This window comes from Gymnodraco acuticeps, unplaced genomic scaffold, assembly GCF_902827175.1.
Source record: "Gymnodraco acuticeps unplaced genomic scaffold, fGymAcu1.1, whole genome shotgun sequence".
In the NCBI taxonomy this organism is placed as follows: domain Eukaryota; kingdom Metazoa; phylum Chordata; class Actinopteri; order Perciformes; family Bathydraconidae; genus Gymnodraco; species Gymnodraco acuticeps.
In genome coordinates, this window is record NW_022990125.1 from 1775227 (window position 1) to 1847315 (window position 72089).

Consider the following 72089-nt stretch of genomic DNA (forward strand, 5'->3'; position numbering starts at 1 on the left):
TCTCACTTTTCCAGCCGTTAGCGTTTTGGTGGGATGTGAGGGGAGCAGTGTGTATGGATATGGTGCAGGGGCTGTTTGGACATTATTCCCCTGGTATCCGGCCAGGTAATCAAAATGTCTCTTTCTCCAAACAGAGGAATTCCTGTGAAATTGAGTTTTCAAGCTTCTCTCTCAAGATCGACCTTTCTTATCGTTTTTATTAAGTTTTTAATTAATTGATGAATTGCTTGTCAGTTATTAAGTAAACATAACCAGATATTCCATGGCCTCTTGTCCTTGCAAGATTTGAGCTGTGCATGTTATTCCCTAAACATTTATGTGATAAGACTGCTAACTCTTACACATTGACTGTGAGAATTTAAAGTGGACCTATCATGCTATATTGGAATAATATATTGTAGGGCCTTCCCAAATAAAACATGTAAAAATACCAAACAGGTCATGCATTTTAAGCCATGCCTGATTTCGCTCTATTTGCTCTTTTTTAGCCCTGTTTTTGCAAGGGCTGAATCTGAGAAGTCTTCTTCGCTGCTTTTGTGGCAGACTACAGCGCCACTTACAGGCCTGGCATATATACTACAGCGTCTCCAGCGCTTTCGAACGGCAATGGCCGTGGCTGTCTCCTCCTGATAGGTGGAGAGTTGCCCATATAGGCGGAGCTCCCCGTTTCTGACGTCAGAGATATTTCAAATCTGTATCAGTCTGTATCAGATCCGTTGCAGCCTCGTTTTTAGAGATTTGGGTATGGAGGAAAAGAGAGAGAGTTGTGTTTTCTGACACTTGGTGAGTTCCCTGACACACCGGGGACACATATTCATGTATAAAAGACGTACAAAAGTGCATTTTGCATGATAGGTCCCCTTTAAGTGACACTTTTCACACGCTCTAATGCCACATGTCCATTTTCTCAGTGTAAAAAACAACTCATAACCATTATAATTTGTGCTGTAACGGTTCCAGTACTTCGGAGGGCCCACAATGCATCTCAGCAATAATCTTATAAAGGTAATATATTATAAACATGTCTTTTTGAAGTTGTAACGTCAGTATAGGAATCACAATATGATATTCCCGTTTTTATGTTGGATGGATTTCTTCTGAATATGTTCCTTAGACAATACAAAATGTGAAGTGTGAATGTGATGATAACTATGCAATGGGATTTTTCCATTGGCTTTTGGAGTATTGCAGAGAATAAGATCTGTGGCAAACACACGTTTATGCATAACACGTTTTGCTCAGCAGGAAAATCTCCACATATTAACACAACTTTGTGATTTATAAAGCCTAAATGCGTTGCCAGAAGTAAAAAGCTAATGTTATGCTAACCGCAAGACACATTACATTACATGTTACTTGTTAGATGCTTTTTATCCAAAGCGACTTACATACTCAATACTGTGGACAATCCCCAAAGGAGCAGACACTGCAGCGCATCGTAAACACTGCTGAGAGGATCATCGGTGCCTCACTCCCATCACTCCTAGACATTTATAACACCCGCCTCACCCGCAGAGCACTCAGCATTGTGGGTAACCCCTTCCATCCCTCCAACTGCCTCTTCACCCCCTGCCCTCAGGGAGAAGGTTCCGCAGCCTGAGGTCGAGCACAACCAACCAGACTGAAAAATAGCTTCGTCCACCAGGCTGTCAGGAGGCTGAACTCTCCCCCTCCCCCCCCCCCCCCCTTCTATTTCACCTCTCTCCCTTCTCTCCCCTCTATCTCACCTCTCCACCCTGCCCCCACTGGACCGGGACTTTAATACCCCCCCGCACACACAGACACAAAAAATCCAGCACCAGTCACTTTTACGCTGCTATGGACATTTTTGCACTCATTTGCACTATGTACATCATCCTTTTGTATATATATCCTGCTTACAGTAAATGGTTAATTTTGTGTTTTTGTAATTATTGAGTGTTCTTGTATTTTAGTGTTGAATGTGTTTTTTGTATACCTCGTGACTGTGAGAAACAGTATTTCGATCTTTCTGTGTGTACAAACATATTTTGAGATTGACAATAAAGTTGACTTTGACTAAAGGAACTACACCACGGTCTCTAAAGGTGGCAAATGTTCAGGGTGATGATGTTTAGTTGTCTCTCATAGTCACCTTTTAGCAACTATTGTTTTATGACACATAGAGGCTTTGTATATTCACGAGTGGGGTCCTAACTGAAATATTTCATGTCATAGAACAAAACGTTAAAATCTCTTAAGATTGTGTTGGTCACAAATCTTATTTAAGGCCTATGAATAAAAACCCTTGACTTTGAGACGGGGGAACCAGAAGTGGTTAAATGCTAACTCATTTCACTTCATTTCCAAGACCTCCGTGAGTCTGAGTCCCTCACCCTGTTCCAGTCCCGCCTCAAAACCCACCTTTTCAACTCTTTATCTATAAAGCCCCCCCCCCTCTTAATCAACTTCCTCCTGACTGCTTTTCTGTTGTGTTTTTTTGTTTTGTTTTGTTTTGTTTGTTTTTTTTGTTTTGTTTTGTTTGTATACCCCCCCTCCCAAATGTAAAGCGTCTTTGGGTCCAGAAAAGCGCTATATAAAATTAATATATTATTATTATTATTAGGGTTTGAGGACTCATCCCTGCACCACTCTATTGCTATTCTGATAACATTTAAATTATTTATGCAGCCCTAGTTATTATCACAGTGCAAAAAAACGACTTTGGTATGGGTGTTCTATCCTGGGTTCTCTTTATCTGGACACATGGTTGTTTGAAGGTAGTCAGCTCTGATGGATCCTGGGACCTTGTGGGTAACCCCCTCTGTGACACCTCGCCCCCCCCCCCCCCCCCCCCCCCCCCCCCCCCCCCTGCTGGTGCGTCCTTACGTCAGCGTCCCCTACAGGATCTGTCTGCTTCCTGAGCACTCTCTGTCTCTCTGCGCTGTTTATCTGAGCCTGACCCGACCCGGCTGCTGTTTGTGTTTCTGCAAGCGAGCTGTGGGCCCCCCAGGAGCCACGCAGCCAGGATGGGAGATAAGGATCCCATACTGCTGCGTTGCTGACATGATGACTCATCACAAGCTGGGGTCCTGTGGGGGGCAACTCAAATCAGGGACTTCATGTTTACATTTCAGGCTTTCTGATGACTTCACAATCAGAACTTTAGTTACTCTTCTTCAGTCTGATTCATCCTGGAGAAGTCTTCTTTTCTTTCCTGGCTTTATTTAGCTGCAGTCTTTGCTACATAACAAGCCAAACAAGACTTTTAAACCTAAGTTACATTGACTCAGAAACAGTTCTATTATGGGACAACTTTTAAATAACCTGTCATCTGACTAGATTGCAAAAAAACAACAGGCAGAAGGTCAAAACTAATCTGATTCCAGTTCCTGTAACTTTAGCCTTAACTTTAATTGATTTTTGTAAGGTCTTCCATTAGCAGAAACTGCTGATTAATAGATTAATAGAAGTAGGAGTTCACTTGCAATCCTCCAAACTATTTTCTTTGTTTCACATTTAATTGACTTATCAAATGACTGAAGTTGAATTTTTTTTATATATTAAGACACTAATACAAATACGAAGAAATCATTTGAGCTTTGAACAGGTCCCAATCAAACCCTCATCTCTCGCTCCTTTGAGGTTTTTTAGAGATGACAAATCCGCTCCCTGGCTCTTATTTGCTTCCCGACTACTTCCTAATCTAGACTGGACATTATATAATCACAGGAATATTATGTTCCATCTCTCGTCTTTGACTCTTGGCCTCCTTACTTTAATCTGTGTTTAATTGTTGATAATGAAGGAGCCTGTTCTACATTACAATACATTACTTGTCAAAGAGAGGGGAAATCATTCTGCCATCTGACTTTGCTATTGTTTTAATCTCTGTTTTTGGTTAAAAGTTATAAACCCATGGTCATTTTTTAGATGCTGTGTCTTTTCAACACAGGACGGCGTCTCTTTTTTTTCTGTAAACATCTAGTAGTCTCTGCTCAATCTTCAGGATGACGTGTGTGGGAAACATCAGGTTTTACTCTATTTTCAGCTGTTGGAAATTATGTTTGGTTGAGGCAGTTTTTCTCAGAAACACTGATTTGGTTCAACATGATCAAAGTAGTGCCCGCAGGACAAATGCATGGAAGAGTACACGCACAAGGACGGCCTTTGTATTAGTCTTTGCAGGCGTTATGATGCCGCCCTCAGTCCTCTGTTTATGTAAGCTCTGTTCAGCTGGAGTGAGAGCAGCTCCAGTGTCTGTCTGCTGTTACTGTGGCCTGCTTTAACCCAGGCCCTGTTCAGGCCTGGTGTAAACATGCGTTTTCTGTCATCCAATCACAGGTGGACAGTTCTTAGTTCGGACGGTAAAAGCACAGCAGAAACATCGAGAAAGCGTTAAGATCTGATCTCTCAGACCACATTTGGAAGGGCTCTGGGACGCATATGGCCATATTCTTTCACTAGTGTGTACACTAATGAGTCCTGGCCAGAAATCAAGGAGCGCTTACTCAACTGTGTGTGTGTGTGTGTGTGTTCCTCAGAGAAAGGTGATCCAAACCAGCTTGTAAGACGATGAAACACTGTTTCCCTTATTTGTTCTGCAGGGGCTCTGCTAAAGCGAGATCCGATCACATGTGTTCAGTTAAACTTCAGATGAAAGTTTTTGGATGATGTTAGGTGTTACCAGACAAATGGTTAGCTACATTTAAAGTCATATGTAGGGCAAGTTAGGGCGGATATTAATCTTGTATTAAACTGAAAGAAAACAGCATGACTCTATGAAAGGTTCTGTTGTTGATTACAAAACATCTTCGTCTCATGTGAAAGGCTAAAGTCAGAGTTTTGATACTCAGCCAGAAAGCTCTCTGTTAAGGCCTCCGCTGACGCATTTCTGTTAAATGTTACACCACAGTCTCCCTTACACAAATGCGAATAAAAAGAGTCACAGAAAAGACACAAAGGTTGTAGGTGAGATCACAAACAAACGGCGGAGGCCTTATAAAAACGTCCAGAGGCTCAAAGACAGAGTGTCGATGTGAGCGTCTCCTCCCCCTCTGGGCTGCTGGCAGAGCGTCGCTGGATTTGAAGAGTGTGAGGTTTCCATGGAGTTAGAACAAAGCCATCTGGACTGAGGAATGTGGTTTAGGAACGCTCCCCGTTACACACTGGACAACCAATGGTGTGAGGGTCCTGATAAGAGCTGAGAGAAAGAGTGTGCGTGTGCTTTTGTGTTCTTTCTCTTCTGACCACCTCTCTTGTTTCCAAGCCTCATTTCCACCTCTCTACACTAATAGTTAATGTAGGATTAGAACTTAAACAGGATTGAATACATGTTTTGTATTTTGTGTGTGTCTGTTAGTTGTGAATCCACCCTTGCATGGGCTATATTTTGAGTTATGCCTTCATAGGCCTTGAATTCATGTTGTTTGGATGAACATTAGTAGACAAAGCCTAAAGAGGCCTTGCGGAGTTGTCTTGTAAACAAACAAAAGTTATGTTAACATTCAGTGTTATTCAACAACACGCATCATGTGTATCCTTGAATAGTTCATTTCCCTCTTTACTAAACATTTGAAAAGCTTGAAGTGGTTTTAATCCAGCATGGTTTTCATCTATCTTAAATAGCTCACAGTCTTCTTCTTTGTTAGCTTTTTTCTGGCGTTTTTAAATCTTTGACGTTTTACCGTCACCATTTGCAGAATAGCAAGATAGTGTCCTGTTAATATATCTGACTTACACAACACATCATAACATACCTATGCTATATTCATATGCTATTGCTATCTATATCTATTATCATGATATTAAATAGACATCCATTAAAACTTCATATGAGATGTTTCAATCAGCAAATATACCTGCTTTAAGTGAGCCATAAGTTGATGAATTATAAATCAAATAATAAAATGTAAACTGAAAAGACCCTGCATGCCATACAGGGTCTGTACACAGACACATTAAATCAACCAACAAAATAAAATGGAAGACATTTTAGCAGTGCTAGCATTAATAACAAAACAAATGTTGCAAAGTGATTTAATAGATGTCACTGATTCTGCAATGGCAATAACAAAAGATGTCCTCATGGAACATTTTGAAATGATACATATAGAGGATTTTATTGGTCATTTTACTATTGATGCCAACAGTTTATTGTACAAGCAAAGCAAAAGTGTATGCATAGCTCAAGTAAAATGTTGCTCAGAAAACTGAAAATAATCAAAAGTGGTTAAAGTAAGAGAGAGCAGATGCATGTTAGAAACCCCACAGCACATTGTGGAGAGATGGTGGATAATGGTGAATACGGTGATGGGGGGAGGGGAGTGTGAGGAGCAGCTGCTAATTGTTATGCGTGTCAGTTGTACATTAGCACCTTCTGTCACATGATAACTGCTTTTTTTTTTTTTAAAACAATCAAAATGAGTGGAAATCAATTTGTCTTTGAACCCATTAGTTGTGTCAACGCAATTGCTTCTGTTCTCTTGGCAATAGGACTTTAAAGATCCGTTTTTTCCCGAGTCAATCTCTTTAACACTTTGTTTCAGAATACTTCTCCGTAACCTTTGGCCAGATTGCCATTACATTTACATTAATGTTTCCCCAGAGGATACATCCTAATGTTTTTTCTGATTACTTTGCTTCAAGCGCTATCATCAGACTGAAATGAGTAAACAGGAAATACTTCAATCTAATGGGTAGAGTGTCAGGAAATCCAGACGATGAACCATGGACCGGTCTTGAATGAGCAAATATACTCATTAATTAAACTTTTAAAAATGCATGTTTTTGTTCCCTGATCTGGTCCAAGGTTTATGGATGTTATTTCACTTTGATCCTCAGCACACTGTTAATATTTCGGGGTTTAAAAATGTGACATTAGCTATACAGCCAATTGATCTCTTTCTCCCTCGGCGTACTTCTTACCATCGAGTAAATCATATATAGATTGTGGAGCATGTAAAAATAGTTAGGTTTTAAGAGTTCCAACAGAAGAACACTCTTATGCAACTTTATATTCAGTACTTAGTATCATTTGGGGGCCCTATTATGCTTTTTGTGTTTTTCCCTTTCTTGTAGAGTGTTATATTGTTTTTTGTGTCTGTAAATGGTCTGCATAAGCACCCCCCTGCCTGAAACACCTCCATTGGACTCTTTTGTTTACTTCCGTAACACAATGACATCACTATGAAACACTTGTGCTTCTATTGGCTAGCGCCCCAACACATTGTATGTGATAGGCTAAGGGGTGGGACATCTCTTATGGCGCATTTCCACTACAGCGCGGAGCTCGCTTTAAGCGTGCCGTGCCGGCCCGTTTTTGGTTGCGTTTCCACTTGGCGTAGTTCCGGCTAGCGGGTACTATTTCACAGTTTTTCTAGCCCCATAAAATCATGGTTCTTTCCGGGCCAACAACCAGGCTGAGTCGGGCTGAGTATGCTAAACTAGAGAGAGAAACGCTGGCAAGGGGGCTACAACTACAACAAGATGAACATATTTGACCGTGATTTAATTGTAATACACGTTTCAAAATGATGCCGAAGTAACAACATACTGATACCGGTTAGTAAAAACCATGAATTAATGCTTTGACAAGTCTGCAGACAGACGGCAGGCGAAAACCCTTTTAAAATGGTTGTTTTCTGAATGGAGATCGGCTAAGCTAACGCAGTATATGCTCCGACCGTCCACACTCACAACAACGGCCTATACAGACATAAATAAACCAGCGACTGTATTCACCATGACACAGGCAGTCTGTGGTTTGTACTTGTTTAACTTTTGTCTAGTTTCTGAACAGATATGATATGAGGAGCTGTGAGCTTGAGTGCTAACAGCTAACGGCTGATGCTGTTTTTCTGTGGTTCGCATTGAAGATGACGTCACGGCTCCGCCTACACTGTGTTACTATAGTTACTGCCCCAGCTACTAAACTCTAATGGAAACGCAGCATAAAGTGAGCCAGTCCTAACAAGGCCTAGCCATACCGAGCGAGGCCCTGTAGAGGAAATGCGCCATAAGAGGCTGACTTTAGCTCAAAATACAGCTACACCCCACATCAATGGACTGTGATTTACATGTGTGGGAATGAAAAGGCGTCATGCAGTTTAAATGACTTGGTAAACAGTGGGCTGTTAAGTTGATCGACTTCTTATCAGCATGTTGACATTATCCAATGTTTGTTCCAAGATTTGACGTTTTCCTTTTTCAGCAACAACATTGTTGTCAACTTTTCCTCTTACTGGTGATCGTCCGAACATTCACACAAATGACTGTGCTCAGAAACAGGATGGTATTCAACTGAAATGTTAGGTTGACAAAATGATGGTCGATCACAGAACAGTGTCGATTCTCGTAACTTAGAAATAATAAAGACCTACATGTACATGCATTTTTTTCCACCCCATAATTAGTATATAGTATTTTAGAGTACAACTTCAATAGTCCAGTCTTTTTTCGGACGTCTTCTAGTTTTAGAAGCAGCGATGCTCATAATTAACTACAAATTACACGGTAGAATAACTTTTGCTTACAGCGAAAACGCTTTTAGACACGTCTTTGCTGACTTTGAAGTTTTTATGATTTTGAGTGAAATATCAACCATACCAACAAATATTGAACGGTTCTAATAAAACTAAGCTTCTCATTTAGTGACATTCCCTTTTGATTTATGATCAAGCAATTGCGTTGACATTCCCTTTAGCCTCAGCTGCACTTTGTTTTCATTTTAATTCATACATGTTAGACCAAGAACATATGGAGTTATCAAAAATAGTTTAAAGGATATGTTTTTTTTGATCCCATCTTCTAGTTATTGTACATTTGTTTTCAACTCCAAGCCTAATTTACAGATTACAATGTGGAGCTGCATTTTCACAGAAATCTTGTTCTGGCAACACAACACATGTCACAAGTGATATAATAAACAAGTCAACATTCATTGCCCTCTTGCTGCATGTTTTGGTGTTTCTATGACTTTTCTTCAGCCTTTGTTTTCAGAAACAAAAAGATCGGTGCCAGGTCTGTTTTTACTCCTACGGCTGTGTTCCCAGCCTTTAACCAGGATGTATGGATACTTAAAGGTTTTCCACTGGCATTTTCTGTGTTTTCACAGAAATCTTTTGACCATCGTACATGGTTTCTTTGACAGCTTTCTTATCAGCAAAGGAGGAGGGGAAATCCTGAAAACTCTACCACTTTAAAATGTGTGTAATGTCGTTCCATCAGGACAGTCTTGTTGACAATGTCACCAGTTCACTGAAATGAGAAAATGTACCCAGTGTCATTAGCCATGGGAATCCGCTCTGTTATTCAGTCGTTTTGGAAAAACTTGCTCACAACATGTTTTCTCAGTGTTGCTCTGATAAATCTGATCCTCGTTGGACACACTGGTCATGAGGCTATGAGACTGGGATAACATAACTGTAAAGAATGTGCTGTTCTGAAGTCTGAGTATAACAAATCAGAATTATGGGTTTTCCGAGCCTTGAGAACGTTTGGGTTTGACCTACATGCCAGGAAGTAAGTCCTGGTCTATGCATAAATACACACTTTATGGTTGCTTTGACATCAGTGTCATTTTCAGTTGTATTGCCTCAGCAAATAAAACAATGAATCATACTTTTATTGAATGAAGTCTGCAACTCTAGAAGCGAGGAGTAAGCAGAAATGGAAAGGCTTTTCGAAATAAGTCATTCATGGCAATGTACAGTACATAAATTGTAAATCGCAGAGATTTATGTGCCCCTGCTGTGTGTTTTTTCTTCACAGACAGGAGGTTCGAGAGAACTGTGTTCGCTGGAGGAAGAGGTTCACCTTTGTGTCCAAAATGAGCGCAAACCCCCACACCGGAGTCCTGGATCCCTCTGTCTGCAGGTTGTCAGTCAGGAAGGTACGACTTTTATACAACAGGTCAATCAGTGTCTATAAAAAAACTATGATTTTAATTAGTTTTGACTTGAAGGTAGTCAGGTGATAATCATCTGAGCCATTCATTAACAAGATTTGACATGGAGTAGTACTGAATTACAAAAGAAATTAAGCAACAAATAAGCTATTTTTATGAACCACCATGTCTGATACTGTTTATGTTACCCATTTATTGGTTAGTTTGAGTCATTTAACAACAGGTACAGTTACAGGAATCACCAGTACTGCCATGCTCTTAACTGCAAATATAATTTATCACTGATCTAGAAGTAGTTAAAAGGTTGTCTGGAGCAGTGGTTCTCAAACTGTTTCACTCATGTACCCCCTTTGAAAAAAAAATTCAGCCAAGTACCCCCTGATCAACGCAAAAAAAATTGTTAGGGAAAACATGCCTATATAAAGAGGTACAGTACAGCGCTGCACCATCAGTGTCTGATTTATTAAAACAACAACATTGTAACTGAGAAACACTTAAATGCTACATTTCAAATGTTTACAATCCATCACTAAATTCATGGCAAACCAATTTTAACATCATGCAATAACACTGAGACGACATTAGTTGCATTAAACTGATCTTTTTAATAAGTTGTACTTACAATGTAGTGAAACATGGGCTTGAGCTTCACTGAGGACCTTTGTCATTCTGACAGGGAGGCAAACTGCAGTTATTACACTTCGCGTTTTGAAATATGTGTAGCTCTGTTAATACAAAACCCACACTGCTCAAACTTCGTTACTTTTCCTAAAATTAGTATATTTATTTACTTTGGGGCATGGGGAATGAAGAGAAAAAGATATGAGCATTTTGAGCATGGGTTTTTGACCCCTCATAAAAACATTATGCAATACTTTGCGGCGACACGCCGTTGCCAAGCAACGCTTATTGTTTAGGTCCTTTTGATAAGCAGGCAGTCATATCATTAACTAGAACTAGCTAGATCGGATAGATTTGGACATAAAAGCGAGTGAAGTCTAACCGGACGCGAGAGAGAGATCAGAAAGCAGATCAGCTGCTGCTGACGGAGAACACGCAGCTCTGCATGATCACAGCTCCCCCGCTGTGACGGACCGTTGAGTGGAGCAAAATACACTAAGAGTTAGACCTAACACACTTAGCTAGTTTATCTACTCTGGAACTAGTTAAACTAGTTATACATATATTTATTCTTTACTGTCGGGTCACTTATAAAAAAAAAAGGTTCAGCGAGCTGCACGAGCCTGACGGGCTGTCAGGAGAGGGAGAGGAAAAGAGAGAACCCCGTTTATTGTTCCCATGTTGTTATCCAGAATTACTGTAAACCTTTGAATAAAGTAGTTAATCTACTATTAGTAGTTTGTTTAAATGCATTAATTATGTTTTTTTTTCATTAACATAAAATAAATCTCACGTACCCCCTGCAGTACTCCAACGTACCCCTAGGGGTCCGCGTACCCCCATTTGAGAACCACTGGTCTGGAGCTATGCTGGAGCCGTACTGATTCACACTACTGTTCAAACATTTTGAATCAGCTGTTCTTCCCTATTGAAATGGCTTTTGCCCCAAAAGAAGAATCAAATTATTCAAACTTGTTGCGTGGGAATACTGTAAAGGCATGAATGACCCTTGACCAGTATAGAACCAACTCTTGTACCGATACCCAGCCCTGAAGAACTGCATCCACCAACAAACTAGATACAACCAAAATAAATGTACATACTTTTTGAGTCCGAGGTATATCCAGGATCCAGGATATTTCAGTGATGCTGAAATCTCCCATGTGAACGGCGCCTCGATGCCATGCTCTGAGGCACCCTGAGTGTGGTCTCAGCCTGTAATTTTGACTCTCTCTTTGGGAGCCCTGTAATTGGAGGCCACTGTAATATGAAGTTGGATCAGTTGGATCACCAGGTTCATTACTGTCTTCCTGTTTTCCCTGCAGGAACTCAAAGGAGGAAAAGCATATACGAAGGTAAGAGCTTGTGTCTCACATTCATGAAGTTGCCGATGAGCTCCGTGTAAACCTTAATGCCACATTGTGTAAATATTAGCATTTCTCGCTGCACTTTGTCAAGCTCTGCACTAGCAGGGCTTGACAATAAATCAAAAATGCGTCCTCCCTACGTTCACTTTTGGCCGGAATCTGCAGAACATCCTGCCAACACTTCTCTAACCGTAACTGTAATAGCTCCTACCAAATGAGTCACGTCTCGTGCAATGAAATTACAAGGTCAAACCCCTCAAGTCGATAAACTTTTGTTGATCCGTGGACGTTGTTGCCGGACAGGAACCGTTTCCTCTGTTTTCCCTATTCTCCATTTAGGTTTCCTTTTTGCTAAATATATACCCAGCTTCCCTCTTTAGAAGTTGGCTTCCTTTTAAATACACACCTATGAAAACAGAAGCTCCTCAAGAAAAGGGAAACCTGGAGAATGAAGCATGGGAACATTTAGATTGAGAGGAGCTGTAAATTGTAGTTAATTTAAAATAACATCCCAAATGAGCTTCAGGCAAAGGCAGTTTCCACACGGCAAGAAGCTGTGAGGTTATTTTTAAAGGTAAAGTCATGTAGGCATGTACGGTCCATTTCAGTGTTACCTTCTAAATCTGGATCTCTAATGCCGGTTTCAGAATCAGAATACCTTTATTCGTCCCACAGAGGGGAAAGTTTCATTGTTACACCAAGTAAAGAGCCAAAGATAGCTTAATATTATTAAGAAGCATGCATAAACATTAAGCCCCATGCGACATCTTGTAAGAAACAGCGTCTGGGGGCTTCTTAACATTTAACAAACTATGAATGTGTCATACCCACTTAACGGGAAGAAACTCAGCTATCAGACAATATTAACTATTTTTAGCTAAACAAAACACAAGGGTAATAACAAGCCTCTGAATTAGCCCTGAGCTAAACTTAGCACAGAACTCACGGTATAAATACTTTATTACTTATCGGATCTGCACAAACAAGATATCAGCTAGCAAGCTGAGATTCCACAGTATCTAGAAGTATTAGTATCATCACTGAGAGACCAAAACTCGCGGCAGGGGAAGCAAACCCAGACATCACACAACGTAGCTTTACGGGACCAAAATGGAAAATAAGTCTTACCTTAGCTGTTTTCTGATCAAAAGTTGTGTTCAATGGCAATAAAACGCATAAAACGCTGCTGAAGGTTAATCCATAGGTTAACCCAATGTGCCTGTGTCATTTTGAAATGATTACTGATAATCCATCTTCATACTTATGGCAAAAAACAGAGTTTTCATATATAGCTGCTATGATAGCTACGAGAGTGTATGACAGCTTCCGGTTTTGGGCATTCTGGCTGCGCATCACTCATTCATTCAATGTTTAGATGGATTCTAGGAACTTCCCTCGATTCTATTGGCTCTAATGGTTCAAAAGAGATGTCAATCATCAAAATCGACCGAGGGGGGCCAGAGATATGGAAAATGCAAAAGAAAATGCAAAAGAAAATATCTCTAAAAAGGTCAAATGTCACTTGTTTTGCATCAATCTTGATACAGGGTACTTATTATTTGTTATAGTTTGGATTCCTAAAGCTTTTAGTCCACTATCCCATCATTCAAGGGTGGTGTTCACTATAAGTAATGGTTTATTTTTTGAACGGAAACTATAATTTACTTTTTTTTTTACTGTGTTCAATCTGAATTTACTTTAAAATAAAAAAATTCTATATTGATTCTGACTTTTCTACATCCAACTCAGAGATGTATCATTACTTTGAGTAATACTGTATAATATATAATACTACTGAGATTAATTTCCCCCTTTTAAAAGGGAAGTTATTGTCATTTGTTCTGGGAATGTCATTTTCGAGTGTCTGAGACCTTAAAAACAGGCTTGGGGCTTAACTGGTTAACACAATTTACACACATCCAGGAAATTAGAATAATAGGGCCTCTTTCCTCTTTACTGAATTGTTTTATTTAGTAAGAAACCACAATTATAGACCATGTAAAGTTGTTTTTGTTCAGCTTTTTGTGCCGTTACAGCTCGTCCTAACTCCCCCTTTCTCTGTGACTATTTTCCCATTTATTTTCAAACAATGTTCTGAATCTTTTGATTTTTGGGAGGGTAAAGGGAGAAAAGATTACAAACAGACTGCATCATGCAGGGAGAGGCCGTCCTAATACCTTTCCAGAGTGCACACTGTTTAGGTGTGCCATAGATTCCAAGGAGTCGTTCCCAAATGTGATACTATCATCAGTGTTGCTCTGGCCTTCCTTTCATGATTTTCTCACTGGCTGTATATCCAGAGAATATAACCAGCTACCTTTTTTTAAATGTAACATGTCATTCTCTTCATCAATTCAACAAAAATATAGGTTTGATGTCTGTTAAGAGTGACATGTGGTTTCTAAACCCTGTCATATATAAAGACTTCAGAAGCTTGTGACTTTTTTTAACGACGGTCATTTAGTAAATGATGGGTGCCACAGAGATCTCTCATGCCAAAAATAAAATGCCAATGAACCCGTCCATTAGTGAATCTAGAATTAACTTGTTTTTTCTTCTTTTCCACTCAGCTGGGCTTCACAGACCTCAACATGGCGGAGTTTGCGGGTTCTGGCTCCACTGTGCGCTGCTGTCTGCTGGAAGGATACGACACCAAGAACACACGGCAGGACAACTCTATACTGAAGGCAAGGAGAAGGGTGTTCGGGGACAAAAAAAGACAAAAAGTCTGTTCCCTCACTGTAGAAACATACATTTTATTGTGTCGTAAATGTGATGCCTGACACAAGCTAAATCATTAACTCTGACACTTTGACCTTTTCCTTGATTGCTTCCACTCCACGAGTTTAATCAGAAGAGACCTGATTGGAAATGTAGAGGATCAATAGGCTCTTTGTCATGTCAACCTGGTGACTTCTGTTTAAGTGCTTTGGTGTTTCTGTCCAAAGGACAAACAAACAGTGGGTGTCTAAATGATGCACACTCTAAATACACAGAATAGAGTGGTGCAGTGACGAGTCCTAAAACCCGGAAGTGAGTTAGCATTTTACCACTACCGGTTCCCTCTTCTCAGTCAATGGGATTTCTCCATAGGATTTTGGAAAATAGCTGGAAATAAGGTCTGTGGTTGACACAAATTGAAGAGACGGATCACGTTTTGTTCTACGACATTAAATCCATCAGCAGTGGTGATTCTTGAAGAGTTGACGTGTCTGAAAAACGATGTTGTTGTTAACAAGTGGCTGAATAGGACTACAGAAGTTGAGGACGTTGTACGTCATTACACAGAACACGTAAACACTCCCGCTAAGTTTGTTTGCCCTGTTCTGCTTGAAAGCAAGTACCTGCCTCCTGCAAACTGTTAAAACAAACGCTTCAACTTGTACAATTTAGAATCTGTATGTTTTAATATGGATCTTAAGTTGGCGTGACGTTGAAGCAGCGACCCTGCTGTAGTTCCTTTATAGCATAACGTTAGCATTTTGCTTCTTGCGATTAGATTTATGCTTCGAAAATCATAAAAGTAGGATAGACATGTGAATATTATTTCGAGCTATTTTCCAAAATCATATGGAGAAATCCCATTGCTTTTTTCTCGAGGGAACCCATGCGCAGCCCGGGTAAAAACGTCATCCCTGCACCACTCTATAAGTAAAAAGGTTCTTTAATAGACCAATATACTATTTAAAATATAAACTTAGGATTTTATATATATTCTAAAGTTAACATTTTAGAATATTGGGAAGATCCACTTGGGATGCAACTATTAGGATGTATTTTTCGTAAAGATGACCTTGGAATAAAATGATTATTGACTTATTTATCTTTTTTTAAACTTTATTTATTGGACTTTGCTATAACATACATATAAGTAGGGAGTCAAATATTTAACGCCCAAGACAATATTGTAAGTATTGCTCAACACCTGGGTAAGAAAAAAAAACAAAGATTAAGTAAAGAATAATAAAGCTACTGCACTTCCTCCTCACCACAATAAGTCCAATGTCTTTACCGGTCTAAAGGAGGCAAACCCTTAATCTCGGGTTGTTGGGAAATCCTCCTGACAAGTGGGAAAATAGGGCCCCATGTTTCCTAAATGATTTAGTGGTTTTTGACTATTGGCTAAACAAAAATAAAATCACTTTGAAGACATCTAAACCCAAAAGTCAACATCAACACCAAACGAAAAGCAGTCATCTTCACACACAGCTGAACAGTTTAATGTCTCTGTGGGTAAAGGAGCTTCTGGATCATTCTCTCTGCAGCGCCGCCCAGAGGCCGTCAGGATACACTGCACTGTAAAACAAAGGGCCAAGATAGTCACGAGTAACTCTGTCATCTCATTCCTCTGGAAGACATACTGTTAACTCGTACGTCAGTGAGCTTACTGGGAAAGCACTCCACACTTTTCCAGTTCCTTAACAGACATTTGGGTCAAAACATGCACTTTGACTCTTCTTAATAGCAAAAATATAGGTTAATCAATAGGAACTGAAATTAAATTGTGTGGTAAAATGTATTTGTATCTCTTTTTTAAAGGTGATAATTGGGATGACCCTCCTGTCTGGAGATCCGTGTTTTAAGACGTGAGTATTTGAAAGAGTGTGAGATATACGATGTGCTTTATTCATGTCTCAGTCATTTCTCAATGTATAGTACACAAAGTTCATCACAGAGCGTCTATCACATCAGCCTGTTGCTCTCAATATTAGATGGAGATCAGACTGGAACTGCAGTAGTAGAAGTGTGTAGAAGTATTGTGTTTTTATATACATTAATATGCAGTTGTATCTTAATTACAGTTCTTTCTATACCCACTAATTTCAGGGTACTTTATTGTAACTTTGTTAAACTTTATACGCCAAAGTTGTGTGGGTTCTTTTCCCCCTGTTGTTGTTGGAAACATTAACAATGGAAAAGTTAGTAACACTGAATTAAAGCTGATCAATATAAACCAAGCCATACTTTCTCCACTTAATTAACTGCAGATATTTTTAATAGTGAATCTGTAAAGTTACATTGTTTTTCTGTTGATGGAGTTCTGCATACATTATAATTGGTTTCCTTGTGTTTTAAGGACATTTTTAACCTTTTAACCAGATTGTTGAACATCATATTTCCACTCGTCCGTCCTTTATTGCTGCAATGACTCAGTTCCCCCGCAGGCAATCCAATGAATGTGAAGAGGCTGCCAAGCTAAGCAGCTCTGTGCTCATTTAATCTTTTCCAGACTGATAACTTGTGTTTACTTTTTTCCTGCAGGCCCCCCTGCGCAGCCAAATCCATCTCCATCCCGGGACAAGAGCACACCCTGCAGCTGGACTGTAAGGGGGAGGGAACGGCCGAGCCCGGGCCTGCTGGGGGGGTCTCTCTGGGCCGAGCCTCCAAGCCTCGACCCTCAATCATCAGCTCAGGTACAGCTCAGGTCTCAGCTGAAACATTTAAAGAGGATTATTTTAGTCTGTATTGTACTCCGAGACCAGGTTACATTTTGAATCTGGCCCTTAAACTACACATTTATCTTAAACCATTGGTTCCAAAACTGTGGTAGTAAAAGGTAAATCTCAGTCAAATGGTGTCAAAAAGAAATGAGGTTAAGAAGTAGTACAAAAACATCTGATACAGTCTTGAGTCTTAGAACTTGGCTAAGCCCCTCAGCGATAAGAGTGTTTCAATCAGAGACATAACTTCCTGGAAGAAGTAAACAAAAAAGAATCATTGTCCTTGCTGGCAATGTTTAGGACTTCTTCATTTTGAAATAAAATACTTGAAAAACAACAGGTTTTATTTCAACAAAAGGTAGTTTACAAAGGCAGTTGCTGAAAAACAGTTTGCATTTACAGAAACAGAAGTAAACCAAGACTGCTTGATGTCTGATCCTGCAGAGGAAGCAACTAAATAAACATTTTGACATAAAATAAATATATGTGAGGTGGTAACCATTTAGTTTTTTCTTGTTTTGGTGCCTTCAGGTCTCCTTGATGAATCAGAAGCCAGCCACTCCGGCCCTGCAGAAGGTTTTCTCTCTGGTCACTCTCGTAACTCCAGCTATGCCAGCCAGCACAGCAAAATCTCAGGTACAAGACTCACTAACAAATGTCTCATGGAGCCCTTTTTTGTGGGGGATTAAACTCTTTATTATACAAGACCTGTAGTTTTCCAATACTCCTGTAGGAAGTAACCTCGCCAAAGTATCGCGTTGATAATCTGTAATATTTTTAAGGTCTCATCTGATTTCTTTTTAATAATAATATTATACTTAATTATACTTTTAATAGCACCCATAATCAAGTCAAACTAGGGTAGGCAGGCAGTGCAATAAAAGCATTTTGAGCTTAGATTTAAAGAGGCCTTGTTATGCTTTTGGGAGTTTTCCCTTTCCTGTAGTGTGTTATAGGTTTTTGTGCATGTAAATGGTCTGCAACGGCTAAAATCCCCAGAGGGAGTTTCTCTCACACACACTCCCCCCCCCCCCACCTGTAACGCCTCCATTGAACTCTTTGTTTACTTACATAACATAGTGACATCCCTTCTATTGGACATCACTTCTATTGGCTAGTGCTCCAACATGTTTTACATGATAGGCTTAGGGGTGGGACATTAAAGCATGTAAACATTCTCAGTAGAGGCACACAATTCAAATATGAACCTGAAAAAGGGCAAAAGATGTCCTCTTTAAATCTAACATTGTCATGGCATTTTCTGTTGAGGCACTTTTAAATGTAGAGATACAGGTACATTGGTAGAGAAAGAGTGATGACAATCGTCTAAAGGTCTCTAGCTGTCACTGTTACTTTGTGTGCTATACACAATTTCTGGAACCCTTCATTTGCGCTTATCCCACTGGGTGATCATGCATGGTCACATGGTCCACACGTCTATTTGGCCAACCTGTTGACAGATGATTATATTTCTGTCACGTGGGGAACCCTTAAGGCCACTGAAAGCATACATTCCAGTGTTAAGTGCACTATATATATCCTATATGGGAATTTGTCTTAGTGTTTTGGTGCATAACGAAAAGAGTCAAGATAAGATACTGTATATAAAATAGAAAGTGGCCAGAATTACAATCAAAATGTATACTCAATCGTGTTCTTTTTTTATGAAAAGTGAATACATGTAACTAATAGTGTCCATGGTGTAATAAGTATCATTTAAAGGAGTAGTTCACCTACAAACTATATAAATTGTTTTGAGTACTCATGTCCCTAGGTTTTCTATGTAGTAGTCACATGTAGCTTGTATTAAATCATATAAACATGTCACAGTAGAGGCACAGAATACATTTATGAACCTGAAGATGAGCATTATATGTCCTCTTTAAAATAAATAAATCGCTCAAAGCTTTGTAGTTTGTTTTTATTTTATTTCTTAATTGGACTATGCTCAGTTTTCCCTTTGCAATAATGTATGCAATACAATATTCTATTTTTACATTTGTTAGTGGTAGGTTGGCCTGCTATTTTGTATTCTACCTAAAAAAAATAATATATATATATAAAATATTGTTGTATTGCTTTTCCTTGTTAACATGCTGCTGTAGCATAACAGTTTCTCCATTTTGGAATAATAAAGGATATCTAATCTAGTATAAGCCTGGGCATGGTGTTCCAGAGCCTGTTATCTCGAGAGCTGTCCTGACTGGAATAGACTGAAGGCCTCTGCCTGACCATATCAAAGTGCCAGCAGGGAAATACTGAGATACAAGATCGGAGCTACACCATTGAGTGCTCTGTTAATAATCAAAAGAACCATGAAATCAATTCTGAGCTGACTAGAAGCCACTGTAAAGAAGATAAAAGCGTTGTGTTAAAAGCCTGTGTCCCTGCAGGTTACAGCACTGAGCACTCCTGCTCCTCCAGCCTGTCGGACCTCACACACCGCAGGAACACCTCGACAGGAAGCAGCGCCTCTGGGGGCGTGGCCTCCCCTGCTGACACCCCTGCAGAGGGCGACAAGGACGCTGGACGTCCAGAGAGACCCCCTCGACCTCCGCGGCCCATCTTACTCCCCAACAGGCCGTCCAGGTACGAACACAGAGTACAGTGCATAAGTCCTCTGCTCAGGAGAGTACTGTGGTTTGGCCTCTTCTAACTACTCATGCATTTTCCATTTACTGTATTGGTTCAGGAGGAAGCAGGACTCGGTGGAGAGTCACCCCTCTTGGGTAAACGACACCCGCATGGACGCAGATGATATTGTGGAGAAAATTGTTCAAAGCCAAAACTTTGCAAATGTCAACAACACTGAAGGTACTGTGGAGCACGATAAGATTCAGAGTAATCCAACATCAATAGCGCAACTCTGTTTCAACCTTTTCTGTATGTTTTCCCTTTATTGTGAGTTTCAAAAGGACAAAAACAGTACTTAAAACAACAGCTGCACATTTGTATCTCAGTAGTGATTGCTTTACAGGTTAAAAGTAAATAAAAGCAGTCGCTATACTGTATACTGCTAAAAGGGGTTAATTACAGCCCGTGCACACTAAAGAGAACTAGATTTAAAGGGGCCTTATTATGCTTTTTGGGGTTTTCCCTTCCCTGTAGTGTGTTTTATATAAAGTAGGTTTTTGTGCATGTAAATGGTCTGCAAAGGCTAAAATCCCTGAGTGGGATGGAGTTTCGTTCCCACACACTCAGCTCTGTGTTTTGTCTGCGTGTCGATGCCTTCTGGTTCCTTCAGCAGCAGCTCACTGTGTTTCTGTGTCTCTGGCTTTCAGACAGCAACCTGCGACTGTTTGTCAGCAGAGACGGAACGACTGCGCTCAGCGGCATCAGGCTCGGGAACAGGTGAGAGCTCGGTTATGACTTTCTATTATTGAGGTTTTTTTAAACACTTCCTCCGCTCTTTGTTTCTTCCTTCCAGATTGGAGTTTTAGCTATAGAGACATTTTCTATTGTTGTCAGTTTGTGGCGCTAAACAGTTTCCTTGTGAAGAATTTGAGCAAAACCCCATAACGTTTTTAAAAAGTGTTGAAGTTTAGAAACACAAATCTGGTCAGATTTAGTTTAAAGGAGCCCTATTGTGCTTTTCCCTTCCCTGTTGTGTGTTTTTATAGGTTTTTGTGCATGTTATTGATCTGAACCTGAAAATGAGCATAATATGTCCTTTTCAATTTAATTGAGTTATTCCTGATTAAATACTTTTTGCTGATCTAAGATTGGATTAAATGTTTGCAGCTCTTTGTTTTAGACTCAAATACAGTGTGATAAATGTAATGATTGGCTGTCATAGATGGTTCGGGACGATTCGGAAGTCCTTTAGAGGCAAATTCATGATTTATAGATTTGACTTGACTTTTACATAGCATTTATTTAGCCGGCACTCTTATCCTTGGTGGGTACAATCCAAACAAATTGCAAAGAAATGCAGTACATAAACTTCCTGGTTTACGGAAACAAATTGGCCACATCAACAGACTTTAACAAACTATATTCACTTTCAAGCATTAGTTTGGAAAAATAAAAACTTGCAATAAACGAAATGTTTCAGAGCTTTAAAAAAGACTTAATTTGAAAGCCTACCCCCTATTTTTATGACTGTCATCTGTTTGCCGCTACACAATAAAATGTTAATAAATGTCCATGGTACCAATTAAAGTAAGGATTAAAGTGAATTACTGTGATAACCCTCCAGCACATCACACACACACACTAATGAACTTGTCCACACACACACTCTGACTCTGGTTCCTGTGTGTTCGGTGTCTGCAGGGTGTCTGCCGGCGGGTACGAGCCTGTGGTGATAGAGAGCCATTAGACCTGGAGCAGGAGCGGTGGATCGTCTCGTCTTCTGTCTCGCTGGTTTCCCCGGAGCTTCAGCCGGTCTGATGCCGCGAGGGGGAGAAACCTCGTCAGTTTGCACTTTATGTGAAGTTTGTCTGCAGCACTCCGTTCAGCTGTTTCTCTGCACAAATGTTTCTCTCGTACTGCCTTGTGGTGTGTTTACCTAACTAGACTTTGGATGGGATTTAGATCCAAAGAGATAGCACTTGATGGTAAACTGTTTTACCTGTAAGGTGATAACAGATAGACAGTAACATCATACATTTGTCCCTGGTTTTATTTTTCTGACTGATGCTCTAACTGTAGCGTAAAAGGAGGGAAACGGTTAAAAATTACGTCTGAGATGACTGATATTTTCTGTGTTTAAGTCCCCTTTTTAATACCAACCGCTTGAAGTACAGTATTCTTATTTGTCGTATACTTTTTTTGCAGTTAGTATACAAATTAACAAAACGAAAAACACTTTTTATTTCTAAAAATGTAAGACTCTGAAATATTTGTGCTTACTTTGAACCGCTCCTCTATTCCATTTCATTCTTTGAGTATGAATCATTTAGTCAATTAAACAATGTAAAGTCACTACAGACCAAACATCTGCTCATTTTAGTATCTTATCTGTTTAAAATGGAGCCTGCTTTCAAGCTGATATTATTAGATCAAAAAAGTATTGGTGTCTTGTCAGGGCCTGCGTTAATTTAGGTAAAAAAGTTTAAAGATGTTTCCTTTTCAGTTACTGTCAAGAATATTATGTCACTGCTCAAAAACAAATGATTGAATACGACAGACTAGAGTTAAATCCACTTGGTGTCCAACTTCACTTCCATTATAAATTCATTACTCAATTCCATTTGTTTTACAGATTTATTTCGACACGTTCTACATCGTACTTAGCTCGATCCACTTTACCTTTCCACGTCTAGGTGGTCATGGTACATTTAATATCAAAAGGATATTTTAAGACTGACTGCCAGAGACCATGTGTGGAGAACATGTGTGTGAGAAGTGACAGTAATGACATTACATTAGAGCTGAAAGAGACAGGAAGTCATTGCCGGCTAGCCCTGAGTGACTTCCTGATTTGCTGGGGACATATGGACCATTATGTTTCATGTTCACCAACGGTAGAAACCTGGCCAATTGGCTGCTTGATGTATTCTTCTGTCATAAACTGTGTTCTTCCCTCAACACTTGCAGGATGATATGTTCATCAGAAGTCATTTTTGTTAAAGCTTAAAGTAAAAGTTTAGAAAACCACTACAAAGCTGCAAAAACTCTGAACCGCTTTAGTTTTGTTGTCTTTTTGTTGTTGTTGCTGTTCCCTGTTGATCGGGGAAAAGCAGTGGACCCACTTTGTGCCTGTAAAGTTTCTCTTGAATGATCCTGAAGCACCAGGAAATCTGTGAGTGCTAGTGATGGAGAGGAGAGAAATATTGTTTTCTTGTTCTTTGTTTTAATTGTGTTCTATGTTGTAACGTGCAGGGGAATCCCAGCCTATACTCACTGCATGTTGCTGCTCCATCTCCATGAAGGATGACTTGGTTACCATTTAGTTCTCTTCGCCATCCGAAGTTCAAACTGAATGTGAGGTCGATCTGAGAAACACAGTTTTGTGGTACAAACTGTGCTGGTTTTATTTTGAAAGACAGAGTTGAATCCATGAAGAGGGATTTCTGCAGACTCTAATAGTCTTTGTTGCCCCCTGGTGGAGCAACGAGTCTGTGCTCATTTGGTGTTCCCATGGATGTTTAGTTAGTTTGTTTACAGCTGTCTTCGGATGAACAAACACTAAAGTTGTCACACACACACACACACACGGCTGGTTGATGGGTTATTTTTATCAATGAGTTTTTCCATTTGCGTTTGTACTCCAGATACTTTTCCACATAAAGTAAGAACAACATTTTATTTTCTCAAGAGTCTTAAAATCAAAAAATGTCTTTTGTAAAAAGATAAAAAAAGGAATAAGTCTTTATTTTCAAATGCAGGTTAAGTCCACTTGAGTTTAGTTGAATGACACAGATGTTATTTGCCAAGATTTGGCTCCAACTAAGGATATTCTAAAATCATAAAGAGGGATAATCATTTTGAAACCAGCAAATGATTGTCTTTTAAGCTTTTAAAAAAACAAAACTTTTATTACAACTCGTTTCCTTTCAAACAACAAATCGAAACATTGCTTAATTGCATCTGAAACAAATAAAATAATCATTTTGGCCTTGTTTTCAAAGAAAATCGGCTTTTAAGACTCTGTTCTTCATCTGAAAACATACTTAAGCTAAGGACAATATTTTTTATACTTTAGGTTTCCACCTTCCACATCTTCTTACTGGTTGAATCCAGCTCATTATATACAAGTTGAATCACTTTTCTTTACACTACCTGTTTGTATTTTTGTTTATTAATCACGTGGTTTCTCACAATTTTCAGGGTGAGTCACTGACTATTGTCTGAAATTGGGTTTACATCACCACAGCCTTTAGTATTCATTTATATATTCTCTCCCCTTTTTAATCTCTGTATTTCTCATTGTCTGGAGGTTGTTAACAAGCTATGCACACAACTCACCTCCCTTAGTCTTTTATTTTTACAATTAGTAATTCTAACAAATTATTCTATTCCTACAAAGCTAGTATAACCTTATTTTATAGAGAATCAAGTTTGTTATTTCTGCTGAAATGACTTTTAAACAATAAAAAGCTATAGAGTTTGTTTCTGTGTCATGTTTTTAATCATCAGTGTTGTTCTAGCGACTGTATCCAAGTAACTGACGGCATGTGTTTCCACAATGACATGAAGATGAGCTTTCTACAAAAATACACAATGTTCCTCAGGAATTTGTTTCTATATATTAAGTAACAATAAAGCATTACAAAAATACTCCAATACAAGTCAATATCCTGCATGGGGAAATACTTCTTCATTTATGTTTTATAATTTAGAGCAGCTAAATGTACTATAAGCATTGTATTGAAACACAACTGATACCTAAATATTAGCCAGTTTAAACTTCTTTATGAACAGCTAGTTTAGTCCAGGTTTAAGGGGTCAATTAAGGGGTTGGGCCCCTCCAAAGGTCAAAAGATAAATATGTGAGGTCATAGTATTATTAAAAGAAGAGAAAACAAAGCTTTAATTTCTTGGATCAAGTTTTGGCTTTCTTTGGAAAATAATGGATTATACTTCCTTGGGCAATGAAAGTTATTTAAATAACTTTATTATATTGTTGTCAAACACTAAGAACATAAACTACTTTTCTTTTACATTATAATTTAGATTACAGAATAACAAATCTGTGAGGCCAAATTCTGATAATATTGATAAGAATTCCCACACATTATTAAATAATTTTCGTTTCCCCAGAAGAGGGCGCTCTGCTCAACATTATTAATTCAGCGCAGGGAAACCCATGAAATGAAATCATTTAAATATACTGAAAACCAGAGGAAATGTAGGTAGTAGAACCTTTTGATCTTTAGTTTCTTGTAGACTTAATCTCACAAATATTTATCAGAGGCATATGATGCTCCCTGTGTGATAACATTTCCAGCAGTGGACTTGAAAGACACTTATGACAAAGGACAGTCAAAATAGGAGCGAGCCAAGATCCAACAATGGGATAACTAGGGCCTAAAGGGTGGGTGGAGGGGGTCTGGAGGACGGGTTTGGGCTGACAGCCCGGGGGCACGGCCAGGCCCGGTTCCAGAACAAAATGACTCCGGGTGCATCTGAGATTAGAGAGGGGGCAGTGGTAAAGTGCTATTTTTCTAAGTGGGGAGTGGACCTAACACCCTCTAGGGGGGTCCGAAGGCATGTTCCCCCGGATTTTTTTTTTTTAAATATTGAAGTTAAAAGCATCAATCTGGTGCACTTTGAGAGCAAAATGAAGAGATCTATGGATCTATGTGCTCTTTGCTTGATTCATGCCTTCCCAGTCCCTTATCACGTAGCCTATAAGAGCATGGCGCCAGTTGTTGTAGCCAGTTGTGGTGAAGGCATCTGACTTACTTGAACCGAAATGTCTACATGCATAGCAGAAGATGGCATCTTTTTACATGAATATTCCAGCCAATCTCGGTTTTGAAACCATGAGCTGCAAAATGAGCGCCTTACCCCACTGTAGAGGCGAGTTGGGTACTTTTTTAAATATACCTGGGCAGGCTCTGTTTTGCCGAGGTCCACTGGCACTTGCGGGCCGCTGAGGGGTGGCGGTGTTTGGGGCAACGAAGACGGCTGCGGCTGCTCCGCCTCCGTGGGCGAGTCGGGCGTTAGTGTCCACGACAGTGGCCGCGGGTAACGAAATGTCCCCATGATCTGAACTGTTATTACCTGCAGTAGATGCAGTGTTACTGTTGGCGATAAGGGCTGGTTGTTTTAACCATTTTCTGATGTCCATCATTGACTGCTGTGTAAGCACCTTGCCGATGACGAACGCGAAGCGGCACAGGTCACGCACACCTGACATAATAACGTTACTTACCGTTTAAATTGAGCAAATAAATGCAGCAGACAATGTTATTTAACCACAATTACAATTTATTTTATTCCAACTGTATTCATCTTCTTATTATTATCATTGTTATTATATATGTAATATTTTTATTTTTTTCATTTTCAAATGAGGGTGCATAACGACTCAACTGAGGGTGCAATGCACACCTGTAGAACCGGGCCTGGGCACGGCAGAGGACCAGGAAGGGGTCTCGGGCGGACGGCCCGGGGGCAAGGCAGAGTTCGAGTAGGGGCGAAGGCCACAGCGAGCGAACTCAGGGGGCCGGGCATGAGGGCGAAAGCCGCAGTGGCAAAAGTCAAGCGGCCGTGCTCGAGGGCGAAAGCCGCTGGGGAACTCAGGCCGCATAATGTGAGCAGCCCGGGCGATGAAACGGTGGTAGAAAGTCACCATCCCCAGAAACTCACGGAGCGACCGGGCTGTGAGCGGGCGAGGAAAAGCCGCAACAGCCTCCACCTTCGCCGGCAGGGGTGCTGCCCCGCCTTTGGTGACGCGGTGTTCGAGGAAGTCAATATCAAACACCCAGAACTGGCACTTTGCAGGATTGATTATCAACCTGTGATGGCTGAGTCTCGTGAAAAGGGCTCGGAGGTGTGACAGGTGCTCTTCCACCGAAGCGCTGGCAACGAGTATGTCGTCCAGGTAGACAAACACGAACGGCAGGTCCCGCAGCACCGAATCCATCAGGCGCTGGAACGTTTGGGCGGCGTTCTTGAGCCCAAAAGGCATTCGCAGGAACTCGAAGAGTCCAAACGGCGTTATCACTGCTGTCTTAGGTTCGTCCAGGGGATGCATGGGCACCTGGTGGTAACCACGCACCAGGTCCACTTTCGAAAACACCGACGTACCGGCCAGATGTGCTGAAAAGTCTTGAATGTGCGGCACCGGGTAGCGGTCAGGTGTCGTGGCGTCGTTGAGGCGGCGGTAATCCCCACACGGGCGCCAATCGCCATTCGACTTGGGAACGACATGCAGAGGAGAGGCCCAAGGACTGTCAGAACGGCGGACGATACCCAGGCGTTCCATGGTTGAAAACTCCGCCCTCGCTACTGCAAACTTAGAAGGGTTCAACCGCCGGGCCCTGGAGTAGACTGGGGGACCCTCGGTGGTGACGTGGTTCTCCACCCCATGCTTGGTGGCGAGCGCGGAGAAGGTGGGTTGCGTCAGGTCTGGAAATTCAGTCAACAGCCTGAGAAAAATGTCCGCACCCAACAGCGAGCCTGACAGCCCGTTGTACGCTGCCTTGCCAAGTGTACACACGAGGGAGGAAAACGTCAAGGCATCAACCAAGCGTTTGTTTTTAACGTCCACCAGGAGTCCGTGAGCACATCAATCAATCAATCAATGTTTATTTATATAGCCCAATATCACAAATGTTACATTTGTCTCAGTGGACTTCACAGTTTGTACAAAATATCAGTATGACAATACGACACCCTCTGTCCTTAGACCCTCACATCTTACAAGGAAAAACTTCCGGAGAAAACCCACAGTTTTAAAGGGAAAAATGGGAGAAACCTCAGGGAGAGCAACAGAGGAGGGATCCCTCTCCCAGGACGGACAGACGTGCAATAGATGCCGTGTGTAAATTGAAAAGATAATACATTTGCAACATAGGTAGTCCAAATGTTTGTAAATGCATGTGTGTATAATAGGGGTGTAACGGTTCACAAACATTTCGGTTCGGTACGTACCTCGGTTTTTTGGTCACGGTTCGGTTCGGTACGTTTTCGGTACAGCAGAATTTTTTTAATTTTTTTATTATTATTAAACTGTGAATAATGTATTCACTCAAATAAATACAAAATATAATAAAATAAACATTAAGGTGCAGCATTTCGATGAACTGAAATAATCTGTATTTGAACTGTACTGTACTAGTACTCACAAAACATAAACTATTAGTTTTGGGTTTTTAATTATTATTAAACTGTGAATATTCACTCAAATAAATACAAAATATAATAAAATAAACATTAAGGTGCAGCTTTTCGATGAACTGAAATAATCTGTATTTGAACTGTACTGTACTAGTAGTACCTAAGCAGCCAGCTTGACATTAGGACTTGCTTGTCATTGTATTTTCATGTTTTTTTAAAGAAAAATGAACTTGTCCACATTGCTTGCCGAAAGGGCAGATCTGCTGGCACTAACAATGTCTCCTGCTGTGGAGAACACCCTCTCGCTAGGGACAGAGGTAGCAGACACAGCCAGGTAGCGCTTTGCTAACATGGCAACATAAGGATATTTGGCATTTGTAATAGCTTTGGCTCGGTCTGAAGAAGTGGAGGCTTACATGCTAGTGGGAGTTGGGTTTGCACTTCAGTCTTTTTTCTTTTGGTACCGGTGATATTCACGTTCGGGTGATGCCTTTTCAAGAGTGTGCAAGTTTGATGTATTGCCAGCTGCGTAACCAATTTTAGTTGAACAATGCCGACAAACAGCTTTGGTTCGGTCCACCTGTCTTTATCCGTCATCCTTGTACGTAACTGCGAAACCAAAATGTTCCCAAACCGGAGACTTCAATGATGCTGGAGGATTTTCGAGCTCAACTTTATCTGCGTTCGCCATTAATTTTCGACAGTTCCTCAAATTACTGACTACATTTTAACTCATCCCTCTGACCAGCTCTCATAGTATGCTTCTCATCCAATGAAATGACTTGACTATGACGCGTTGAACCCAATGTGAGCAAATTACTCTGAATGCTGCGACGCAGCACCTGAGATTACTTCCAAAAAGTTGTTCACGTTCTCAATTTTCTACGTTTAACGTTATATTCGTTCGGTACACTTCGGTACACACCTGTACCGAACCGAAGGGCCCGTACCGAATAATTTCGGTACGGGTACGTGTACCGTTACACCCCTAGTGTATAATAGGAAGATGAATCCACGAGGATATCCATCCAGGACCTATGATCCAGGACCACAGCCACGACTCAAGATCCAGGGCTCGCGATGCAGGACACAGGACCGCAGGATCATCCATGACTCCGCATCCCGGCGTATATAGACACCAAAAAGAAAGAAATTTGGGGAAGCTGGGTTAATCGGAACATGAGTACACAGGTATAGATAGAAAGAAGGAAGAAGTAAGATGTCCCCCGACAAACTAAGCCTATATCAGCAAAACTAGGGGCTGAATCTAATCAGCCCTAACTATAAGCTTTATCAAAAAGGAAGGTCTTAAGCGCACTCTTAAAAACGGATAGGGTGTCTGCCGCCCGAACACAAACCGGAAGCTGATTCCACAAATGTGGAGCTTGATAAGAAAAGGCTCTGGCTCCCATTGTACTTTTAGAGACTCAGGAACAACCAACAACCCTGCATTCTTGGAACGCAATGCCCTAATAGGACAGTAGGGTATAATGAGTTCTTTAAGGTAAGATGGCGCCTGCCCATTAAGGGATTTGTAGGCGAGAAGAAGAATTTTAAATTCTATCCTGTGTTCTGTAGATCTATTTAATAGGGAGCCAGTGTAAGGCAGCCAGAACAGGAGTAATGTGGTCCCTTTTCCTAACTCTCGTTAGTACACGAGCTGCAGCATTTTGAATCAGCTGAAGCGACTTGACTGACTTCTTGGTACACCCTGATAATAAAGAGTTACAATAATCCAGCCTTGAAGTAACAAATGCATGGACTAGTTTCTCTGCATCGTTTTGAGGCAAGATATGCCTGATTTTTGCAAAGTTACGTAGATGGAAGTAGGCGGTCCTTGAAATTGATTTTATGTGGGCGTTAAAGGATAAATCCTGATCAAATATAACACCAAGATTCCTTACAGTCTCACTGGAGGCCAAATTAATGCCATCCATAGTTAGTATATCTTTAGATAATTTGTTTCGTAGATTCTTCGGGCCAAGTACAATAACTTCAGTTTTGGTCGTGTTTAACATAAAAAAATGTAAGGTCATCCACGTTTTTAAGTCCTTGAGGCAGTCTTGAATTTTATTTAGATGATTAATTTCATCAGGCTTGATTGATAAATATAGTTGAGTATCATCTGCATAACAATGAAAATGTACAGAATGATTCCTTATAATATTGCCTAACGGAAGCATATATAATGTGAAAAAAATAGGTCCGGGCACTGAGCCCTGTGGCACTCCATGGCTAACTTTGGTTTGCGTGGAAGATTCATCATTGACACGTATAAACTGAGAGCGTTCAGATAGATAGGACCTAAACCAGCCTAAAGCAGTTCCCTTTATGCCAACTAAGTGCTCTAGTCTTTGCAATAAGATATCATGGTCGATAGTATCAAATGCAGCACTGAGATCGAGCAAAACAAGAATAGAGACAAGTCCCTTGTCAGAGGCTATTAGAATGTCATTTGTGACTTTAACCAGAGCTGTCTCTGTGCTATGATGTGTTCTAAAGCCAGACTGAAAATCTTCAAATAAATCATTGTTTTTTTAAGTAATCACACAGCTGTTTTGCGACTGCATTAGAAATAGGTCTATAATTGGCTAAAACCTCTGGATCGAGGTTGTGCTTTTTAAGAAGCGGTTTTATCACTGCTACTTTGAATGATTGTGGAACATAGCCTGATAATAAAGACATATTCATAATATTTAATAAAGAAGTGCTAATTAATGGAAAAACTTCCTTCAACAGCTTAGTTGGAATTGGATCTAACATACACGTTGATGGTTTAGAAGAGAGAATCATTAAATTTAATTGTTCAAGGTTTATGGCTGAAAAGCATTCTAGTTTACTATCTAGTGTAATATTAGAACTTACGTTTCCGGGAGCTGTTGATAACACTATACTGGTCAAAGGCAAGAGGTCATTAATTTTGTTTCTAAGAGTAACCATTTTATCGTGAAAAAAGCACATAAAATCATTACTACTGAGTGCTATGGGAATAGAAGGCTCAATCGAGCTGTGGCTTTCTGTCAGCCTGGCTACAGTGCTGAAAATAAATCTTGCATTATTCTTATTCTCATCTATTAATGAAGAGTAGTAGGCTGCTCTCGCTTTACGCAGTGCTTTCTTATATTCATTGAGAGTAATATGCCAAATTAGCGACGTCCTCCCTCGAATCAGGAACTACACTCCGTTGAGCTCCCGTGTCACACAGAAACAAGCTTCCTGAGACTCTGTCGCTGATGAAGAGAAGCCTGCTCGTGCCGCCAACGCTCAGGGCCACTACCGAGCGCTGGCTCCTCCGTTTCCCGGATGCTTGTAGCTGCAGGGAGCGACACACTTCTTCGCGTTGGCCCCGAACCGCGCGTGGTAAAAACACTCTCCTGTGTCTCCACGCCGGCTTGTTACTGTCGTGTTTAGTCTCCCCCAAGCCTTCTTAACTGTTGAGGGTGCGCTGAGTGTCACAGCTAGCGCCTCTGCACCGGGCTGCTGGGTAGCCAAGAAAAAAAACGGTCGGCCTCCTCAGCTAATGCACAGGGCTCTGTAATGAACGTGTTGGCGAGCGCCATCTGAACACGGGAAGGCAAGTGGCGTAGGAATGTCTCCATGAACAAAATCCGGGGATCTTCCCCCCCCTAACAGATTTTGCATTTTCTCCATGAGCTGAGATGGCTTGCTATCCCCTAGCCTAGGCCTTGAATGTCAAGAATCTGGTGGGCCCTCTCCTTAGCAGATATGCTAAATGTCTTAAGGAGAAGGGCTTTAATCGCCTCATATTTGCCATGGTGTGGGGGGTCAGCGATAAATCCCACCAACCTGGATGACGTGGAGCTTCCCAGCGCTGCTACTACATGGTAGTATTTCAAATACCCGTCACGGACTTGTCGGCAGGCGAAGTGCGCCTCCACGTGTGTGAACCACGACGCAGCGGCATGCTCCCAAAACTCCGGCAGCTTTACAAAAACATCGCGATCAGCCATGTTCATTGAGTCTTCGGAAACTTTCACGAAAACGTCAGGGTCACCAGTGTAGAGCCGATGAATGGGAGTCGGGGGCGGTGTGTTCAGTATGGAACTCCATACTTTATCACAGCATTCAGACAGGTAAGACATTAGCTTGCTACTGCATGTGAAGCTAGCATGAATGAATCTAACTTCTGGTGCCCACTCTAACGAGTCCGTGTTGCAACACAAGCCTGAAGGTGAATTATGTCCAATAACGTGTCACCACAATGTTAAAATTAGGCCATGTATTAACGATTACCTCCAGTGTGCTTGGTTTATTCCTGTTTATGCCATAGAGGAAACCGTATACCTGAAAACAAGAGTTGTTTAGAGCAATAATAACCTATATTAGGATGAAAGACACTGCGAGTACGCTGACATATTGGCTGGTGTCGTATACCTTTAAACTCCTGGGTAAGTGCTTCAGGAGAACTCCTTCTGCAACCTTTAGTTCGTCTTTGTTCAGGACTTTCATGTTTCGGGAGTGAAGATTCTTTAATAATGCAGTTTCCCTGTGTATCGGTTTAACTGTTCACTTTCAATAAAAATGGTCTCAGCATTAGTAAATCATTCATTTTACAGTCGGTCCTGCCGGTGTTCAGTATGTGGTTGTCTAAACTTAAACAGAAAAATGCTTCCTGTCCGAAAATAAAAGCTTTGGTTTTTATCCCATTTTGAGTCATCCCATTTGTGTAATTATTTAAGAACAGATGATTCAAAAATAAATAAAGGTGAAACATTGATGGCTAATAAGTTGCCAACTGTTGAAGTTCAAACATCCGCTATCGATTTTCAAAATAAAAGCCCAACTAGGGACAAGAGTTTAGAACTGGTAAAACACTCTAGTTTCATGCTCTGTATTGGAATAAAAAATATATAGAAATGTTTAGTTGGATGTTTTTACGGAGGTGATTGAAAAAAAATTGTTGATCTGCCGAGGCAGAAATGTTTTTTTTTTTTTTTTTTTTAAACTTCTCATCTTAAATACCACTTATTTTATTGGCCACGTCAGTTAATGTATGCTAAAGAATCACAACAAAACATGTTTCTATAAAATAATTAAATATCAATCTGAGACCTGGATAGCAAAAGTCTAATATCGATTTACATTCACCACATGAACACATTGATGTAGGTTGACAAGATGCTTTATTTTGATTTCAAAACAGCATGTTTTATTAGCCTAATCAACAGTTCAGTTAATAATTATTTGGTATTTGCTAGGTTAAGTGATTATGCAGTACAAAGTGGCTCTTCTAAAATGAATGTAAATGTCAAACATTGCAATACTGTATAGAAAAGGTCAACAGGTATTGATTTTAGCATAAAGTATAGTAGCGTAGGCAGAAAATGGAAATGTTAATACTTTTCTGGTTTATCTAACCGAAAACATATTGTTCTGATTGAGGGATATTCTGCAAACTGGAGATTTTCCACGTAGTTCTCTTTCTAGCATTTCTGCCCGAGCATCTTAGTCTCATTAAGCCATGAGACGACCACCACTGTGAATTCGCACTGGTAGGGCTGAAAGAAAAAAAAAAGTGACATCATATATATATATATATTTTATAGCATTGTCGCACAGAATATATCATTGCAACTTTGAGATTAGATCAAAGTCAAAGATCAACATAGCATAACTTGCAAACCATATCATCCCCCATTCCCCATGTTCAAAGATCCTGATTATTTAAGAATCAGATTTTATTTAAGTAATCAAATATTTTCCTCTTTCATTTTTAATAGGCAAATGTAGAATTATTTGTTAAGCTTAGTCATCTAGTTAAAATGGAGGAGGCAGTTCTCCTCCCTGACTTCTCTTTGCAGACAGCAACAAACAAAACCTGATGACTCATACTGTATAGGGGAAGTAAGTACCAAATTATTTCACAATCTGATAGTTTGTGGTCTATTGTTGAAGATAGCAATACAAGTCTACTGTATGGAATTTAAACATTACGTCTAAAAGCTTCCAATTAATAAATACAATTGGGGTTTATTTCTTCATGAAGCTGAGATTGGAGCCTCTTAATAAAGTCCTTACCAGAGCCTGGGCTGGGTCTTGGTGGATGGCACACACTTTGTTTGCAGTGCCCTTTCTGCAGGGGGTCTTCCCCATTCTCACGGTTATGACGTATTTCCAACCAGCAACCAACTATAAGAAGAACTGGTTGTTAGAAAAACAAATCACTGAAAACCTTTATGATAAAGCCCTTTAGCAATGCAGAATCAAGGCAAAACTGTCAGCTATTACATCCCGCCAAAGTTTAAAAGATCACAACAATTATCATGATCAGATTCTTAATGTCTCATTTATGCATTTTTAAAAGCTTGGGTGGTCTTCCATGACATCTTATAGTGACAAACATTCAGACTTCATATAACGGTTTGATTGTATTAGGGGTGTCTGTGCTCAAAGGGCCAACATGTTGTTTGAGTCCAAATCCATTATTTACTTTCAGTATCCGTGCATAAATAAATTGATTATCACTAGTACATTTGAGACACTGAGTGAGTACACTTTGTAACACTACAATTCAGAGGTAAATGGTGTACTCGTACTCCACTACATTTATTGTGTAGGCTACCTTTAGTTACTTTGCAGACTTGGAGTAATGATGAGAAAAATAAACATCAGTTAAATAATACATCAGGGGCCTGTACGACGAAGCTGGTTCAACCTAACCTGGATATGTTTGAGTTTGGCCTAATCCAAAACATACACGCTCTCGCTAAACGGTACGACGTGGGTTATCAAGTGGATCGCTCAAACCAGCCGTGTCCTATCTAGTTAGGTGCGCGTTCACATAAAAGGGGTGGTATCTGGAGCATTCGACCAATCACAAACATGGAGAAGCCTACTGACAGCGCAGCGTCATACTTCCTGAATGAAAAGTCAACTATAATATTTTAGACATATAAAGAAGTTAAACTTTAAACATCCATGACTTAAACACTTTATCCAGGATAAAAGCCACATAGCTGCACCTGCAAGGTGAATACAGCTGGTAAAAGAAAAGTGTTTGAATGCGTACATTAACAGGTTTATGATATCACTGCCCCGTCTAAGACATGATCTGACTTTAATTACATTTGTCTCGAGTGTTTCGTCAACTTAATGTGTTGCTTAAAATAATACTTCTGCATTCAGTATGTGACACTGAGTGTTGCACGGCCAGATACGACTCAGCTGACATATAAGGAAATATATGATACATTATGATGTGATATGTTGCGGACTGTACTGTTATTCTGATCCGGAAGATGGGAAGTGATATTCTATTAATGTTCACGTTCACACAATCGGTGATTTTTGCCGGCCGTCTTTCCTGCAACGGCAGTTTTTCTGTATTTCCTTTCTCCTGTAATATGACTTGATCGCGTTAAACTCCGCACACTGAGCTCTGATTGGTCAGCAGGCAGTGCTTTCACTGAGTTGATCTCTTAGCCTGCAACCTAACCTGGTCCCGACCAGGGGGGTATACTACGAAGCAGGATTTTCGTTTAGCAAGATAACTTCTGGGATTTCCGGTACTACGAAGCTGGTTCACTTTTTAGCGGGCAAGATCTCCATGGTGACTTATCCTGGAACCTAGTCTGTGCTCTGAAGCAGGATAGGTTCCAGGATAAGAGATCAACTCAGCAAAAGCACCATGCCTGCTGACCAATCAGAGCTCAGTGTGCGGAGGAAATACAGTTTAAACTGCCGTTGCAGGAAAGACGGCTGGCCAAAATCACCGACTGTGTGAACGTGAAAATTAATAGAACATCACCTCCCATCTTCAGAGCAATCTGACTATTATAACTATTATACTATGTTAAGAAAGCTTAATTAAATATCTGCCACAACATAAGTAACCGGATCAAAGTAACATTACGTTGCATACAGTCCGCGGCACTGAGTGCAGACGTCGATGTGTCCCATTATCCTTCATATCACATCAGAGTGTATCATATATTTCCTTATCTGAGTCAGCTGAGCCGTATCTGGCTGTGCAACACTCAGACGGCCCGTACACACAGCAGCTTTTGGCGATTTGTCCACCGCTTCCAGCGCGTCTCGGCCATGGATGTATAATAAGAACTGGATACAGCGTGGGAGGCGGGGCCTCATTCATTCCTATGAGAGCTGCTCATTAGCGCATGATGATAAAATGGCTCAACTTTTGAGAGAGTGAAACGTCACAGATTACCCAGCATGCCTGAGAAGTACCCGTATGTGCACTCATAGAGCATGCGCAACTTTAACCAAAATGCTCGTTCACATCAAGCACGTCAATTTGCGTACACGTAACAGCACCGCGCGTTCATGACAGCATGGTAATGGATTGTTGTTATCATGGATTTGATATTAACGAGGCGGCAGATATTAGCTAGCGGCTAGCTAGTAATGATGCTAATGTACACATCAATCGTTATGTACTTATATTACGCTGTAACAGGATATAGTGATATCCAACAGAGCTTCATTTAGCATGAAATAATTATTGCACTGTAGCCTATATATATATATTTATATACAGTGCAATAAGCTTCTTAGTGTAATACAAAGCTACAGGGACGTTAATAATGTCGGTAATATTAACTTTATTTAATACAACATTTACGGTACAAGATTTAAATCATACAGCCCATGTAGTATGATAATGAATTACAGCAAACATGTGCAATATATCTATTATTACAGCTCCGTGGGATGGCAGTAAGACGATATGGATCCGTTCTTATTGTGCATCCATGGGTAAAGATAAACGCAACTCACATTGGTTTCTCATACAGCATCTCTGTAAACTACGTGTATTCACTGAATTTCACTCTCTGCCTTTAACGGCTCGTTGTAGCTCCAATAGCTCCAGCCCCACCCTCCCTGTGAGCACAGTGTGCTCTGATTGGTCGGGACACGTAACATGAACGTGCCGGGCGGCGCGGTCCCGTGGGTTAGACGCGCGTTCATAATGCAGAGGGAAATAACTCTCAGAATAACGTTATTAGCACATTTTTACAACTTGAGGAACGAATGTTTTTAATAAGGGCTATACAAGTGTTCATACTGGGTAGTTTATTTAGTTTAAAAAAAATTACAGACCACTCTTTTCCCCATGTAAGTCAATGGGAAAAAGTGTTTCCGGGCCTGGAAACCAAACGGAAGTGTAGTACCGCCGTTTGGCCAGCACGAATATTTTCATCTGAGTCCGGCGCACTTCCTGGGGGCTTGGTCTCCGACCATTGACTTTGAATGGCGATGACGTCACTTTCCCTCGCTTGTCGCCGAACTGCATTGTGGGGGGGCGAGGCGAAGATTTCCTGGATTTCCAGGATTCCAAAGTTGAACAATGTTCAACTTTTGAGGCTGAGCTGGAAGCGACAGCCAATCAGATCCGTTTATGCAAATCTGACAGTTCAAGCGCTAGCCAATCAAACCGCGTGCAAGCTGGGAGAACCAGACCCGCAGTTCATTTCTATATTCCACAAAAATGGAGGAGAACTTAGTTATTGCGGTAGCAAATCACCCGGTTCTTTATGACCAGTCCCTATTTACTTACCGGGATACAAACCGGAGGAACCAGGCATGGAGGGAGGTGGCAGAGGCAGTGGGTGAAACTGGTAGGTTTTCGCTTGTTTGGGGATTTTATATCCAGTTTACTTTGTTGCTAGTTTACTTCGTTGCTAGCAAGCATAGACAGTATCATTAGCCAGCATGGAATGTAGCATAAAATAGCACCATAAACATTAATCTCATAAATGTTCAAAATGTTAAAAAAATAAATGTTGTGCATCTAAACTGTGCAACTAAATTCACCCTTGCTACTACACTTGCTACCCTTGCTACATAACCGGCATCCATTTTGACAATAGTGTAGAAGAACCGGGTTTTTTTGCTTTGTATGTCGGGGGCGGGATATTCATGTGATTGGTTGTTGGTCGCGAAATCCCCAAGCTGTCAGACACGCCCAGCTCCAGGATTTTCAAGATTTGGTCAAAGCTGCTGTGTGGACACACCAGTGTCACATAATGCATACATATTATTTTAAGCAACACATTAAGTTGACGAAACACTCGAGTCAAATGTAATTAAAGTCAGATCCACTACCGCGGTGAATTTAGTTTTAATTTGGATATTCGACGGACATTCGCGGATTAATATTTTTGATGGAAACATTTGCTTATTTCTTCAATACCTTCCAGGTCATGTGACCTAATGACTCGACATCAATGCTGGGTCAAAGAACTACACTGGCTGCATAGGACACACCTCTTTTTATTGTATTTTAACTAGGGCTGTCAAGTTAACGCGTTAATAACGCAAAAAAAAATTAACGCCACTAATTATTTTAACGCGATTAACGCATGTGTATTTTTTTTCCTCGGCCGCCCCGTAGTTTCAGAGCGCATAGAGTTTAAAATACCATCTACAAGCTGATGCTGACAGCCCCGCTCCTGCCGCCCGCTTGTGGCAGACCACACTTCCACGCTCACCGGCAGGCACCGACTAGCTGTTGGGAGGACCGGGAGGGTGTGTGTATGTGTGGCCCGAGCGAGCGAGAGAGAGACCTTACGTGCATTGTTGTTGTTAGCATCTGGTGCTAGCTAGCTGCGCTAACGGATATGGAGCTGTTTAAATGAAAACAGAGGAGCGACATTTCGCCACAACTGCGCCGAGCACTTGACTTTATGCAGGAAGCCAGACAGTGGGACATTGTACGAAAAGTCAGCACACTCAGAACGGATAGTGCGCAACATGATTGCAGCGTCCAGGCAGCTCCCGTTCGAGCATATGCCTTGAGTTGCACATAGCTCCAACGATTCCAACGACACACACACACACACACACACACACACACACACACACACACACACACACACACACACACACACACACACACACACACACACACACACACACACACACACACACACACACACACACACACACACACACACACACACACACACACACACACACACACCACACACACACACACACACACACACACACACACACACACACACACACACACACGAGAGGTTCCAGGTTGAATTGAGGCAAATATTTGTAATGTTCAGAGGTTGTTGTGTTTAATATTCATGAGAATATTTGTCATTGTTCAAATGATAATAAACATTATGTTGATAAGAGTATTAAAAACTTGAAAAATATTCCTCTAAGGTACATTTAGAACAGATAAAAAATGTGCGATTAATTTGCGATTAACTATGGACAATCATGCGATTAATCGCGATTAAATATTTTAATCGACTGACAGCCCTAATTTTAACACTATAAATATTTTTATTTTGATGGAAAAATTAGCTTATTTCTTCAATACCTTCCAGGTAGTGTGACCGATTCACTTAAAATCAATGTTGGGTCAAAGAACTACACTGGCTGCATAGGACACACCTCTTTTTATTTCATTTTAATACTTTAAATATTTAATATTAATAATTTGATGGAAAAATTAGCTTATTTCTTCAATACCTTCCAGGTCATGTGACCTAATCACTCAAAATCAATGCTGGGTCAAAGAACTACACTGGCTGAATAGGAGACACCTCTTTTTATTGCATTTTAACACTCTAAATATTTACAAACATTTATGCATTTAACCTCAGTCCCTTTTAGAGTTTTCACTAAATGACAAACAGGCTGCTCAGGAACAGAAACTGTAATTGCAGTTTAAAGTCTGATTTGGAAATATAGTTTCTGTTATAAGTTTGTAAACTGTATTTACATTTTTCATCTTCATATTCTCCCCCTACAACATGCACCTAATCATCTTGGGTTATAATTAGGGCTGTCAAACGATAACATACAGTATCTATGTTTATTATAAAAAATTCTGTGTGTCAAAATGAAAGACAGCCCACACACCTATCAATCATCAAACCGTGGGGTCTTAATTCATTACGTGTTGATTTCTATCAACTGGGGAGTACTTCAGGAAAGTCGACAGGGGGGGGGGGGGGGGGGCGACTAGTGGAGTACTTCGTGACCACAGAGTGTGAACGTTGTGATCAGCTGTTTTAGCGCAGTTCTCCAGTGAAGGGGGGGAGTCTCCCTCCGCAGCCGGTTGGCGTAGTTTTGGCACAATTCCGTTGTACAGACCGACGTTAACAGCAGCCCTGTCTGTGCACACGGAGACCGACTCTGTCGTCCGGTGATCTAACCGCCTTCTGGAAAAGCTTCACAAGTACGCCGGTACGCAAATGCGGTTTGTGACACAAGTGACGGTACGCATTTCAGATTACGCACATAACCTTCGTACCAGTTATGTGCACCCCTGTACTACAGCAAAAGTATTCTCCGTCGGGACTTCCTGCAACAACACCACGCCGTTATCTTGATTCTGATTGGCCAGAAGACATTATCAAATTGAGAAGACGATCACTACGTGACAAAAGTTTTCAAAACCGTTTCTGGTCTTCGGTATTTCCAGACAAGTGGCTACTGAAATCAATCTTACTAACTGCTGTCTGTGCAATTTACTCCGCGCGAGTTGGCGGACTTTATTTTGCTTACTTTAACATCATTTTTCATGGTGGGGCTAAGCCATTTCTTGGTATGGGTGTAGCCTACCCCAGCCATACCCTGGCGCTGCCACTGGTGGGATATATGGGGCGGGCCATTCTGCACATGCGTTAAATGCGTTAAATATTTTAACGCAATTAATTCAAAAAATTCATTACCGCCGTTAACGCGATAATTTTGACAGCATTAGTTATAATACTTCATGTCCTTTGTCCTTCACCTCACTCTTTACCAATTTAGTCCATGCTTTACTTTCTGACAATATTTACTTATTCCATTGTTACAATTAAAATGCTAGAGAACAATTTACACACTTTGAACATAGTAAGTCTTAGAGAAACTCACATTTCCCTGTGCGTCTTTTTCCTGTTGGTCCACTTTTCTTTTCTTCACCTTTGTGGCAGGTGGGCTCTTGGGGATGGGTAGTGTTTTTGGTGGATTGAAGTACTTGGACTTGTGTGACCAGCAGAACTTTCCCGCTTGTTCCACTGTTCCTCGTGGTCATCATCTGGCCTGCTAGGATGTCCAAAGTTTTTGTCCAGAATATGCATTGGCAGATTGTGTTGCTCAATGTGCTCTATATATCTTCCTTGTATTGAGGCATACATTTTGGAGACGAACTCAGCTGGTCTCAGGTACTTTAAAAAAAATAAAGGATGGAGTGTTTGACCAACCCAAACCAGAGCTCAACATGGCAGTTGGTATCCCTGGTTTTATGACTTCCATCTTTTTTTAGAGGTACTATGTCGCGACAGATCCCCAAGCAACAAACCACTCTACAATGGGAAGATCCCCATGTAGTTTTTTAACAGTGCATCAATGACATCAGGACAGAGGTAGTGGTTTTTTACATGAACAGCATCGTCAGAGAGAATGTCACACTCTGCTTGGTCCCTCCTGACTTGAAAAGCTTGTGTAAAAGGGGACTTTCCAATAATGCTATGAGCATTTGTTTCCATTTTGCTTTCCTCCTCTCCCATTACATGTCCACTTTCCTCCAGTTTCAAGTCCCGAGTTTGAAAAATGCACTCGTCGAGGTACATTTTGCTCTGTTTCACCGAATGAGTGTACTCCTCTGCATCAAAAAGCACACACTATGATAAAAAACATCAAGGGCTTCCTGCATACTTGTGCAGTTCAGGATGTACGCAAAACAGAATGTTGCATATTCCTGTGTGCCTCTGTCTACAGTTTTTTTTCCAAATGCTTGTGACACAGCCTTCATGATATGAGCAGAGCACAGATGCAGCACAGTGAAGTTAGGAATCAGTTCAGTTTGTCCAGACACTATCTCAAATGCTCTGTCAAGGTACACTGACATATTTTCCCTGTTAAAAGACAGAAGCACACTGTTTATCAGAGCCCAACTATAATCTGTCTCAACCTGTGCTATCTTTCTTTTTGTTATGTAAGACAACTTTCTTTTCAATTCCATGAGCCAATGGGAAATAGATGGAATGGAATGGCTGTTGGTGATCAGTTCTGTGACAGGCAAGGGAGGCTTATCCTTACCCATTCCGGGCAAAACCAAAGCATAATACAAGACCCGCTTATTTTGATCAGGAATTTTCTGTATCACGCTGCCTGTGGCATCAAGGTAGAGAGTCGTAGGTGTTGGCTTTTTCAAGTGCTCAGTCAATATCTTTATTCCAGCATCTGTGTATAAATGTACAGCAAACGGATCAATTTGTAGGTGCTGAAGATAGCCTTTTGATGATGCATGACTGCTGCTGTCTTTGATTATTTTTTGAGTCAACATGAGTTCAAGCATCATGTCATCGTGGAGCCTTGCACTTTTCTTCACTTCAGAGGATATTTTCTTTAAACACGTCTTTGGTGAGGCTTCTGCTTATGTTACCAGCCATTATTTTCTCTACTGGTGTCTGTCTTAACATAGTGTAATAATAATTGCTGACACCACTGTTTAAGGCTTTGGAAATTGTTCCTCTTCTTGTGTATTTTCCTAACCCTAACCCTAACCCAAACCCAACATTGATTTTGAGCGAATCGGTCACATGACCTGGAAGGTATTGAAGAAATAGGCTCATTTTTCCATCAGATTATTAATATAAAATAAAGTATTAAAATGCAATAAAAAGAGGTGTGTCCTATGCAGCCAGTGTAGTTCTTTGACCCAACATTGATTTTGAGTGAATCGGTCACATGACCTGGAAGGTATTGAAGAAATAAGCTAATTTTTCCATCAAAATATTAATATAAAAATATTTAAAGTATTAAAATGCAATAAAAAGAGGTGTGTCCTATGCAGCCAGTGTAGTTATTTGACCCAGCATTGATTTTGAGTGAATCGGTCACATGACCTGGAAGGTATTGAAGAAATAAGCTAATTTTTCCATCAAAAAAATAAATAAAACGTATTTAAAGTATTAAAATTAGGGATGCACGATATTGGTTTTTTGAAACCGATACCGATACCGATAACTTCCTGCTTCTCAAGACCGATACCGATACCCGATAATAATATAATATATATATATATATTAAATGTACCTGTAGTTTTTGCACACCTGGTGGTAAAAAAAAGACTAGTAGTGAGCAAATGACATGAGCATTACTACTATGAACAAAACAAACCCTGGGGTCGTCTCTGGCAAACTTCTTGCCTTTTTCAAAAGCCTCGTCGATAGGTAAAAGCCCCGGTGCCTTTGCAGCTGGCTTTGGATTTGCCGCTAGTTTAGCAGCGCAGGCGTCTTCGTACGCTTTTAACACACCATCGTAGCGATGGCGATGTTTCAGGTGACTAATCAGGTTGGAAGTATTATAGCTTGTTACCTTTTTCCCTCCTCGTGGAACTTCTGCATTGCATTTGTTAATACAAATAACAAGCGAACTATCTAACTCTGAAACTTTGAAATAGTCCCATACTACCGGCGACATGTTTGTTTACTGTCCTGGCTTCACGGCCGCACACCATTTACGTCACAGCCAGGCAGTTAGTGAGCGCTGGATTTGTGAAAAACTCCCCTCTTCCTAAACCACTAATACCACAGTACTGGCAAAACGGGAGGAGCCGAGTGAAAAACAAGCGCCCCTCATCCAAATCCACCCACACCGCAGTATTTTTTTCTTTTTTTTTACCCAAAAAATATATTGTATATTATCGGGGCTATTAATACTGTTATCGGGTTTATCGGGATGACGTCATAATTCCTAATATCGGACCGATAATTATCGGGCCGATAATTATCGTGCACCACTAATTAAAATGCAATAAAAAGAGGTGTGTTCAACAAATGCATGCTCTAGCGTGGATTTGCTTCACATTCACTCGATCGGGAAGCTGTCGATTTATTCAAAAGAAAAATGTTCGTGTGTAATTGAAAAGTCATTTATTGATGGTCCCTAAGTGAAAGCCTCGTTTTGCGGAGAAGATCTCCGTCGTAATACAGCCAGTAGCAGGGGAAACCATGGGGGAAACTGACGCTGCTGGCGGGTCCGCGAATGTCCGTCGAATATCCGACCTAAAACTAAATTCACCGCGGTAGATCCACTTGTGTCTTGGACGGGGCAGTGATATCATAAACCTGTTAATGTACGCATTCAAACACTTTTTCTGTTACCAGCTGTATTCACCTTGCAGGTGCAGATGTGGCTTTTATCCTGGATAAAGTGTTTAAGTCATCGATGTTTAAAGTTTAACTTCTTCATATTTGACTAATATTATAGTTGACTTTTCATTCAGGAAGACGCTGTGCTGTCAGTACGCTTCTCCATGTTTGTGATTGGTCGAATGCTCCAGATACCACCCCTTTTATGTGAACACGCACCTAACTAGATAGGACACGGCTGGCTTGAGCGAACGAGTTGATAGCCAGCGTTGTAGGACCGTTTAGCGAGAGCGCGTTTGTTTTGGATTAAGTCAACCGGATAACTCAAAACATATCCAGGATAGGTTGAACTAGATTCGTAGTATACCCCCCAGGTTAGCCGCACAGCATAAGTTACCATGGAGATCTAGCCTGCTAAAAAGAGAACCAGCTTCGTAGGACCGGAAAACCCCGAGTTTTCCCTGAAGTTAGCTGGCTAAGCGAAAATCCTGCTTCGTAGTATACCCCCCAGAGGCCTGTATTACGAAGCAGGATTTTCGTTTAGCGATGTGTCCCATTATCATTCATATTACATCATAATGTATCATATTTCTTTATCTGACTCAGCTTTTTGAGCCGTATCTGGCCGTGCAACACTCAGTGTCACATAGGCTACTGTCTGCAGAAGTATTATTTTAAGCAACACATTAAGTTGACGAAACACTCGAGTCAAATGTAATTAAAGTCAGATCCACTCGTGTCTTAGACGAGGCAGTGATATCATAAACCTGTTAATGTATGCATTCAAAACACTTTTCTTTTACCAGCTGTATTCACCGTGCAGGTGCAGCTTTGTGGCTTTTATCCTGGATAAAGTGTTTAAGTCATGGATGTTTAAAGTTTAACTTCTTCATATTTGACTAATATTGAAGTTCACTTTTCATTCAGGAAGTATGACGCTGCGCTGTCAGTACGCTTCTCCATGTTTGTGATTGGTCGAATACCACACCTTTCATGTGAACGCGCACCTAACTAGATAGGACACGGCTGGCTTGAGCGATCCACTTGATAACCAGCGTCGTAGGACCGTTTAGCGAGAGCGCGTATGTTTTTGGATTAGGCCAACCGGCTAACTCAAACATATCCAGGTTATGTTGAACCAGCTTCGTCGTACAGGCCTCTGGAGTAACATTGAGTAACTAGTCTACCCTACAGTATACAAAGCAATTAAAACTAGCTGCACCTTTACCAGCTTTGATAAACACATTAATGCATCATTAATTATAATTAGTGGTGCACCGATAATTATCGGTCCGATATTAGGAATTATGACGTCATCCCGATAAACCCGATAAAAGTATTAATAGCCCCGATAATATACAATATATGTTTTGGGTAAAAAATAAATAAAAACATACTGCGGTGTGGGTGGACTGGGATGAGGGGTGCTTGTTTTTCACTCGGCTCCTCCCGTTTTGCCAGTACTGTGGTATTAGTGGTTTAGGAAGAGGGGAGTTTTTCACAAATCCAGCGCTCCCTAACTCATGCCTGGCTGTGACGTAAATGGTGTGTGGCCGTGAAGCCAGGACAGTAAACAAACATGTCGTCGGTAGTATGGGACTATTTCAAAGTTTCAGAGTTAGATAGTTCACTTGTTATTTGTATTAACAAATGCAATGCAAAAGTTCCACGAGGAGGGAAAAAGGCAACGAGCTATAATACTTCAAACCTGATTAGTCACCTGAAACATCGCCATCGCTAAGATGGTGTGTTAAAAGCGTACAGAGACGCCTGCGCTGCTAAACTAGCGGCGAATCCAAAGCCAGCTGCAAAGGCACCGGGGCTTTTACCTATCGACGAGGCTTTTGAAAAAGGCAAGAACTTTATTTGGGAAAATAAATATGGTCACTTTGAATTGTCAAAACTGTTCTTGGCTTTGTTTTGTTCATAGTAGTAATGCTCATGTCATTTGCTCACTACTAGTCTTTTTTTTACAACCAGGTGTGCAAAAACTACAGGTACATTTAATATATATATATATATTATATTATTATCGGTATCGGTCTTGAGAAGCAGGAAGTTATCGGTATCGGTTTCAAAAAACCAATATCGTGCATCCCTAATTATAATCAAAGCTGGTACTTTTACTTAAGTACAAGATCTGAGTAGGCTACTTCTCCCCCCTCTGCTGTTGTATGTGCCTTTATGTGGATAAGGAGTGACAAGGAAACAGTTAGCCTGATGGGCTCAGGCGTAAAAGCAGGTCCACGACAACGGTTGCATATAAACAAAGTAGCCTATCTTGATTTTACCATGTCTGTAAAGTCAAATGTTAAGACATTCAAAAGCCCAGTTTAAAGGTTACCAACCTGTCTCTTCACCCCCACCACTTCTGCCACCTGGCTGAGGAACATGCTGTTGGATTGCTTGTTGTGTTCGACGACAGCGAAGTTGAGGGCATTTTGAGCCCCTTCGTCATTGACATCTATGTTTGTATACCCCCCGGGCATTTTTGATGATGAGCCGACGGCAAAAACCGCCGCAAGAACAGGGAGGACAATCTTCCACATCATGTCTCTTACTATCTTACTGTAAGAAGAAGCAATACCACAAAACAAGCTCAACGTCTCTCCTCCCTTTTATATAAACAACAGGGCAACGGCTGTTTTGTTCACGGGGATTGACACCTCTCGCAGCCAACCATCAACCTCTGCAACACAAACCCCTCCCTCTTGGTTTTCATTTTAGCCAGTCGCGAATGTGTTCGATTTGTTCATCGCCGACTCCCGTAGTGGCCTTTTCTACAACCACTTGAACACATTCCTAAATTATATGAAGGGAAAACTTAAGAGGAGGCGACCAATGTATGTTGAAACGCATGTGGTTTGAATTTTGGCTTGCTTTACAATTCGATGAGTGGTGCGGAAAATGAAACATTTGACCTCTGCCCTACAAGTGCAGGCTAGAAAAAAACTCACATTTGGAACTGCGCAATGCCCTGCGCAATGCCCTGCTGAAAAAAAACAGTTTAGACCAATTTAGTTAAATTGACCAGCCTGACCAGCCAGTATATAGATTGGCTGGTTTAGAAGGGTTTTGGACAATTTAGCTGGCCAGGATGGCTGGTTTAGCTGGGCCTGGCCGGTTTAGTTGGTTTAGCTCTTGCACCAGCTAAACCAGCCATCATGGCAGCTAAAAACAACAGCATAGGCCAGCATAGTATGCTGGTATGCTGGGCTGGTCACCAGCATCCATCTATCACCAGTTTATGTTTAATAATACTATTAGATATACCATCCTGGAAGTTTACCAGGATTCCAGGTGACCAGCATACATTGTTTAAATACTGGTATGATTATTTAAACAAAGATTCATTGTGTCATGTATTCTGGTATCTACCAAAATAAAGACATTGTATAGTGTTCGTAACAGTATTTTAATTGAATAAATAGCTCATTAATATAATAAAATACAGAGTAACAATACAATAATTATACAAATAACAACCAACCTGCAAATCAATGATGACGAACAGTCGTTCAGCTGCAAGAGATGTGGGGAAAAACACACACCAAGACAATATCCTGCTTATGGGGAAATGTGTGCAAAGTGCAAAGGACAAAATCATTATGCACAGAGTTGAAGACTCAGATGACAGTGATGATTTAAGTGAAACATTTTTCATCAAGATGGTGTCACACGACGAAAATGACGGCTCACAGAGTCCAAAAGGTAGGCTTACTGTAAATGCTATTGTAGTGACCACGATATCCATTTGTTTTTTGTCCTTTGTTTGTGGCTCACTCGTGGGGCTGACCGACGAATAGACGCTTGTAGTTTGAGAGAAAAAATATAAATGTCCAGATGCGATTGAAAAGTAAAATAGTTTATTCCAAAAAAGGCAAAAATAAATAAACGTTTTTAAACAAACTATTTGTCATATAAACTGATATTTCAATGTTAAAGGCAGAAGAACCAAGCTGTGACGCTCCCAACCAGCAAGGTCTAAAAACTTGCTTTTGGATGAAAAACAAATGGATATCGTGGTCACTACAACAGTCTAAAAACTTGCTTTTGGATGAAAAACCGGAGGAAAAGTTTGTGAAGGAGCAGCGGCATCCAGACAAAGGAACAATGGAGACTGAGCGAACCAGGAAACGCCACAGGGGTGAATAAAGTTCAGAAGTCTCAAAAGTGTACAAATTGTGGAAGAAAGTGGATGGATTGGAACAATTCCGTTAAGGAAGACGTATATCTTAATTAAGGAGCACTATTGGAGTGACTTTGTTGGACATTGAAACGGAATTATTTAATTTGGATATCCGCTGTGTAATATAATTAATGAACGGCGCAAGCAGATACACTACGGCAGGGGTGGGGAACCTGCTGCCCCCGGGCCGTATGCGGCCCGCGAGACAATTTGGTACGGCCCTCGAGGTAATTTATAAACACACGCAAAAAAGAAAACAATTAAAGAAATCTAGACCGCAAAAAATTAAACAAGCGAGTGCCTGTTTTTCCTGGCCAAGGTCAGGGTCCTTGAACACAACACAAGCCTAACTTGTCATCACGTGGTATATGTCTCGTCTGACAGGGGTGCAGTTCTGACGGAGAGCAACAGAACGCCGCTCCGCTCCTGCACTTCCAAAAATTGCAGTACCCATAAGGAGCCGTACACATGCCGTGGCTGTGTCTTAGTTGTAAGCCCAGTGGCGATCTGTTCATCTGACATACTGATCATACAGTCAATAACTTTGTTGTTATTAGCATCTGGTTAGCTAGCTATGCTAACGAATATAAGAAGCTTTTTCTACAACCAGTGAGGTAAAGGCACATCTTTACATGATCATTATAGTTATAAAAAAATAAGAGAATAAAGTAAACAGGTATACAATTCTATATGACAGTAAAAAAAAGTTGTTATTAATAAACAAGAATACAGTTTGAAAGGGGATTGATTTGTAAAATATCCATAAAGAAAAATAAATCTGCTTACAGTTCTGTTTCATATGGGCGTTGAGAGATGTATCCATAGAGCTCCTAATTTTGCTCTCAAAGTGCACCAGATTGATGCTTTTAACTTCAACATTTAAAAAATAATCTTCCCGGGGGAGCATGCCCCCAGAGCCCCCTAGAGGAGGTTAGGTCCCCCCCCCCCACTTAAATCATGTCCACATGGATAGGAAACTAAATACATTTGCACACATCTTGTGTCCATATCTTTCTGTTTTGGTGGTCATGCCACAACCGTGCACGTGAATGCATGCGCGAGTCATGGTAAAATATCTGGATTAAGGGGTTGCTTTTTCTTTGCACACCATGAAAGAAAGGTGAAATTAATGGGCTGTGATTTTAGTATTTTTAAGCAGAGGTCAATCATTTGTACGGCCCTCGGAGGATGTCGGAAAAATTGAAATGGCCCTTGAGAGGAAAAAGGTTCCCCACCACAGCATTGAACTATTTGAAAATAACTTTCTAAAGTGTGCCGATTCATAAATGCTGATATAAAAGTGAAAAATAATCAGCAAAATGAATGAAAAGGAACTGATTGGAGCAGCTGTGGCCAATCTGAGTCAAACTGAAACCCAAGTGGAGGGGGATGATGTTTCAAGCATGCGTTTATCCAGACAAGCCAGATTGGGACATTTTACGCGCAGAAGCAACATTATTAAGGAGCTAACGGAGGACCGCATGAATGCAGAGGAAGTGCAGGAGAATATGGTCAAATATGATGCTTTGACGGAAAGTTTTAAAGACTCACACTTGTCATATCACATACTTTTAAACGAGGAAGAAGAAAAACGTGAAAGTGAAGCTTGGTTTCAATCAAAATTGACTAGCATTGAAGAGTTTATTATTTTTGTGACAAGATGGCTGTCTGAGTGTGCAACAGGAAAGGATGATTCTCTTTGGGAAAGTGCATCTGGAGTCTCCAAAAGATCTCAAAGAAGTGAACGTTCATCAAGTTCATCTGCTCGCATCTGTGCAGAAGCAGAGAAAGCTGCGCTAATGGCAAAATTAACTTCATTAAGGACCAGGCATGCTTTGGAGGAGGAGGAGCAGGAGCTAGAAGAAGGGAGCAACTAAGGAAAAGAAAGGAAACTTTGGAGCTGCAATCCCAGTTAGAAGCTACTGATGCTAAAATCTCTGTATTCAACATTCTGGACACTCAAGACAAACAGCCAACAATGGATGGAATGAACGAATATTATGAACAAAGAAAACAAAAGGATGTAATCTCTGCAAAGGAAGAGGATTACACAAAGGATAAAAGAGTGGATATATACAAAGTGTGCGGCTAAAGGAAGGACTCCAGTATGGATACTCACTGCACGATCCTGCTTGAGGGAAGTCAAAGGCATCACAAAACCCCACTTTGAAACCAACACAATCACATGGAAAAGGTGAGCCAACAACTCAAGAAAACTCCATAAGAGTCACAACTCTGTACAGCATATTACAATAACAGAATGACATTACTGCCTCTCTAGTTCTACAACAACACCATTCCTTGTTACCCCAAAAGGACATCAAGGTCTTTGAAGGAGATCCAGTTGAATACCGATCCTTTCTAAGGGCCTTTGAGCATGCCATTGAAGCTAAGACTGTCTGTGGGAAAGACCGATTGTACTATTTGGAACAGTACACCAGGGGGCAGTGTCGTGAACTGGTCAGAATCTGCCTATACATGGATCCAGAAAGGGGATACCAAAAGGCTAAAGAACTTCTTCAAGAACATTATGGCAATGATTTTAAAATTGCTAACGCATACATTGAAAAAGCCCTATCATGGTCTCAAATTAAACCTGAGGACCCCAAGGCTTTACAGGCTTTTGCATTGTACTTAAGAGGATGCTGTAATGCAATGGAGGAAATCACCTACATGGAGGAATTGGATCTTTCTTCAAATCTTACATCCTTGCTTACAAAGTTACCATACAAACTCAGAGAGAGGTGGCAATCAGAAGTCTACAGGCTAATGGAAAGGCAGCACAGCAAGGTCAAATTCAGCGACCTTGTCAAGTTCATTGAGCATCATGTAAAGATATTAACAGACCCTGTCTTTGGCTGTATACAGGACCAAACTGTCAACACAGCAAAGCAAGTATTAACAAGAGGCCAAAATCCACTAGCAGCAGCTTTGCCACCAGTATTACAAACATTGACTGCCAGTCCACATCTCCCCAGCCTCACAGCAGCACCTCCAAAGCTTCCTGTTTGTACTGTTCAGGTGGACATACAATGGATGCATGTTTCTCACTCAAAAAGAAAATGCACAAAGAAAAGATAAGCTTCATAAAGGAAAGAGGAATCTGTTTTGGTTGTCTTGTACCAGGTCACATGAGCAAAAACTGCAATAACCGCTTAACATGTAAAGTGTGCAACCAATCTCACCCTGGAACCGCTAGAAATTATTAATAGCCAAGGAGAAGGCCCATACGCATGCAGGACTCTACTGGGATGGGTGGTCAATGGCCCGTTGAGAGGAGGAATCGCAAAGGACAGCAATACCGCCTCCGTGAACAGAATTTCTTTGGTCAATTTACAGGAGTTACTGATCACACAATACAACACAGACTTCAGTGAAAAGGCCTATCAGGACACAAAGGAAATGTCAACAGAGGACAAGCAATTCATTCAAATAGCAAAAGACTCATCAAACATTGTGGATGGACACTACAGTCTAAGATTACCTTTCAGGAGGAATGATGTTTCAATGCCAGATAATCGCCACGTTGCTGAGCAACGTCTCTCCAGCCTGCAAAGAAAGCTTCGTAGGAACGCATCATTTCATGAGGAATATACCAGATTTCTCAGTGATGTCATTGACAAAGGTTATGCTGAAGAAGTGCCACAGGGGCAGCTGAAGCAAAAGGAGGATAAAGTCTGGTATATACCTCATCATGGGGTCTACCACCCCAAGAAAAGAAAACTCAGAGTGGTCTTTGACTGTGGAGCATCATTCAAAGGCACATCCTTAAACTCAGAACTGATGCAGGGTCCTGATCTCACTAACAGCCTTTTAGGAGTACTAACCAGATTCCGCCAGGAGCCAATAGGAATGATGGGGGACATCCAAGCGATGTTTCACCAAGTCAAGGTGCCCGAAAAAGATACAGACTTTTTAAGATTCTTGTGGTGGCCTGGTGGGGACACAAGCCTTCCCCCTTCTGAGTATCGCATGACTGTGTATCTCTTTGGCGCTGTGTCATCACCCAGCTGCGCTAGCTACGCATTAAAAAGAACAGCAATGGATAATAGGGAGTACTTCAGACCTGAAGTGATTGACACAATACTGAAAAACATCTATGTGGATGACTGCCTAAAGTCTGTTGCTACAGAGGAAGAAGCTATCCTGCTGGCCAAAGAGCTCACAGCTGCATGTCAGAGGGGAGGTTTCCACTTCTCTAAATGGATAAGCAACAGTCGCAGGGTGCTGTCCTCAATTCCCGAAGCTGACAGAGCTAATGAAGTGAAGGAGCTGAACCTGGACAGAGATCGACTCCCAACTGAGAGAGCACTTGGAGTGCAATGGTGTGTGGAAGATGACAATTTTACATTCAATGTCAGCATCAAGCCACAACCACACACAAGGAGAGGAATATTATCTATGGTGAGCTCCATCTATGATCCTCTTGGGTTCCTTGCACCCTTCACTCTGCCTGCCAAGTTGCTATTACAAGAGCTGTGTAGCACTAGCTACGGTTGGGATGAGAAAATACCTGAGAAGTTTTCTAAGCAGTGGGTTACATGGAAGCTAGATCTTCAGAAGATTACTGACTTCAAGGTAAAAAGGTGCATCAATCCCAATGACTTTGGCCAACAGATCCAAGCACAACTACACCATTTCTCGGATGCAAGTGAGCAGGGGTACGGCACAGTGAGCTACTTGAGACTGGTGAACCACAATAACAACATTCACGTGGCATTCATGATGGGAAAGGCAAGAGTAGCTCCTCTCAAGAAGATCACAATCCCCAAGATGGAGCTTGCTGCTGCAGTGCTGGCTACAAGAGTGGACACATTACTCAGAACAGAGTTGCAACTACAGTTGGAAAGCTCTATGTTTTGGACTGATAGCCAATCTGTGCTCAAATACATTGCAAACCAAAACACAAGGTTTCACACATTTGTTGCAAACAGGATCTCCATCATCAGGGAGTCCACAGAGATAACCCAATGGCACTATGTGAACACAAAGATCAATCCTGCTGATGTCGCCTCTAGAGGACAAAAGGCAGACACATTTATGGAGAACAGAACATGGATCCATGGCCCAGAAATGCTCTGGAAGTCAGAAAAGGACTGGTTGCTGTTTCCCTTGGAATCCATCTCTCTCTCCTGCGATGATTTAGAGGTCAAAATAAATGCTATTGTCAACACAGTTATGGTCACAGAAAGTCCTACAGGCCAGCTACTCATGCATTTCTCCAGCTGGAAAAAACTGAAAGTTGCAGTAGCATGGATCCTGAAGTTCAAAGAAGTCTTGAAACTGCTCGTTCAAAGGAGAAAAGAGCTTATTTCCACTTTAAATGACTCCAACACCGATGCTCAAAACAAAAGCAATGTTGAGCAGAAAATAGAAAACATGAAGGCCACACTGGGTGGACAGACCATTACTCTGGAAGATCTTGAGAAGGCAGAAAACTCCATCATATGCCAAACTCAAAGACAGTATTTTCCAGAGGAAACGACAGCACTGCAAACAACAACAACACGTGGTGTCAAAAGGACAAGCAGCCTCTACAAGCTTGATCCAGAGTTAAAGGATGTGCTAAGAGTGGGAGGACGCCTGAGGAGGGCAGCTATGCCAGAAGAAACTAAGTTCCCTGTCATACTGCCAAAAAAGTGTCATGTGTCAACTCTCATATTAAGGCACATGCATGAAATAACTGGATATGGAGGAAGAAACCACATCCTCTCTGAAGTTAGGAAGAGGTATTGGATCATCAAAGCCAACTCTGCTGTAAGAAAGATATTGGGAGATTGTGTTTTGTGCAGACGACAAAGAGCCAAAGTTGGAGAGCAGAAGATGGCTGACTTGCCACAGGAAAGGCTTGAGCCAGACATGCCTCCATTTACCAATGTTGGTGTGGACAATTTGGCCCTATTCAAGTCAAAAGAGGACGTACCACATTAAAGAGGTACGGAGTGCTGTTCACGTGCATGACAAGCAGAGCTGTGCATATTGAGGTCGCCAGCTCACTTGATACAGACTCATGTATCGACGCTTTGAGAAGATTCATATGCAGAAGAGGTCAAGGAAAACATATAAGATCTGACGATGGGACCAATTTAGTTGGAGCTCAGAGAGAGTTAAAGGAAGCCCTCTCCATTCTGAACCAGCACAGAATTCAGGAAACTCTGCTGCAAAAGGGCATAAAGTGGAGTTTCCTGAATTCTGCCCACGAGTGAGCCACAAACAAAGGACAAAAAACAAATGGATATCGTGGTCACTACAACAGTCTAAAAACTCCCAGTCCCAATCTGGCTTGTCTGGATGCCGCTGCTCCTTCACAAACTTTTCCTCCGGTTTTTCATCCAAAAGCAAGTTTTTAGACTGTTGTAGTGACCACGATATCCATTTGTTTTTTGTCCTTTGTTTGTGGCTCACTCGTGGGGCTGACCGACGAATAGACGCTTGTAGTTTGAGAGAAAAAATATAAATGTCCAGATGCGATTGAAAAGTAAAATAGTTTATTCCAAAAAAGGCAAAAATAAATAAACGTTTTTAAACAAACTTTTTGTCATATAAACTGATATTTCAATGTTAAAGGCAGAAGAACCAAGCTGTGACGCTCCCAACCAGCAAGGTCTAAAAACTGTTTGCTTCAGTCAGCCACACCAGTAGGTTGCAGCACCTCTCCTTTTATGCTGCGGCATCTCGACCTGCAGAGTAACGCACTCAAATAATAAATAAATAATATACACCACAGAATCTCAGGTTATACTCTAAAAAGATAAGATACTATAATCTAAGGAAATGGCTCCTACAGCTGTATCAGATGACAAATGGATTGCACCAATCCTAGTAAATGGGACAATTGTGCCATTTCAGATTGACACTGGGGCTAAAGCTAATTTAATTAATGTGAATGATCTCAAGGCACTTAGAGAGAAACCTAGAAGTATCTCAGAAAAGAACAAACCACTGAAGGCATACAACGGGCAGCCAATTGAGACAAAAAGGCAATGCCGACTCAAGTTGACAGTGAAAGGCAAACAGTACAGCCTGTTGTTTGTCATTGTGCCTAATGGGCATGAATCACTCCTGGGAGACAAAGCTTCAGAGGATCTAGGACTGGTTAAGAGAATCTATCAAATACACAGTGGGGACATAGTAATGGACAAACAATGCAGAAATACAAACTACACGCAGTTTGCTGAAACAGTTGACATTGTAAAGGAATTTCCAACAGTTTTTGAAAGGACAAGGGACCTTGCCGTACACTTACAAGATCCAGCTCAAGGATGATGCCAAGCCTGTAGTGCACGCCCCAAGAAGAGTGCCAGCACCACTACGAGCAGGTTTTAAAAAAGAGCTTGACAGGATGACATTACTGGGTGTTATTGAGCGAGTGGAGGAGCCGACTGACTGGGTGAACTCCATCACATGTGTAAAAACGAAAACTGGTGACTTAAGAGTCTGCCTTGATCCAAAGGATCTGAATGAGAATATCAAAAGAGAACACTACCAAACCCCAAAACGTGAGGAGATAACCTGTGAAATGGCAGGTGCAAAATATTTCAGCAAAATGGACGCTTCGCAGGGGTTTTGGCAGCTGAAGTTGGACCCAGAAAGCAGCAAGCTTTGCACCTTCAACACATCATTTGGGAGATACTGTTTTTTGAGGTTGCCATTTGGTATCATCTCAGCACCAGAAATCTTCCACAGGGCGATGGAGTCCATAATAGAGGGTCTGGAAGGCACAAGAGTGTACATAGATGACTTGGTTGTCTGGGGAAAAACACGTTGAGAACATGACAAAAGACTAAGAGATCTCCTACAGAGAGTCCAAGTGAATGGGTTGAAATTGAACAGAAATAAATGTCAGTTTGGGGTCACAGAAATGACCTTCTTGGGAGACAAGATCTCAGGAGAGGGTGGAGCCTGATCTGGCAAAAGTGCAAGCAATACTGGACATGCCTCCTCCCACTGACAAGAAAGGAGTCCTGCGAGTTATGGGAATGATAAACTTCCTGGGTAAATTCATACCTAATCTCTCCTCCAAGACAACATGCCTCAGAGAGCTGCTTCAACACAACAAGGTTTTTGAGTGGAATGCTTCAAATGAAAAATAACGGAAAAAAATAAAGGAAACTAACTACTGAGCCAGTTCTTACATTCTTTGATAGATCAAAAGCTACAATGATCTCTACAGATGCATCTAAAGATGGATTGGGAGCTGTACTCCTTCAAGCAAATGGAGACAAATGGCAGCCGGTGGCATACGCATCACGAACAATGACAGAGACTGAGACGCGCTATGCGCAAATTGAAAAGGAGACTCTGGGTCTAGTGTATGGGTGTGGAAAGTTTCACAGTTATGTTTATGGTTTACCAACCTTTACAGCTGAGACTGATCACAAACCGCTGATTTCAATCATAAAAAAAAACCTAAATGACATGTCACCTAGAATCCAGCGCATGATGATGAAACTGCAGCGATATGATTTTTGAGTTAATATACACTCCAGGGAAATACATTGTACTGGCAGATACTTTATCTAGGGCACCTGTACCTAGCACTGACACGAGTCTCAGATTCACAGCTGGTGATGATGTTGAAGCACACGTTGACATGGTGATGGCATCACTCCCAGCTTCTGATGTCATGTTGCAGAAAATTGTGCAGGAGACAGAAAAAGACCCTACACTACAGAAAGTGGCCTGCCATACTTTGAATGGTTGGACAAAAGGAAGTTGTCCACAGTTCTATCTTGTACGGGCAGACCTGAGTGTGGCAAATGGCCTCGTGCTGCGACAGAACAGGATTGTCATCCCTCAATCCATGCGTCAGGACATGCTACATCGTATCCATGAGGGACATCTTGGCATGGAAAAATGTAAAAAGGAGGGCCAGAGAAGCAGTTTATTGGCCAGGCATCAACATGGATATTGAGAGCATGATAGGAAAATGTGACACATGTCTCAGACACCACTACAAACAAACAAAGGAGCCAATGCTGACTGCAGACCTACCAGCGGCACCATGGCAAAAGGTGGGCACTGATCTATTCCATCTGAATGGCAATGACTATCTTTTGTTAATAGACTATTATTCAAACTACCCTGATGTAGCACAGCTCTCCAGTACATCAGCACTTTCTATCATCACACATATGAAGTGCTTCTTCGCCAGACATGGCATCCCACAATGTGTTGTCAGTGACAATGGTCCACAATACAGCAGTGAGGTTTGCGGAACAGTATGGATTTCAGCATCTTACCTCTAGCCCACTGTATCCACGGGCTAATGGGCAGGCTGAAAAAGGGGTCCAAATTGTTAAAAGGCTGCTGAAAAAGGCAAGTGATGGTAAAACTGACCCTTACCTGGCTTTGTTGAGTTACAGGGCCGCACCGCTGGAGTGTGGTGCATCCCCTGCTGAGCTCCTCATGTGTCGCAAGCTGCGCACCATGGTACCACACATTTCAAACTACAACAACGACAAGAAGGTGCTGGATAATAAGAGAATGAAGCTCAAGCTCAAACAGAAAATGAACTATGACAAAGTGACAAGGAGACTGGAACCTCTTCGGGAAGGGGATGTTGTGAGAATTGAGGGTCCTGATTCCTGGACCAGGAAAGCAACTGTCCTCAGTGAAGTGGGCCCCAGGTCATTCACTGTGAAAACGGAGAATGAACAAGTGCTTCGGAGAAACAGGAAGAGTCTGTTGAAGACTCAGGAGAACATTGAGGAAGTTGGTCAGGTCACTGAGTCTGAAAAGGGAGTTGAGGAGACACCAGACTTGCAACATAGTGAGCCTCCTTCACCTTCCTCAGTAACTGAAGCACCAGATCTGAGAAAATCCACAAGACGTAGAAAACCACCTGACAGACTTATAGAACAATAAACTGTTGACATGCAGTTATAAGTGACTTTAAGAAAAGAGCATGGTTGGCATTTATTTGATATTTGTGTCATAAGTTTAGTTAACAATAGATCTTTTATTTAGAGTAAATAGCAAGTTAAAAACTGCTATACTTTCTTTACAGTATGTTTAGACATTTTGAATGTTTAAAATTTACATTACATTTGAAGACTACGTTCCAGATGCTTTATAATTAAGAAATGTGTTATACTGACCTGTTAAAGGGGATGTAATGATAGGTGTTTATGCTTAGTTACAATGCATACATGTTACCACTAGGCGGCAGTATAACATCTATGGACATAGATGTTCGCAGAACAAGGTGTGAAAGTACTGCATGTTGGCTAATAAAGTTGGCTAGTAAAGCTAGTCTAAAGATCCAAGAAGATGTCTTATTTATAACTAATAAGAACATTACACAACCTACACATCAAAAATAAATATATGATCTAAAACAGGTGCATTTGATTTAAAATAAAAGTAATAAATATAATTCAATACTGAAATGGTAACACAAACAGTAACACTATGTATGATAAGAAAAAGGCAACAAAGAAAGTGTTTTTTGTTTTTCCTTGTTCATGTCCATAATGTTTCCCGTTGTGTAGCGTCCAGCCTTTCCCAATCTGGCCTGCATTTCTGTCTGTTGAAGCCACTTCTTGAAGCAAACTGAAAATAAATGTACAGATATAAGTACACTACAAAAAGAAAACTTGACATTTACGTTAACATTTGGGCTACTGTGGTTGCCAGAACTTGACCGTTAAAGTATGGTAAAATACATACATACATACATACATATAAATGACAGTTGGTTGGCATAGACTTTACAGTCAACAATTGCTTATGGTGAATTACAATGGCAAAAACAAATAGAGCTGTCCACGGTGCAGCTGTATTATCTGGGAAATAGAACAATCGGATCAGGATTCGGTATTGGCAGACAATCAATATCAAATTAATCGGATCATTATTAGCATCAGCACTTGATCACCTTTGTCGACTTGCAGCCTAAATACAAAGATAACTCCACTCCTCTTCTACCACTCTTACCTCTGCCTTGGTATAACTAGTGTCCGAGTCATGGGGTCCAGGACTGACTGAAGACATGTGGAACAGAGTCCCAGGCATGGTTCCATGTACAGGAAACTGGAACAGGTGTTTTCATCTTTTCTGCCTGAAGATTCTTCTTGATCAGGTGTTTGATGTGGGCTGGCATGATCCTTTCTGCAACGATAAATAAAGAAAACAAAGAAAACATTATTAATAATAGTAATGATGGTAACAACAATAATATTAGTATAACTATTTATATAGCACTGACACAATTGAAAAGTGATTCTCACAACAAAAATAAAGAACAAAACAATATCAACAATAAAAAACAAATGATTATAGGAATGTTAAGAGACAAAGAAATGATAAATATTCTGAGAGGCCGACTACAAAAGGTAGACTCAATGGCTCTTGGTGACATCAATGAGCTGTCCCAATTCATGCCGTTATATAAAAATAAATAGAATAGGTCCAGATTTCTTCTATTTTGTGTTGGATGATTTGTTTGATTGATTGCTGATGGATTAGTCCAGCAGATATGTGAAAGAATTGTGCTTTTGATGATAAAAACATGACATTTGGCACACTGTTAGAGCATGCCCTAAGGAAGATCTTTGGCTATAGGGCCATCGCAAATGTGTCCAATGGCGCCAATGGTTGTTATTTTACAGTAGTTTAGGATCTAGACCACCTAGGATCTTGATTCTGGTTGCTAATTCTATATTTTCAAGGATGGGGAATGCATTGGTACTATTTACAACATGCTAGAATGTAGCTAACTATATGTATCTGGTATTCAGGGAACAAAATACACAGTAAACCATTAACATATTTATTATGGTGAAGTAATACATGTTACATAATATATGTAATATTACAGGTTTTCAACTAAATGCAGACTTAGTTCTGAAAACACAGTACTTCCGGAGAAAACCCACGGTTTAAAGGGAAAAATGGGAGAAACCTCAGGGAGAGCAACAGAGGAGGGATCCCTCTCCCAGGACGGACAGACGTGCAATAGATGCCGTGTGTTAATTGAAAAAATAATACATTTACAACATAGGTAGTCCAAATGTTTGGAAATGCATGTGTGTATAATAGGAAGATGAATCCACGAGGATATCCATCCAGGACTCATGATCCAGGACCACAGCAACAGGATCATCCATGACTCCGGATCCCAGCGTATATAGACACCAAAAAGAAAATTTGGGGAAGCTGGGTTAATCGGAACATGAGAGTACACAGGTACAGACAGAGAGAAGGAAGAAGTAAGATGTCCCCCGACAAACTAAGCCTAAATCAGTAAAACTAGGGGCTGAATCTAATCAGCCCTAACTATAAGCTTTATCAAAAAGGAAGGTCTTAAGCGCACTCTTAAAAACGGATAGGGTGTCTGCCGCCCGAACACAAACTGGAAGCTGATTCCACAAATGTGGAGCTTGATAAGAAAAGGCTCTGGCACCCATTGTACTTTTAGAGACTCTAGGAACAACCAACAACCCTGCATTCTTGGAACGCAATGCCCTAATAGGACAGTAGGGTATAATGAGTTATTTAAGGTAAGATGGCGCCTGCCCATTAAGGGCTTTGTAGGCGAGAAGAAGAATTTTAAATTCTATCCTGTGTTCTATAGGGAGCCAGTGTAAGGCAGCCAGGAAGAAGAACAGTTCAGCCTTCTTGTCTTGCGCAGAAACTCTGGCCACTTTCCAGGAATGACACTGGATGGCTCAACGTGTCTAAGAACTCCCTTCCCTCTCTTGCTGCGTGTTTCAGCCTTCAGACTTTCGGGGAAATATTCATCCCACACGACATCAATTCTGCTGACATGCTCCAGCTGAGACAGGATGTATGGTGAGAACGCTTTCTGTGCATAATAAAGAAACATCTTAGCAGCACCAGGTCGTAACATGTTCAGAAGAGTAGGCCCATCAAGGATGAAGCCTTAACTGTGGGGTGGGATGCATTCTCTTGTAAATAAATCAGGTCCTCCAAACAGCCCACCAAGTCTGACTTGGTACCAGTTCTGAGCTTGCCCATTTGTGACAATGATGATGGACATGCCTGGTTTTCAAGTTTATTATATTTTACATAATTAATCCCAAAAAACTCATCCAGACTTCCATCACGTATCTCCGATACAATGTACAGCCTAGAGCAGTGGTTCCCAAACTTTTTGTGCCCAAGGCACACCAAAGGACAAGTAAAAATCTCAAGGCACACCTATTGTGCAAAATAGCCCTTATGACACGTGTTATCACTCATATCATGTAAAATATCTGTAAATGTGCATAATTATTTACTAATGCCAAATAAAATGTGACAAAGACAACTATATTAGTCATGAAATATTTATTAATTAATTTGAAACTTTATCAAATTAGGCTTCATCAAAGCAGCAACACACTCATTTAAACTAGACAGGTCACAAAATTAAAAATGAGGCAAAGGAAACTCAGCAGAAATTCAGCACAGATAACTGTCAATGCAAGGAAGCTGCATTGTCCATGGTCCTGAACTACAAATTATAAATGTAACATTTCAGCAATCAGCATTGAAACATGTGCTGACTTACAAATTAGTGAGATACATGTGCCTGTCGGGGCGAGCAGAATTTTTTAATCCTTGGTGGCACTGAGGAGAGGGCCACTCGCAAGTCCTGTTCAACAGAGAGCCGTGACCTCCTGTTGTTCTTCATGTAAATCAGAGTAGAGAACGCCAACTCCAGAGATGGGGTCGTTACTAAAAAAATGTAATATATTACTTTTTAAAAAAGTAATATATTACACAACTTCGTTACTATCTACATAAAGTAACTCGTTACTTTACTCGCCGAGCACGTACGAACTGCGCATGCGTGAGTGGCAATAACTTTCCTTACCAGCAGGCGGCGGTAGTGTGTATTTGTCATTAAAAACAGGCAACAACCGTAAGACAGAGAAGAAGAACAGACTACGTGATATAAACAAACAACAAATAGCGTGTGCGGTAGCTTCACCTTAGCATGTGTTCTTTGAGGTTTGACGTGGTGTTTCCAGCAGTGGATAACAGCTTCTGGCCTGGACACAGTTTGCACCTCACCGTCACATTCCTGTCTATTCTTCGGACGAACTCAAAATAATGGGCAGACCTCCACCCCTCGAAAGTTATCGCTGACTCAGCCATGTTTATGCAGCACTGCACGTGGAGATGTGGACGCGCAAGTCGCGCAGAATACGTACATATAAACCTACAAAGTACTGATATAGTAAATAAAAAAATTATTATTTTTGTGTAGATGTATATTGCAATAATAACGTATGGTTGTCACACAATCCCACGGCACACCCGGACTTGCCTCACGGCACACCAGTGTGCCGCGGCACACCGTTTGGGAACCACTGGCCTAGAGAACAGAGAACAGTCATCCTTCAGAGATGAGAGCTGTTGTTGGGACCTGGACTTCTCTCGGACTGGAGGCTAGCTGAATAGAGGGAGGTGTTTCCTTTTAATGGGATCTTTGGGCTTTGTCTGTTTGACCAGGCGCTCACTGACATACAGTGGAGGAAATAAGTATTTGATCCCTTGCAGATGTTGTAAGTTTGCTCAGATGTTGTAAGTTTGCCCACTTACAAATAAATTAACAGTCTATAATTATAATGGTAGGTTTCATTTATCAGTGCGAGTAAGAATATCAAAAAGAAAATCCAGTAATTGACATTATATAAAAGATACAATTTGATATGCATTAAACTGTGGGAAATAAGTATTTGATCCCCTTGCAAAACATGTGTTAGTACTTGGTGGAGAAACCCTTGTTGGACAGCACAGAGGTCAGACACTTCTTGTAGTTGGTCTCCAGGTTTGTGCACATCTCAGGAAGGATTTTGGTCCACTCCTCTCTGAAGTTCCTCTCCAAATCCTTAAGGTGTTGGTGTCGGGGCGACTGTGGCTGCGAGGGAGTGCGGTCGTCTTTCAACCAGAAGGTTGTGGGTTCGATCCCAGCCCATGCAGTCAACATGTCGATGTCTCTTTGGGCAAGATACTTAACCCTGAGTTGCTCCCGATGGCATGGCCAACGGTGTGTGAATGTGAGTAGTTATAAGACGCAGGTTTGTGTCCGATTTAGATTAAGGCTGCAGTTGAATAGTCCAAAAATCAGCTCCTAAATCCTAACCCTATCGTCTATCCCTTGACCTCTGAGTGAAACGTCACAGGGTTAAGGGATAGTGGATAGGAGAATTCAAATGGATTTAGGAGAAGAGACTGCGGTACTTTAGAGAATCCGACTGCACTTTCACTATCCAACGTGTTCATGATGCGCCAGCGGATGTCATGAATGTGCGTCTGCTGCTGTGGGGAAACTATGGAAAGTACAGTTTTCTATACAGCGGACTACAACATGGATGTATAATAAGAACAACGGTTTCATCTAGAGACTCTGCACCGTGCTCTGATGCTGTTGCTTTATGAACGTGGACAACAGAGAAACATATTCTTCATGACCAAAGTTGGAATTGAAATAAAAAAGGAAAGTGAAACTTATGCTCGTCACCCTCTCCCTCCGGTCCACATTAATACAAATGATCCCAATACGTATGATTGTATGAACTATGAAAATATCTTAAAATCAATACAAATGTATTTATTATAAACGTTCGTCCTTAACATCTATCCCTGTGTATATCACCATTCAAACATCTTTTAAAAGTTGAACAAACCCCACACAGCTCAGTAAAGACTGTGAAATGTTGACTTGATAATTGCAGTAAAAACTAACTTTCATATTTCTCTTTGATTATAATACTGATGAACGTTCAAAACAAAGCACTTTGGCAACTTACCACATACGTTTTAAAATGCTTAATAAGCACCGTAACTTTCATGATATAATTTCTCCGTCATAATCGGTTGTTTCCGTGAACGGCCGAATGTTGTGTGACGGCAAATGCTGCGACTGCAAGGCATTGTTGGGCAGCATTTTCTCCTCTCTCGGTGAGGGAGGTCCAGTGGTTCCTAGGCTAAAGGAGGTTATAAAGGAAGTTTGAAACCTCCTTTCCTATCTCTAGAGAATTCGAACGGCACTTATCATGGCTGCCACTGAGGGACTTCCGGGTCATTTCACTCCGTTAGGAAGGTTCCTAAGCTAAAATAGCCTCATCCCAATACCCCACCTCGACTCCTCCTTTCCCTCACTCGCGTCCCTTCCTTGCATCTTAGCTCCGCCTCCGTAAGATGCGAGCGAGGGACACGAGGAGGTGACGCGAGGACAGAGGAGTCCTCAGGTATTAATTGGGATGTCCTCGTTCACTCAAACGTCACTCTTAAACGACGTCTGTTAATGATGACATGTGCACATTTGTATCCCCTCTCATCGGGCTTAACTGAATAACCCCTTAGAACCGGCCCATTTCTGGTTAAATATTTATTTAAAATGAATGAATCTTTCTCTTGTTAGTCAAGGAATTCAATGATGGTTGGTCCTGCTTTTGTGTTCCGTTTTGGTGTAAAATGTAGCCTACATTTAAATAAAAATATAATTATAGTGTGAAAGCCTTCTAGAAATGAATTACACATAATAATTCCCACGGAGCTGTGAGCACTTATACATTTATGTGACGCTTTTCCACTCATCTTCCAGTTCTCCGTTTTCCTCTGTTGAAATCGACCAGCTGTGAAGGTAGGGGCGGGGCTTTTATGCGAGTAGTGAAAGCACTTCCGGTAGTCTACTCGCGTGTATCCTCCCTTTCGTCTCCTCCCGCACCCCTCCTCCTTCACCCCTCCGTGTGGATTTCAGCTATTGGGACGTCCTTCAAAATGGCGTGTCTTGATCGATTTCCGGGTCAAGTTCCGGAGGAGGGGAAGAGAGGAGTCGAGGAGGGGTATTGGGATGAGGCTACAGTGTTCTAACAGCAGTGATACAATTATATATTTAATCCTGTACACATTGATTTTTTGGTCGATTAAGGGCAGCACAACCTGCTGTAAAAACAAAACAGACATGTAATCACATCCAACAGATAGCGAGCAAAACATCAGCCTTCATTTGGTGTTGTATTGTTTCAGCATCCATCCATCCATCTTCTCCCGCTTATCCATGGTTGGGTCGCGGGGGTAGCAGTTCCAGCAGAGCCCCAAACTTTCTTTTCCCTGGCCACATCAACCAGCTCTGACTGGGGGATCCCAAGGCGCTCCCAGGCCAGCGAAGATATATAATCCCTCCACCTGGTCCTAGGTCTACGCCTTGGTCTCTTCCCAGCTGGACGTGCCTGGAACACCTCCCTAGGGAGGCGCCCAGGTGGCATCCTAACTAGGTGCCCGAACCACCTCAACTGGCTCCTTTCGATGCGAAGGAGGAGCGGCTCAACTCCGAGTCCCTCCCTGATGACCGAACTTCTCACCTTATCCCTAAGGGAGACACCAGCCACCCTGCGGAGAAAACCCATCTCGGCCGCTTGTATCCGCGATCTCGTTCTTTCGGTCCATCCTTCATAGGTGAGGGTAGAAACGAAAATGGCCCGGTAGACCAGCGGCGTCGCCTGGACCTGGAAACATTCGGGGTTTAGCCCACAGTGGCGGTGCTACAGTCGAATGTTCTACTGCAAGACTCCCCACACGCACATACACAATTGCGCCATCTGGTGTCACAAACGTGTGCCTGCATTAGCTTTGTTACAGCAATGGATTGTGGGAGATTCTCATAGCACGTGAGGATCTCTTGAGGGTAAGGTGCTTGTATTATCTCGGTGGACAAAATGTATGTTTTTATTTTATAAGGACAATAACGTAACGTGTTTGTTTAGTTTAATGTTAATTGTTTAATGCTCACAGTCACAGCAACATGTTATTTGTGTGATTGGCTATTTGTTTTATATGATTTATCAACGTGATCATCAATAGCTAATCTGAGCACCAGAACCCAGCTCACATGTCCTTTTATGCTGTCCATTGAAATGCAGGCATGTGAGTTTTGTACACCAGTTTATTTATGTTTAATATTTCACATTGCTCCACATGATGCCTCGACTACAAAGTCTTCCATGTTTCTACGCTTCTTCCTCTGTGTCACAGTTTCGGGAATATCAAGATCATTGCACAGGGCCTTGGTCTTGTCATGTTACATTGCATTTAGCTGACGCTTTTATCCAAAGTGACTTACAATAAGTGCGTTCGACCAACAAGATACAAACTTGAAGAAAACAGAATCATATAAGTACATCAGGTTTCATAGAGCTAAAACATTTCAAGTGCTACTCAACTGGCTTTAGATAAACCAGTCCTTTATTAGTATACAAGTGCTTTGTTAATAATTCTATCGCTCAAAGTGGAGTCGAAAGAGATGAGTTTTCAGTCTGCGCCGAAATGTGCTTTCATATACCTCATGTGCTTTCTCGTTACTTCGGTAACTTTTCGGTGTGTTCTCAACTGCTGTTTTGTAATCTACTGCCTGCACCAAGTCAATTGTTTCTTTCTGCAGGCCCTGAGTGGTTGAGAGCAGTGTCTGGAACATGACAGCATGTAGATGGTACTGAATTTTCAAAGCTTGCTTTCCAGTCCCTTTGCTAGAGGGGCTGAAAGGCTCCCTAAAGTCTTGATCAAAGCAGGGAGGTTTTTGACATGCCCAGCGAACAAGTTGTTTGTCTCCTACCTCTAGCTGTTTCTGAAATGTTTGCAATCTCTGATGGTGGACAAGAGATGTGGAGAAGAAAGAGTAGAGACACTCCAGTAGATCAACGCAGGTATGTGAGTTTTGTACACCAGTTTGTATAAGTTTAATTATTTCACATTGCTTGTGAAAAATATACTACCACTATACGATCACTGATGTTTTGTTGTTGACTGGACACTTATTTTGTAAAAGAGATAGCATGTTAAGCAATGCAGCTCACGTGTCCTTTGTATATGCTGTCCATTGAAATGCAGGAAATGACCAGCTCTGAGTGATCTGTTGCCGAGGGGACACTACACCGGAGTTACATAAGCAGAGATAAAGTGCTATTTTGGGGGGAATTCACCTCCTCTGGGGTCCCCCAGGAAGATTTTTTTTAAATATTGAAGTTAAAAGCATCAATCTTGTGCACTTTGAGAGCAACATTAAGAGATATGGATACATCTCTCAACATCCATATGTAAAAAAAAATCTCAGAATCAGAAACGGGTTTATTATTTAAAAACACTTCATTTTACAATTAAATCATAAACTATGTCAATTTATTAGAAGTTGTTAGTAATCAGATTAAACAGAAAAAAGGGATAGTTACTCTTGACTGCACTTGGCCCAAGCTCATGGTGCTCTGTGCTTCCGTCAGCTTCCATGTCAAATTGACTCTTGAACTCTTTCGACAGACGTGAAAGTTCTGGTGTGACCATGAAAAATCTCTGTCTGGCATTGGCAGACATGCCAATAATCCCAGAGCGAATCTTCATCAGCTTGTTCAGATGTTCGCATGCGTGGTCTGCCCCAACAGACACAAAGGGAATGACACTCTTGGTGACGGATATATTACCTGTGTGTAGTTCCTCCCAGGTCTGAGGATGATTGATCCTCAAGTCATGCATGTCTGCGATGTATCTTGGCCAGAGTCTTTTGTACTTGATGCGATCCATGGAAAAAAACAGCTTGCTCAGTGCTTCTCCAGCCTGCAGATGGAGTTCAAGGTCAGCATTCCGAGTTGCTGCTACGAAGAACAGGATTGTTTCCACCCGATGTAGGTAGCTCATCATGGCCTTGAACATTGCATGCTGGGATTTTTGTTCCTCCCATTCTTGGAATGCTGTGATGACTTCAGCAGTGGCTTCCAGGAGGGTCCTGTTGACTTGCTTCACAGATTCAGCCTTGATGTCTTTACCCTCCGAGCAGGCAGCTTCTACTCCCTCTGTTGCCTTCAGGCACACATATTTCAGTTGTGGGTTGTCCTTGAAGAACTCCTCCAGAGCCATTTCATAGAGTGCTACATACGAGTAGATGTGGGCATGGAGAGCTCGCTTGTAGTGTGTGCATTTCAGGATTTGCCTTGTTGTGGCAGGACCATACACATCTGCTTCCATCCAGGCATCATCTATACCCGAGTTCTCCATGGAGGCACCAAGAGCTCTGAGGGCAGCCATGACGACATGCAGCTCACCCAGTCTGGGAACAACCATCTGTTTCAGGTCAGGTCTGGCATCTAGGAGCTGCACCACCTTCTCATAGAGGGCCATGTCAAAGGTAATGACTGTGGGGTGATCTTCCCCAACTGCCAACTTCCTCAGCTGATTTGCTTGCATGATTATAGTCAACAGAGTTGACCACTCGTGTGCCACCTCTGGCAATAGTGGCAAGGCTCCAACCTGTGTCAAGGGAAGGCTTTCAGACAACAGTGAGTTGTATCCTGCCCAGCCTGGAATATTGCTGAAAGTTTCTCCTGCTTTCATTCTGGATAATGCAGATGCAACAACCCATCCTAGATGTGTCAGCTGATAGGATTCTGAGATCCCCCTGCTGATGGCAAACTGTTCTGACCTCTTGGCATGCTGCGGTGTTGGCTTGTCACAGTGAAGTATGTCTACATGGTAGGGAGTGACTGATAGACTCTGTGCATCACCTATGATGAGAGGCTCTGCAACAGGTTCTTTAGAAGGATCAATCTTCTGGTACACTGCAGTGATCATCCCGTGGGTGGTTCCTTTCCCATCACGAGTGTCCTCGGCAAAGTCTGTGTTATCAGATGCAAAAAATACAAAGGTCCCCTTCCTCAGGAATGGTGGTACATAGAGGCCTTGGTGCGCTCTGGTGTTTTCTACAACAGCATTGGCCAGAGCAGTTTCCATGAGAAGGGCACGACCATGTGAAAACAGAGTAGCCATGAGCATTGAGCAGATTCATCAGCTTCTTGTTGCGTGTGTCATGGTGGATAGTCAGTGCCAGTCCAAAAACCTGTGGGTTCTCTCGTGCATGGGGTGACCTAAATGATGCTGATTCACTGATTGGCTTGTACTTTACCTGTGCACTGGATTTGAACCCATACGTGATATTCTGGCTCACCGTCAGTGTGGCTCGGTCAACAACTCTGGTCCTCTTTTCAGTTTCCAGCTTTTCAGCAGGCCCAACCATTATCCAATGGATCATGGTGTATAGTTCAGCTGGAACATCGGTAATGTCACTAGATACCTGTAAGACATTTCTCTCCTTGGTGAAGGTTGCAATGCTTTTCCTTATCACCTGTGCTGCTTTGTAGATTGTCTTCATGCTGTTCTCCTCCTCCTTCTTATCAGTTGTTGTCATAGTATTAACCATGTCCTCTTCACATGCATATGGGGAGTAGAGGATTGCTGGCTTCCTTCTGTCTTTTTGACGAACAGACTTCAGGTGTGGCAAAGCAGTGAGGATTCTTTCTTTCAGCCACTTTCTACTGAATGCAGGTAGATGAGTTTCCAATACTTCTGAACCAAGCATATTGATATATGTGGTTTCAATGTCATCCATGCTAAGGTATGCTTGGTTTTGTGTTTCTACATCAATAAGGTTAATCAGCTCAAGCAGACTTGACTTTTGTAGGAAAGGTTCTTTGGCAGTTTTGCTAGTGCTAGTGCTAGGTTCTCGAAGAGCATGGAACACATTTTTTCTCCAGCAAAATTTGTGGTATTGGACATCAATCACATGTGCATCACCTGGTGAGATGCAGGTGTTCAGCCTGGTCTTCAGTGCAGTATTATGGGACATTTCCACAGCCTCTTTAAGATGTTTACCAGCATTCTCAGTCCTGACCTGGTACAGTTGTTGGCCATCGTCCTTTTGACAAAAGAAGCACTGTTCCTTATTCAGTGGACTTGTATAGGATCGTGTGAATGGCAATGAAAACTAAATATTGAGAGGTCTGGATCATCAATTTCTGTGCTTCCTCTTTTCTGTCCACGCTTTTTGGCAGTATAGTGTCCTCTAGTTAGAGCGTGTGCATTGCGGTCTCTTGCACGTTGTATTTGGTCGTTGTTAGTTGCATTTGAGTGACAGGAGCGATGCCAGACTGCCTGCTCTGTGCACAATGTTTCTAGTGTGCAGTTTTGCAGTCGCCTTTGGACTTGGACGTAGTCCCCATCATTCAAAGTGGCCCTCTCTTGAACTGCCTGCAGTACGAGTCCATAGGACTCTAATTTAGGATGTTGCACCAGGACTCCTTTCTTGTCATCATCAGACTGGCAGATAATGCACTGCTTCCAGATAACGGACTCCTCGGCTTGACATGATGCTTCTCTACCTTGTGACTCTCCACTCATGCTTAGAAACTGCAAAGACAGAAAATATTGTCAAGCTAGTTGACAGGCTAAATTGATACATGATTAATACGCTACTCATTCAAACAATAGTCATGAATGACACACTATAATTCATGTTAGCTAGCTTAGTTACAGTAGCAATACTTACATGTGCAAGTATGTTGCTGAAATCTAGCCAATTACATATTTTCTGAGGTAAAAAAGAAGATAATACTTACTGTACATGTATCAGAAGCTGTGTACAATAATCTTCTTGGGATGACACCTCTGATATTGTAGGGCCGATGTGGTCCACAACAAATATCAGGAGAACATCAGAAGTCTGAGGAACAATAACACATATTCATCACATGATACAACACACACACACACTATACTGTAGATACAGTAGTCCTAATGTTAGCTAGCTTAGTTAGTTAGCTAGCTAGTGTTAGCTAACTATAAAGTAGTAGGCTAATTGGATGATAACACATCTCTCAAACAACAGTCATGACACAAACTATACAGTATTGTTAGCTAGCATATTTAGTTAGCTAACTAGTATTAGCAAACTACTGTAATTTAATTCGATGATACAAGATGATAACATCATGACATCATGAATTACACAATAGTAATGTTAGCTAGCTTAAATGAAATTGGACATAAAACCTGTTGAACTTTTCTGAGGTAAAAATGAAGATAATACTTACTGTACATGTATCAAATGATGTGTAAAATAACCTTGAAGGATGACACTTCTCATATAGTAGGCTATTTGTGGTCCACAACAAATATCAGAAGAATATCAGAAGTCTGAAGAACAGGGCCGTTGCCATAGGAGACGAAAAACTGTGGTCGCACAGGGCCTTGCATAAGATTATTAATTGTTTTGCCTGAATTGAATTTATAGATATTTTATATTTATCGATATAAGATAATGGTCTATTATAGAGTATTTTATGAAAAATAATCAATTCAATTTGTTTTTGTATACTTAAAAAAACTTAGCACAGGTCATTTTCGACTGACTCATGCATCAAAGGGTTAATGTTGTAAAATGTGATACCTTTGTAACTACCACCATTGGGTTCCTTGACCCTAAAAATGTAGGTTTAGAAGTTAAAATCAATGTTCCAGATTATTTAGAAGCCGAGATATTACAAAACCTACATTTTACGGCGGCCATTTTGGAAATTCCAATATGGCCGCCATATAGACATCTGGGCAAATGGAAACATGGATTTTCTGAATCCTTATACAATACCCTTTCCAAAAATGTATAGTTTAGCAAATCCCCACAAAAATCCCACGAAAGTTAAAATCAAGTTATAATGAACCTGACTATCTGTCAAATAAATGAATTTCAAGATAATTAAATTAAATTTGTCTTCATTAAAATGAGTGTCACAAAATGTAATACTAACCAATTGAAAATAGTTACATTTACATTAGTGCTGGGGGGAAACGATTATTTTGAAAACGATTAATCGGGCGATTATTTGATCGATTAGTCGACTAATCTAACGATTATTTTTCTGTTGTTCAATTCATAAAAAACGTAATGTAAAAAAAACATAATATAAAAAAAAAAAATTTCACGATACTGTGTCTCAGGGGATCTTA

The 72089-nt window shown here is 41.2% G+C and overlaps 2 protein-coding genes across 2 annotated transcripts; one reads left to right on the top strand and one right to left on the bottom strand.

Moving 5' to 3' along the window:
- Window positions 1–9673: 9673 nt before the first annotated feature.
- LOC117546415 (protein FAM102A-like) lies at window positions 9674–24350 on the top strand. Its single transcript, XM_034216635.1, has 10 exons — window positions 9674–9850; window positions 11812–11841; window positions 14424–14540; window positions 16393–16439; window positions 17116–17267; window positions 17826–17930; window positions 19688–19883; window positions 19987–20108; window positions 20576–20645; window positions 21570–24350. The coding sequence occupies exons 1-10, from the start codon at window positions 9698–9700 to the stop codon at window positions 21613–21615; spliced, it is 1038 nt and encodes a 345-aa protein (XP_034072526.1). The 5' UTR covers window positions 9674–9697; the 3' UTR covers window positions 21616–24350.
- Window positions 24351–33153: 8803 nt separating this feature from the next.
- On the bottom strand, window positions 33154–46788 carry LOC117546416 (cystatin-like). The gene is made up of 3 exons (XM_034216636.1): window positions 46471–46788; window positions 34068–34178; window positions 33154–33547 (listed from the first exon to the last, which is right to left on the bottom strand). Exons 1-3 carry the CDS (start codon window positions 46672–46674, stop codon window positions 33473–33475), a joined length of 390 nt encoding a protein of 129 aa, XP_034072527.1. The 5' UTR covers window positions 46675–46788; the 3' UTR covers window positions 33154–33472.
- Window positions 46789–72089: the final 25301 nt, after the last annotated feature.

Excerpts from the sequence above, each read along its gene's own strand:
- LOC117546415 (XM_034216635.1), top strand. The coding sequence starts at position 9,698 with ATGTGCCCCTGCTGTGTGTTTTTTCTTCACAGACAGGAGGTTCGAGAG. Across the intron at positions 11,842-14,423 it reads GAGGAAAAGCATATACGAAG|CTGGGCTTCACAGACCTCAA; the intron begins GTAAGAGCTTGT and ends TTTTCCACTCAG. Across the intron at positions 16,440-17,115 it reads GGAGATCCGTGTTTTAAGAC|GCCCCCCTGCGCAGCCAAAT; the intron begins GTGAGTATTTGA and ends TTTTTCCTGCAG.
- LOC117546416 (XM_034216636.1), bottom strand. The coding sequence starts at position 46,674 with ATGATGTGGAAGATTGTCCTCCCTGTTCTTGCGGCGGTTTTTGCCGTC. Across the intron at positions 34,179-46,470 it reads TGGTGGGGGTGAAGAGACAG|TTGGTTGCTGGTTGGAAATA; the intron begins GTTGGTAACCTT and ends TTCTTCTTATAG. Across the intron at positions 33,548-34,067 it reads AAGACCCAGCCCAGGCTCTG|CCCTACCAGTGCGAATTCAC; the intron begins GTAAGGACTTTA and ends TTTTTCTTTCAG.